General features: G+C 44.3%; 2 protein-coding genes and 1 long non-coding RNA gene across 6 annotated transcripts; 1 reads left to right on the forward strand and 2 right to left on the reverse strand.

The window, feature by feature from the left end:
- The first annotated feature begins 29,190 nt into the window (after nucleotides 1–29,190).
- LOC135365857 (uncharacterized) lies at nucleotides 29,191–56,868 on the forward strand. The gene is made up of 4 exons (XM_064598546.1): nucleotides 29,191–29,377; nucleotides 37,112–37,207; nucleotides 49,923–50,094; nucleotides 56,391–56,868. Exons 1-4 carry the CDS (start codon nucleotides 29,335–29,337, stop codon nucleotides 56,593–56,595), a joined length of 516 nt encoding a protein of 171 aa, XP_064454616.1. The 5' UTR covers nucleotides 29,191–29,334; the 3' UTR covers nucleotides 56,596–56,868.
- LOC135365854 (uncharacterized) lies at nucleotides 40,943–44,477 on the reverse strand. Of its 4 annotated transcripts, none has more exons than XR_010413962.1 (8): nucleotides 44,374–44,477; nucleotides 44,193–44,270; nucleotides 43,974–44,057; nucleotides 43,406–43,822; nucleotides 43,142–43,282; nucleotides 42,824–43,031; nucleotides 42,386–42,708; nucleotides 40,943–42,277 (listed from the first exon to the last, which is right to left on the reverse strand). XR_010413962.1 is itself a non-coding variant. In XM_064598545.1 (7 exons), the coding sequence occupies exons 5-7, from the start codon at nucleotides 42,876–42,878 to the stop codon at nucleotides 42,032–42,034; spliced, it is 624 nt and encodes a 207-aa protein (XP_064454615.1). In that variant the 5' UTR covers nucleotides 42,879–43,031; nucleotides 43,142–43,282; nucleotides 43,406–43,822; nucleotides 43,974–44,270; nucleotides 44,374–44,477; the 3' UTR covers nucleotides 40,943–42,031. The 4 variants fall into 4 exon arrangements, 1 of the variants encoding a protein (XP_064454615.1); XR_010413961.1 differs by having other exon boundaries at nucleotides 44,136–44,270; XR_010413960.1 differs by having other exon boundaries at nucleotides 44,111–44,270.
- LOC135365855 (uncharacterized) lies at nucleotides 46,706–49,739 on the reverse strand. The gene is made up of 4 exons (XR_010413963.1): nucleotides 49,631–49,739; nucleotides 49,487–49,516; nucleotides 49,237–49,341; nucleotides 46,706–47,006 (listed from the first exon to the last, which is right to left on the reverse strand). It is a non-coding gene; the product is annotated as an uncharacterized LOC135365855 (long non-coding RNA).
- Nucleotides 56,869–72,089: the final 15,221 nt, after the last annotated feature.

Here is a 72,089-nt window from a genome sequence, read left to right on the forward strand (position 1 = left end):
GTGCAACTCGCAACTTTTTAGCTCACTTTGTGAAACACAAACAACCTCGTAACCTCCGTTCATAACGCAGTAATGCCATATAATAATCATATCCCAGCGCACAGGCCACCGTTCCAACAGCGTAGTCCACTATGGACTTTTCAAGCCCCTATAGTCAGCGCTGTGGTCCCCAGACCTCCCGACAAGAAAGCTTGTCAAGCTGCGTCGCCCGTCTGTGCATTGTGGACCTGATGACACAGTACTGTGACGCCTTCAGCACGGCAACAGGGTCTACTTGTGCTTATGTGATCCCGGCTTTCCCCTCCTATGAGATATTGTTAGTATCTGTATACATTTTTGTGTCTCGTTCCTGTATGATATTGATGCCGACGATAACTTTTCACTTTTGTGCCTTTGTTGCCATTACTGTTCTTTTTTATCTTCTTTTTTTTCCACTGTCCTGACTTTATGTGACTATTGGTACGTTTTCTGAGTTGTCTACGTGGTATGGAGTCGCCGGATTCCACGTTGGTGGTGCCACTTTTCTCCTTTTTCTTTTTTTCCACCCACTCACTCGTAACCTCCGAGCAGATAAACCGAGCATCGTGACTTAGTGACAGGAAAACAAAAATATATCTGAAACACAACGAGATAACGTCATAGTCAGAGCACTCCAAACGTAAGGCCAACTTTGCCGCAGGCGAAGCTTTTCTATCACGAAGCAATTAGTTTAGTTACACACAGTTACACACGGTCTAGTTAGTTTATCGGAACAAATTACTTTACAGTATAGGTTCGTGAGTCACACAAGATGACAAAATAATAACATTATTCGGGAGTCAGTGTATATCGACGTGCTCATTAATGCTTTTTGCACACTTGCTTGGTGGCGGTACACGGGCGATTACCGTTAAAGCAATTTTTTGTTTACAGCGTTTCACATGTTTAGGGACTGGTTATTATTTTGTGAATTATCGTTGTTTTGTGAATTATTCATTACGTAGGTAATTTGACAATGGTAGGCTCTTCCTGAGGAACTCATACCTCAGGAAAAGTACAGTACGGTTTTCAAACGCTTTGTAGAAGAATCGATGGCGATGAAAACTTCCTACTTACCATCGTTCAAGTGAAGTTGTTATTTTTGTAAGAGAAGTCGTCGGGTGGCTGAGAGAATGGAAGCAGGGACTAGACAACAACAGTAACTCCTGTGAGACCTACGCATTGCTGCAGTGTTCCAGCAGCACTCAGAACGGTATCTGTTCCTCTTGTGGGCGTTGGCCTGGTGAAAGCATGGACAAAGAGTAATCCTAGCAATGTACACTGAACTCAACCTTAAATGGGAAATAAAAAGTGCATGAATGGCAACGGTGCTTGTTAGTGAAGTATATTGCAATTATTCTTGCATAAATAATCCTTTCCATAACGTGCATTGCGCGATTTCCTGTCTCGTCGTAATGTAAACACAAAAACAAAAAAACAAAAACACTCCTCGCTGCAATTTGTTTGCGAACCGAGCACAAATCACATATTTGCGTCAAACAAATTTCGCGAATACTGAATGCTGATTTGGAGCTGCATTAGCAGAAACTGTGATAAGCCGAGCATTTGTACTTGCAGCATATAATAAAAATATCACTGGGGTACATAATGGTCGCTTTTATGCTTTTTCTTAATATACAATAGCTGTTACTTCCTGCAGCAGTTACGAATCAGCCCCATCACTCGAAAGCACAGTGGCCTTTTCAGCTGGATTGTTTGTTTGCGAGGAAAAAACAGAAGAGCTCTTCTCATGTTCTGCTAATCCTAACAAATTCTCACCCACCCATCCCCAAAACTTCTCATGTGCTCTATGCGCTAGTTCGCTATTCACTATTCACACGTTCGCTATTCACAACTCCACTATTCACACGTTCACTAGAAGGTGGATTGCCTGTCGTTCTTTCCGCGCTCCTAAAGTGCATAGTTCTTGTTTCAGCTCATTAGCATAGCGAAATTCGGCACTGAATATTACGACACACGTGCGTGTTTGACTTTTTTTTTTACCATGGAATGGCTTTAAACAAGGAATATCTTCCGTTCTGCTGTATTGATTTTGCGCGATATCCCCCTAATTAAAGAGTTAATTAATGACTTTTAGGAAATTTCTGATATTGCGTGACATACTTCCTTCTAGGCAATGTTCCCCTTCAAAAACGGCATCTATTTTCCTGCGCTGATTTTTTAAATAAAAAATTCTGTAACAAATAAAAAATAGCCTGTATAGTCAGGTGTTGCGACAGTCGTGACCTTGTCCGCTTATGCGTTCCCGACTAGCTCAACAGTAACACATCATCAAGAAGTTATCCTTGCAGGTGATTTAAGCCTGCCGAACATAAATTAGGAAACTTTAACCGGAGTTGGGGACTTCAAGAATGGAAATGTTCGAGTGGATACTGGCTTTGGCCTTCGACAAGAAGGCTCTTGCGGTCGTTCTTGGGCACGATAAACAAATTCGTTCGTTCGTTCATTCATCCATTCATTGATTCATAAGTATTGTAGTGTATTCCGTCTATCAGTGCCCCAGAACAAGTCAGCGTATGCATGTGAAAATAAAAGGCAAAATGAAGCCTTTACGAGCTCGAAGACCGTCCTCACAGAGAGAGCCTGATTTTCCACGGCGTAAGCGATGCAAATGAGGAGTAGCAAGCAACGGAACAAAACATACTAGACCTGTCTGACTAGACAGTCACCAAATGCTGCCCCAGAACTTAGTTCTTTGGATATTTAGAGGGCACAGCGCTTGGGTGGTCCGTTTAACGCGAACAAATGCAGTCCAATAATTGTTAAATTCTCAAGTTTCAAAGCCAAAAATCGTGTTATTTCTTATCGAGCGCAGCTGAAGGGATGCAGCGTGCCTATCTGTGGAGATTTCTCTAGCAACAACAACAACATAGATGAATGGATGATGATGCTGATGCTGCTGCTGATGATGATGTGGGATGTTTCCCTACGTTGAGTGCAGGACTCTACCCCATTCCAAAAAAGTTCACATTTCTCTAAAGCAACGCGCTCAGTCCGGAAAAAGCTAATTGATTTTGACAAAGCGTCTCCTCAGCCGCCAGCCTTTCGGTTGCGCTACAATAAGCTTTTTTGTGCACGGAAAATGTTTCATGTATAATAGTGACACTTACACCGTGTATGAGACGCCTTCTCAACCATATATTCACGTGGCACAGATGACAATGCTTTTCATTTTGCCAGTAGCTCAAGTAAACGCGGATGCGCTACAGTGCAAATTCCTCTTTCTGTTGATAGAACCGCCGCCCCCGTAAACTCTCCGCCACGTTCACGTTTAGTAGGGAACCTCGGAGTCAGTTTTCCGTCCCAATCTATATGAGAGGAGGCGTTAGAAACTGCGTACCTAAACCTGTTTCTGTACTGTTTACAAAGGTTCGGAGCGAAATGAACAAACGTTATCGCCTTGACTCTGTTGTAGACACTTGTCAAGCTGATGTCGGGCCTTATCTGAAAGATGGGTAAACAAGTGTGCCCTAGACAGTGAGATACTGGGATTGCCTCCGTCTTGCAATGTTCATCGCTGTGACCGCGACGGCAGCTGGGTATGAGGAAGCACTCATGTCAGCGTGAGTGTTGTGGAGCAGTGTGATAATGGATAACGGAACGTACCCCAAGCAGCACGATATGCCGAAAGTCGAGTGCAGTAGGGGTGGTCGGTATGTGTCTTATCAGTGTACTTCAGTTTCATAAGTCTGTTCAAGGCCTTCCACCTACCCGTCCACCTCTATTGCACTCGACTTTCAGAACTTCATGCTGCTTGGGATTTTTTGAACTTATCGTCCGCCGGATTCTGAAGTATTATTTATTGAGAACTTGTATGACGCCCTCACTAGCATCAAAGCATGATTCCCAACATCCCAATTACATTACTTGGCGATTTGAATTACCCGTCCATTGTTCGGACTACTGAACAACCACACTTTATGCCTTTCTCCTCACAATTTTGATGCTAGTAATCGTGAACTGTGCTCACTACTGGATGTATTCACCGAGAAATTCAAGAAACGTGCTCATATTGTCCAAGCTAACTGCGATATTTTCACTCACGCAATGACAGACCTTACGGGAAAATACATACCTATCAGTGTCGTACCAGCTGACCCTGAATCCTCATGGCATATACCACAGCTCTGAAGCGTTTATCGAATAAAAAGAAACGCTTAAGTATTATTCAGCAAAGTTTTATGGTACCACGGTCAGATGGCAAGCTTATCACGCTGCGGCAGAAGCTTATTCTGAAGCTGTCAGAAACGCAAAAAAAGCTACTTCCCAAGTAACACACTTCCCAGTATAATTTCTAGTAATCTATAAAAATTCTGGAACATCGCATCTAACAAAAATGCAGAGCACGCGACGTTGGTGACTGTCGATGGCGCTTCTATCCCGCCACAGGGATTTAAAGTAAGCGAGTCAATGTACGACATCAGGTACACTGCTTTGATTGGAGACGGGGACAGCAGTGTTTTTGTGGCAGTTCAGTCAGATGTTCTGTACTCGTTTATTTATTTGTTTATTAGTGCTACACACAAAACGAGGAACACACTTGTGATAAGGGGAAGATAGAAGTGTCACATCGATTCCCTTTTTTATAAATGGGTGACACTTTAGCTATCTTCAGTTCTTCGATGAAAACACCATGTAGAAAAAAACTCGTTACACAATTCTGCTAGCGTCATAATGCAGTTAGTTGCCTGGCTCTCGGGTGGACATGCCTTGCTGAACCATCATTTAGTTTTTTCCTGTACAGTAAGACTTTGGGAATGAAATACTTAATTCCTACAATCTCCTTTCATGTATGGTGTTTTTCTGGAATAGTTCCCTATGCAATGATTATAGTAGAATAAAGGAAAAGAATCTTGGGATAGTGATTCAATAAATAACAGGTTCCCTGTCTAGAGCGTACGCGTCCTTGAGCCACGCAGGTGCATGGTGACATCATACCGCGACACTATTGTTTCAGGGGGACCTTGTCCAAAGGAGCATTAGTGAAAAAAAACAGTGTAGCCCTGAGACAATAGGATGACGTCACGACCAATGAGAACGGCCTGCAGGGGGTGCAAGGATTCACTTCTCTGTTGGACACTGGCGGGTGTAGACACGTTAATTCTGCTCCTAGCAATTGCGTTGGTCGTCAGTGGAAGAGCGTAGCTTCGGTAGGGTTCTGTCTGCTTCTGATGGGGTGCGGATGTGTGGTTCGTCACTGGTGAATGGTGTTTGACGATCCAGGTGGATTTTGTGACGGGCGGATTTACAATGAGGGAATGTGGCGTACGTGTCCGATGATGGTGAGTGTCTTTTTCACTCTGTTCAAGTGTTTTTCTGTGTTTGCTTTCCTCTGTTGCCCGGTAGTCGTGTGATTTGTCCTGATGTGTCCTGACATGCACCGACATGCATGGTTTCTTCTGCTGACGCTTTGTATTTTTCTTTTTTGACAAAAACATTCTTGTCTTGGCGATGTCGATAGCGCTGCCCTGAATGGGAATAATGCCAGAACGATTCTTAATAATTTTGCGATTAAATTAGTTCAGAAATCAACCGCAAGAGGGACAGATGCATGACTTTATACAGGAGAAAAAGCATTACGATTCAGTTCAGTGCCTGGCTGTCGGATGAAGTAGACACATCGTTCTGCGCTCCTTGTTACCCATACTCTGTGTTGATTTGTTGAGTGCCTAGTCCTCTTATTAGCCATTGATGGAGCTACGTGTCAGGATATTTTGTTCTTTTGCAAGTCTCATTTAGTAAGACTTTGGAATTCCTACGATCAGTTTTCATGCATGGTGCTCTTCTGGAATAGTTCCCTATGCAATCATTATAGAAGAATAAAGGAAATAATCTTGGGATAGTGATTCAATAAATAATAGGTCCCCTGTCTAGAGCGTACGCGTCCTTGGGCCGGACAGGTGCATGATGACGTCATGCCATGGCTTCATTGCAGATTGACCTTGCCCAGTTGTGTCGACCGTGTGAAAAAAAAAGCGCTGTAGCCTTCGGACAATGGGACGACGTCACGACCAATGAGCAACGCAAGAAGAGGGCGCAGGAATGCTCTTCTCTTTTAGCCTCTCGCAGGTGGTTGCCGCAGAGGGCGCTAAGAGCGCGAGCATGCGTAGCGGTGATTGTATGTGATTGTCCCTTCTATCTTGTTCCAGCCTCAGAACATCAGTTGTCTCATGTTAAACATTTGCCGCTTGCGTCGATCCCTGTCGTATGAATGAGTGTATGAGTGTGCAAAAATGTAAGAGTGAAAGGAGGATGAGTGAGAGAGAGTGACTGGTTTGTCCCTTCAGATGATGCACCCTGGAAGTCGCTGAGAAGGCGTGTTAGCTTAGCTCAATTGGTAGAGCCCTGGACCGGTAATCCAGAAGATGTGGGTTCGAGTCCTACAGCTGGCTAACCATTTCAGTGACTTTCATCGTTAATTTCTTAGGCAACTTGAGGCCTTGTATGTGATTGTCCCTTCTATGTTGTTCCAGCCTCAGAACATCAGTTCTCTCATGCGTAGCGGCCGCGGCGCAGCGTTCCAGTCAGTTGCTCGCTGGCTGTCGCGGAGAGCTGACATGCACTCGGTTGCTCCACAGTCCCCGCGCTCGCTCAGTTTCTGCCTGCCTGTCGGATGGAGCAGTCGCATCGGTCTGTGCTCATGTTCTGGTGGGTTGATTTGTTGTGTAACTAATTCTTTCGCCAACTTTGTCCCCGCTTTGTTTGTGATTTTCATGCCCGTGCACGTCGGGTGCTGGTTGCTGTTGTCCGGGCATCCCCGCCATTTTCTATCTTCTTCTGCCTTGGGAACGGGAGTAGCGCTGGCGTGATTCTTAATAATGTTCTCATGAAATTAGTTGAGCAAGTACCCGCTAGGGGTGCAGATGCGCGACTTTATGCAGGAGAAAAAATCATTACGATGCAGTTCTCTGCCTGGCTGTGGGATGGTGCAGTCGCATCGTTCTGCGCTCCTGTTGTGGTGGGCTCATTTGTCGTGTAACTAATTATTTTTGTTGTTAGCTATTGATGGTTAGCTTATTTACTCTTGCTTTTCCAGGCTCTGTATTATGAGTGTTTTTCTCCTCGCATGTCCAGAGCTGTGCTAACCTGCCCAGACATGTCATGATGACGTCACAGCTGACGTCACGGGATGTCCGGAACTTGTGGTCTTAACTGCGATGCTTTGCAACCTACCTCTGTGCTCTGTCGCCCGGCGATGGTCAGCGGCCGTTCCGTACTGCTTTCTTCAAGATGACGTTGTTGATCTTCAACTAAACTCCTTCTCTCCACTCTATCTCTATCTATTTTTTCTTTTTTATGACCACGATTATCCAGAAACCCACAGGGTGGTCTCAACACGAGTTAGATGCTCCCCAATTAGTGTGATGACTCATTGGATGATGCTCATTAATGTGGGGGTCCCAATTAGCTCTAATTAATTAATTAATTAAACGCGTCCAGAAGCCTTGTAGCGTTTCCGAATAGTCGTGGTCATTCATTACTACTTATGATTACAATCAAAATTATAAAAAGTCTCATATTATTATACGTGAGCACCATCCCAAGCAGCACACAATATTGGGCCCATATTGGCTGGTCATTGGCGATACGGGTCTAATATGGGACCCGTTTCGCCTAGATTTTCCCTATATTGGTTGAGAATGGGCAGTATGGGCCACATATTGCCCAGTTTGAGCCAATATTGGGTAAATCCTGTCGATAAGGGCCCCATATTGCCCGCGTACACCCCATATTGATTGAAAATACAGTAAATGGTACGTAACGGTGTTGCACAAATGCCCAAGCAGCACGGCAAGATTGAACGTTGAAGCATGTGAAATACCCAATTCAGGACATCGTTACATCCAACAACTTCCCGCAGATGATACACATTGTTCGAAACAGTCAACGTACTTGGCAATCCCAATGTAACGTTAGCTAGAATTCGACAACTCAACATTCCACGTTCTGGAAATAGCCGCCATCTTCCTTCGCGATGGCAATGCCAATAGGTCGAGCCGACTGAGAGCGAGCGGGTTGTTTGAGCGAAATCATGCGTCCTACAGCTAATGCGCGTGCGCGACAGCTCGAACGGACGTTTCATAGGGCTAAAATGTCGCGGGTTGCTGTAATGATAACGGAATTGCGGCAGGTCAATTAAAAGACACAGTGTCTGATAGGAAGAGATGGCTCTTCTGTAAAATTAGCTGCTTTCAAGTTGCTGCAGGCAGTGTTAATTGCTCCTGCGTATGTCCGTCACCGTCACGAAAGTGTTTCGCTCCTTTGTAGTCTCGGAGCGGGTTGGAAATTTTTAGTTCACAGAATATTGCGATCCCAATGAAGGTCACTGTGAAAGGGCAGGGCATATAGGGCAGGAGCCTATATCTCCATAGGTAGCTCTCCTGTTTGATGACAATACAGTCGTGAAAGGGCAGGAGATTGACATGGTTTCCATGGAATCCAACTTAATCACAGTGACGGGAGTGTCCGTACTGGATCCGTTCCCAGATCAGGTGGTGGAGGCGGCGCTTACTGCCCTTGGGCCTGTGACTAAGGTTACAAGGGAAACCTTCACGCAGAAAGAGAGGGCATCGAAACGGGTAACCGTCGAGTTTTGATGGAAACGAAGAGCCCCGTACCCAATTTCATCTACCTCCGCGCAAGGCGGGTTGCGTGCAGCTACGATGGCCTCAAGCGCGTGTGCCTACGATGCAATTGCGAAGGGCACGTTAGAAAAGATTGTGTCGCACCAGTATGCTGGTCGTTGTTCCGAGGTTGGGCATGAGTCGTGTGATGCTCTGTGCAAGCGGTGCGGCGGTGACCACGCCATAGCTTCTTGCACAGTCCAGACGTGGGCTTCACGTGTAGTCGGTGATAGTGTGTCGCCGGGCGCTCCCGTGTTGCCTGTTCCGGTGGTTGTGGGGGAGCCTGTGCGCTCTGTAGAGTTGGCGTGCACCTTTAACGCACCCGCAGTAGCTACTAGAACAGACGCATTAACTGTCAGTGTGGCAGTTCAAGAGGGTACCAGCGGTTGTTCTGCGGTAGTTGCTCGTTCATTTGTTCGGGGAGCGGGGCGGGGCAACTGTGATACCGCCCCCGTGGGTGATTCCTTCGCTCCTGCTCCTGCTGTCGAGCAGGTAGACATTGTAGATGAGGACAGCGTAAGTGTCGCGTCTTCGGACTCCGATAGTTTATAGCAATCGACCTGGAGGCAGGTTCTGTGATGCCTGGCACGCCTGGCTGTAAACGGAAGCATAACTCCTCGGACGAGTCTCCTGATGTAGTGGAAGACGCCGCCGTCGTTGCTGACGAAATAACGGCTCCTGATTCCAAGCGCAAGCCCGATGATCCGGACGTCCCTTGCTAGATTCTCTGTCAATTCTATGTTTGTGTTCTTAGTATCCCTTTTTTCATGTCCCAGCTTCTCGTCGCCACCTTAAATGTGCATGGGTTTTGCAAACAGGGCAAAGAGTTGGAAGTTGTCAGCTTGGCGAAATTGGCCCACGTTGATATTCTACTGCTGCAAGAAACTGGGTCATTATACGGAAGGTCCATTCAAATTCTAGAAACTTCACATGGGGTCAAGGCATTCTTCAGCTGTGGCTCGCCTCAGTGGGCTGGCACCGGCATTTTAATATTTCCGTCTTTTCAGGGCTCCATCCGGTGGTTTGACATTGATACGGATGGGAGGGCGGTATCTTTGGAGCTTCAGCTTGACGGCAAATCATTTCGTATTGTAAATGTTTATGCGCCTGTACGTCAAAGTGAGCGATCGGACTTCTTCCGTCGATTAGACACTTTTCTTTTCGGCAGCCAAAACTTGATATTTGCTGGTGATTTTAATTGCACGATCGACCGCCAACACGGTAGACAGGCGTGCAGAGAGCTCGAACGCCTTGTAAGCGCTATTGGCTTAACGGACGCCTGGTCTCACATTCATGGCGACAGATACGAATTCACTTGGGTGAACTCCCGTGGCCATCACAGTCGGCTGGATCGCTTCTATGTGTCTCCGGGAATGCTTAATTCTGTCTCTGGGTGCAACACGAAACCGGCCCGGGACCTCACTGATCATCATGGAGTCATTTTATCTTTGTCGGGGCTGAATAATTTTCGCACGGGTCGCAGCCTTTGGCGATTGAACGTATCTCTGCTAGACGACCACGCAATTAAAGAAGATATCCAACGTTGGATGTCTGAACAATGTTCCGCCACCGATTTTGGGCCCGATCACTGGGAGGCTTTGAAGCTGAGAGCCGCTGATCGCTTTCGATGTTGGGGAAGACGGCGCGCGCGTGAACACCGGGAGTGTAGAGACGCACTCAGGCAGGTGTTAGCTATTCAACGCCACCCTGGCTCTCGCAGCCATGACACTGCATCTGATATAGCGGATGTGCAGAGGCGCCTGATGGCCATGAGAATGCGCTCCTGACGCAATTTAGCAGCGCAGCGAAACGTCGAACGCTGGTGTCGGGAAGCATACTGCTCCCGCTTACTCCTCCGGCGCTATGTGGCAGGAAACCCGGCCTCGGATATCGCCGTTGTCCGGTCAGCTGACGGCTCACTTCTCACACAACCTGATGACATTCTAGCTGCAATGCGTGAGCATTGCGCGTCCCTTTATCAAGAGTCATCATCCAACGAGCCGGTGGTTAGCACAGGTCGAGTGCCCACTCCCAGTGAAACAAATGGAGTTCGCAGACTCAGGGCCGCTCACGCAAAATGAACTTTTTGCCGCTGTTTCATCAATACCGAACGGAAAGTGAGTAGTATATAGGAATGTCGGGAGAGAGCGGTGTCCAGTTAGCTCTATGGGTGTCTGGTTCGAACCCCACAGCGTCTGGGACACCGTCGCGTATTTTCGCTGCGCGGCGCGTGTGCGGAGGGTTGTCCACGTGATTATCGGCGGGGGAGGGCTGCGTGCGCGCTTACCCTCTCACATTTTTCAGCCTGAGACGACTTCTTTCGTCATTTTTCCAACTGGGTCGACGTGGTTCGCGTATTTTTTTACGCATCCAGTGGGCGGCGCTATGGTGGAGGCGCTTACCGGTGGGTGGGGCGTGGCTGGAGGGCTGCGTGCGCACTTACCCTTCAACCTGGGCAGACTTCTTTCGTCATACGTGGGCCGACTTCACATATTTTTTCTGATACAACCGGTGTGTAGTAGGCAGTTTACATGCAAAGGATAGCCATACACAAAAGTACAAGTGAAAATATATTTATTAAAGTCATTAGTGTCAGAAATTATGTTATGACTCTGTGTGAATGGGAAAAACTTAGCCAAAAAATCTGATGCAATAGCGTTGAAGGGGTATCACATTTTTTAATCAATTTTAATCAAAGAAGATATTTTTAATCAATACGATTACAATCAAAATTAAAAGTTTTATTATAAAAAGTCTAACATTATTATACGTGACCACCATAGTGGAGCTTTAATTACAAGTGCCGAAAGTTAATTGCGGACAGCAGAGAACCTGGAAGACCATGGGACACGAACACAAGAGGAAATAAAATCTATAACACTACAAAGAAGATATTCTTAATCAAAACAACAGAATAATCTATCACTATCATAAAATCATCCTCGTGACTTAATCTAGTCGAATTCCATACAATTTTCATTCTAAGAGACACTACAAACCTTACTTTGTTTTATGAATTCAACACAGAAAATATATTAAAAAATGAACTTCACCGTATAGCACACTCCTAGCCAACAACCAGCTCTAATAATATCTGCCCTGATTTGTTGAAGACGGGAGGCGTACGCCTGACACTTATGAACATTTTCGAGCGTAATAGGGAAGATAAGTTCCAACATTACACAATTAAGCAATTTCTTATTAAGTAAACAGCATATGCATACGGAAATAATGAGAAACATGATCAACAGCTAATAGAGAACCAAAACCCATCACATGCAGGAAAATAAATGAAAAAAGAATCTATCAAAACGATAAACATGCACGGACGAATGGCAGAGAAACACTTTGAACGGCACATGATGAATAATTTAATACAGCACAGAGCTAACGCTGAATAGCAGAGAAACACTCTAAACGGCGCATCTGCCAACGTGTAAACAACAGACAGGAAAATATTATTGAAACAAGATCAACAGCTAATAGAGAGCCAAAATCCAACACGTAAACAAGAGGTACACAAAGGATAAATAGTTGAAGAACAACCTAACACAACGAGAAACATGCACGAATGAATAGCAGAGAAACACTCTAAACGGCGCATCTAGCCAACGTGTAAACAACATGCAGGAAAATAATTGAAAAAAGAATCTATCAAAACGAGTTTTAAGTAAATTTTGTTCGAAAAATATTCGTAACTTTTACTATCCACGTCGTGGAGAACACATTACGTTATTGAGTATATAGAAAACATCAACACACTCGATTAAATTCTCTGTCATCGTGAAAGAGTTCTTAAAACCTTAGCGTATCAAAGTGAACCAGCTAAAGCTGTGAAATTACGCTTTCTACATCTCAGTTCGTAAATTGCAGCAGCAGTTCAAATTTTAATTAAGCACACTCTGATAGTCGCCACTGCTCCGGAATGTGATCTGATAAATTTTATCAATTAATGTACATACAAATATCTTGTATACAATGTGTGACTAGATAGACAGCTTTTTAATGTATATATTAAAAAATTGTAAGAAGAAGTATACAGTTTTAAGTATACAGTTTTAACCTTGAAAATTTAAACAAGAACCTTTGGTGTTGGAGTTTGCGTTTTGTTTAACTATGAGCTAAAATCTTCTAAAATTAAAGTATGTCCTTCTCATTTGTAGTGTCCCATATGCCGTGACATAATGAATAGACTCATAGTTTTTTCAGTATGGCTATTGAAAAACCCCGGGTACATTCTGTGAATTGGAGCTACGTTTATGTGTGCTGCTTCGGTTAAGTTTGCAAAAGGAATATTTACTTATTATAATTATATATCTTATGCATTGTGCTCATCTTCATTGTATAGTGGTTAAACATTTCTGATGACAGTTGTGTGATTCGATTCTCCCAAAATCTTATTGGAACTGTGTGCCGCATGTTATAATGATTAGAATTGTAGACTCCGCCTGCACGTCATTTGATAATAGATTCCTTTCAATATAGCATTGTCAACTGTCCAATCGTCTGAGAAAATATATACACTGTGCAATTTAATTCATAAAATAAGCTTTCCCAAAATATTAGTAATCTTCTTTGTAAACAAAGATTGATGTAACATGCCTCTAAATTCCAATTGTCGATTCTTCTACAATTCTTTCCTTCGGGTGTCGGTGTTGTATAGAGTGTGGTCGTGTAAAATCTCTTTGATTGCCAGCACTAATTCCATGCGAATACCCTTGTACATAGTGTGCAATAAACGTCTCCTTAGGAATCTTCAATCTAATCATAAGCTGTTTTCGTTGCGATGTGTAGAATACATTACAATGATGTCAAAGAATACATTTATTATTTCAGTTATACACTTGTTTATTTCAATAAATTACAATTCTATTCCAAACTCTGAAGTTTCCGTTTGTTGTCTTGATTGATGAATTCCGAAGACATCAAGTAGTTTATTCTGATTATTGGGCGCTTGAATCCAGCGTTGATTAACGCAGGTGATATGTTGTCGTCGTGTTTGTATTGCTTCAACAACTTGCACTTTGTCGCGATGAATTTGCACAGTCTCTTATTGATGCTTCCTTTCTTTGTATGAAGCTTCTTGAATGGCGTACAAGAGAGTATTAGATGAAAATCGTCCGGTGGTCCGCCGCAATTGATATGTTTGTTGAGTTTCAACAGGTGATAATACATCAGACCTTGCACGACAATATTGAACTTCTGTTGATTCGACATCGTTGCAGAGACTGCTAGAAGAAAATAATTGCATTGCCGTGGTAGTGGAATATATCACGTGATAAGTTTTTATGTACTTTCCATCTCAGATATATGTAATTTCAACAAATCCGTAATGAATCGTGCGATATAGACCGCTTGTATATGATAATTTGATCCGACTGCTTTCTTGATGTACGCAATGCCCATTGCAATGATTACAATTACATCTGGTCTAGTGTATTTCAATTCTTCGTTGGCAAAGCTCAAAAACTCCGCCATCAATCCTAATGGCCCTTCCGACGTTGATGTGCAGATATTTTTATAAGTATTGTAGATTCGGCATATCTCCGAATACGACCATGTTTAGTACGTATTGAAATGCAGCGATAATGAAATCGTTTCGCGGCTCCTCCTTTTCGAAGCAGTTTTTTATCACATCTTCCCATGACTTATGGTATCGAGTACAAAATCTGTCCATCTTTTCAATGTAGAGCAATTGTCTCTTCTGTTTTCAAGTGCACATCTAAACTTAATTAAAAGCATATCTATGTTTATTTTATTGATTAAAATTTTATTATCTGGTTTAGAATGCTATAATCTCCACCTGTCGTGAGAATTATTGTTTTGATTTTGTTTCAAGTATTCACTCGATTGATATTCTATGAGTTGTGAACTTACCGCACGAAATAATTATTGTCTTGTATTTGTTCCAATTGTTCACTCGCATGACATAAGTAAGTACCTCTAAGATGGGAATGCCTCATAACTCTGAGTTGCATTTCACATTTGATATTTCTCTGTGGTTCATTAGAAATTTCTGTTGCAAGATATTACAAAAATTGATGTAATTAGATCTGTTTCTCGTTTTTTTGATTGTGTATCGTTGCTACCAATTAATAATTTGGACTTTCTCTACATCTTCAATAACAATATCGCATCTCTACAAACTTAGCCGACTTGTCAACCACTTTGACGAAAGATTTCCGTTTCAGGGAAAGGATGCGAAAAGATAGTGACCCCAGCGAGTGATATCGACATCTATTTGCGCTGCACAATAAAATATATCGCCTTTGAACTCTCTTATCTGACCTCTAGAGCGCCCCGTTTGCTGAACGAAGTAATATAGCCCCTAACCCTTTGAGTGTTAAAGCATGCGCGGTACTATGGTCACATAGATAGAGACATAAAGTCTCCTGGCTTTGAGGAAAAGAGTGAAAACAGTGCATATTTTCTACGTCTTGGATACCTTCATCAAGGTTCGTAGTGTTTGTTAGAATGAAAATTGTATATTGGTCGATTTTATGATGGTTCAGTGATAGATTATTTTCCTCTATTGTTGTTTACGTGCCGCCGCGTGTTCCTCTGTTCTTCAGCGTTAAGTCTGTGCTATTACGCCTTTGATAGATTGATTAGCTATTATTTCTCTATGTTTGGATGTTGCGCAGGTTTGGCTCTCTATGAATTGTAGCTGTTGATTGTGTTGTTTCTCGTTATTTCCTTACGTCTATGCTGTTCACTTAATAAGAAATTAAAAGTTGAGTAATGTTGGAATATGAAACTGAGATTCCCTATTGTGCTCGAAATGTTATGACAAATATTCACGCTATTGCAAAGATGGTTCTCACGTCTCAGACTTTTATAATACAATTTGTAATTTGATTGTAATCGTATTGATTAAGAATATCTTCTTTGTAGTGGTATAGATTTTATTTCATCTTGTGTTCGTGTCGTTCTTTGTTCTATTTGTTGGCTAGGAGTGTGCTATGTGGTGAAGTGGAATATCTTCTTTGTATTGGTATAGATTTTACTTCCTCTTGTGTTCGTGTCGTTCTTTGTTCTATTTGTTAGCTAGGAGTGTGCTATGTGGTGAATTAGAATATCTTCTTTGTATTGGTATAGATTTTATTTCCTCTTCTGTTCGTGTCGTTCTTTGTTCTGATTGTTAGCTAGGAGCGTGCTATGTGATGAAGTTCATTTTTAACATGTCTATTTCCTGATGAGTTTGATTTTTTTTTCATTTTCTGAATGATAGATTACTTTGTTGTTTGATTAACCAATGTATTGGTATAGATTTTATTTCCTCTTGTGTTCGTGTACCATAATGCTCCAGAGTCTCTGCTGTTCACATTTAATTGCATACAACTATCAGAACTTCCCGCTATTGCACTGATGGTTCTCACGTATAGGAATATTAGACGTTTTATAATACAATTTATAATTTTGATTGTAATCGTATTGATTAAGAATATCTTCTCTGATTAAATGCGCTATCAATTCTGATTCATTGAAAACTTCCACTAATAAAAATATTGTGTTTGATTTGTGATACCTATTCAATGCTAATGTATCATACCTGTAATAAGTATTGTTATGTGTATTGTGTTCCTTCTATTTCAGATTTTTGGCTAAGTTTTTCCCATTCACGTGGAGTCATAACATAATTCCTAATGACTTTAATAAATATATTTTCACTTGTACTTTTGTGTATGGCTATCCTTTGCATGTAAACTGCACACCTGTTGTAGCTGGAAAAATTACGATTCAAGTCGACTCAGGCTGAAAAATGACGAAAGTCGGCGGCCCAGGCTGAAAAGTGAGGAAAGTCGGCGGCCCAGGCTGAAAAATGAGGAACGTCGGCGGCCCAGGCTGAAAAATGACGAAAGTCGGCGGCCCAGGTTGAAAAATGACGAAATTCGGCGGCCCAGGCTGAATGGTAAACGCGCACGCAGCCCACCGGCCACGCGACGCCCAAGTAGGAAAATTGTGAAAGAAGTCAGCCCAGTGTGAAGGGTAAGCACGCCTTCCGGTCACGCTCCGCCCACCACAGCAGCCCTCCACCCGAGCACCGCCCTGTTACAGGTGGTGAAGGTTTTTCGGTTGGGTTTTTCTCCTTCACCTGATTGGCATCACAATTCCCAGCACTATTGGCTTTAATAAATATATCTCAACTTGAATAGCATTAATAAATATATTTTCACTTGTACTTTTTGTGTATGACCCTTCTTTGCATGTCTCTGCATGTAAACCGCTCACCTGCTGTATCGGAAAAATATGTGAATTCGGCCAAAGAAGTCTGCCCAGGCTGAAAAATATGCTACAATAAGCGCGCACGCAGCCCTCCCCCGCCGATAATCACGTGGACAACCCTCCGCACACGCGCCGCGCAGGGAAAAATACGCGCAGGGCTCAGGGTAGGGGGGTCGTAGTTTCGCATCCCCGACAGCTCTATACGTCTCTCTACTACTAACAAAGTAATGTTTGTAGTGTCTCTTAGAAAGATTGTATGGGGTTCGACTAGATTAAGTCACGAGGATGATTTTATGATAGTTAAAATAATAGATTATTCTCCCCTTCTGTTGTTTCGATTAAGAATATCTTCTTTGTAGTGTTATAGATTTTATTTCGTCTTGTGTTCCTGTCCCATTGTCTTCCAGGTTCTCTGCTGTACACATACATCTATCGGCACTTGTAATTAAAGCTCCACTATGGTGGTCACATATAATAATATTAGACTTTTTATAATAAAACTTTTAATTTTGATTGTAATCGTATTGATTAAAAATATCTTCTTTGATTAAAATGTGCTACTCCTAATGCTTAATTGAAAACTTGCGTGATTATCACTAATAAAAAATGTGATATCCCTTCAATGCTATTGCATCAGATTTTTTGGCTAAGTTATTCCCATTCACACAGAGTCATAACATAATTTCTGACACTAATGACTTTAATAAATATATTTTCACTTGTACTTTTGTGTATGGCTATCCTTTGCATGTAAACTGCCTACTATACACCTGTTGTAGCTGAAAAAATATGTGAAGTCGGCCCACGTATGACGAAAGAAATCTGCCCAGGTTGAAGGGTAAGCGCGCACGCAGCCCTCCGGCACGCTCCGCCCACCGGTAAGAGCCTCCACCCGAGCGCCGCCCGCCGGGTGCGGGAAAAAATACGCGAGCCAAATCGGCCAAGGCTCAAAAATGTCGAAAGAAGTCGTCTCAGGCTGAAAAATGTGAGAGGGTAAGCGCGCACGCAGCCCTCCCCCCGCCGATAACCACGTGGACAACCCTCCGCACACATGCCGCGCAGGGAAAAATAAGCACAGGGCTCAGGGCAGGGCCCAGGGGTCCATGTTGTAGTTTCTCATCCCCGTAGCCTCACAACCCCTACATACTACTCCCTATTTGCAATACGTGTTCATCTAGTTCTCCTTTCTCTCGAGAAAGAAAGTACCTGGCCGCTAAAAGCGTCAATGCAGACAACAGCAGTAAGACAGTAGCCACACATTTCCTGATAAAAACAGTTTTATGGAGAATATAAAATGAAAGCGTGGAACCGGTTCGCGACCCGGTTCGGGGCTGCGAACCGGTTTGCGAACCGGTTGGATTTTTGGCGTGGTTGAACCGGAACTGAACGAGAACGAAATCAAAGCAACGCGGACTTGAACCAAGCTCGTATTTCTTGCGGCTCGACGCCCTGGTGTGTGTACGTGTGCCTCTTCGCCTTGATAGCTATAGTTATGTTATGCCGTAGTGCTTGCTATCAGGGCCAGCTCTCGCTTGGCGATGCCCGACGGCATGTCGTGAGTGGACGACGGAAATAGACGCGCATTTTCGGAGTTGGGAGGGGAGAGACGTCGAGCCAAAAAAAAAAAAATGCCACGACGAGCACGACGAGCTACTTTCTCACAACGTCAGCGAGAGCTGCCGAAACGATATACTGACAACCAATCAGGTGACAGAGAAAGGCCACGCCTCCTGCCTTATCGCTTAATTTGGGCTCGACGGAATGCCACTGCGGTGGGAACCCGAAAATCTTGCGCTCTGATGGGGCGGCAGAAACGTGCCGCTACTTCCCCCGCCGGACGCGACGTCGAGGCAATTAAAATAACAATAATGACATTAGCCGGGTGAGTCAGTGCATGTCAACATGAATGGTTTTTGCACACTTTCTTATTTGGCCATACAGAGGCGATTAACTAAAAAGGTAGCTAATTGTGGTTTAAATCGTTCACAGCGCTTGGTATGTTTAGAGGAAAGTTACACGGTTTTTCTCTCCAAATGTTCTATTGCGGAGGTGATCTCTGATCCTGGGGCGTATTAAATGTCATTTTTCGTATCATCAAACGCTCTGTAGGAGACTTTCTCTGCAGAAACGCTGTCGTGCGGCTCGAAGAATGGAAGCAGGGGGTAGGTAATAACGGTAACTCCTGATTCCTGTGAGACCCAGGCTTTCGTGCGGTATGCATGCCAAAAACACTCAGGAGGGCGTCTATTCTTCTTGGCGAGAGTATTATGTCATTCGTTCGATCTTCGAAGTGACAATCAGCAATAAATTCAAATATTTATTTGTTTTATTTAGATACTTCAAATAGTGTACATGGAGCAACAGTGGCAATTACACTATGAGACGATAATGTGATATAGCACAATTTGATGCAAGGTTTGATACATGCATGTGCGAAATCACAAAGGTCACTTCTGAGTCGCTCGTTCTCATTTAACTGTCCGCTTCCGGAACTGTTTTCAAGATAACAGTTCCGAAAGCATGATATGCTAATCAAGCCCCTTTCTTGGAAGCGAGTGACATTACCTACCCAAGCAGCACAATGTACTGAAAGTCGAGGGCAATAGGGGTGGACGGTATGTGTCTTATCGATGTTCCTTAGTTTCACGAGTCTGTTCAAGGCCTTCCACCTACCCGCCCACCCCTATTGCACCCGACTTTCAGTACATTTTGCTGCTTGGGTAGCTATATCGCTCTTATCGGGTTCTCGTACCTGGTAACAATTCTACGAAAACGATATGACGAACGAAGTTGCGATAGCATGTCACCCTCTTGGAAGAAATACGGCACCTGACCCGTCATATGCTCGGGATCCTTATCGGGAACACCCTCCGAAGGACAAAGACACTCTAATAGATTTCTCGGAAGTGCTGGCCACTCTTGCTACGGAGTTCCGGATAAACACGGAGAGATATTTCCACGAATTTTGCTGGAACAGTGCACTGACATTCGATTACCGTTATACGCAACAACACGTACGCAGCTCAGCTTGAGTTTTAGGGGTTCTGCTGCGGTACTGGACGGTTGGTCTTCCGCTCGATGTAGCTACTATGCCTGAAATACTCATTTTATTTTATGTGGATTAGCAGAATGCCAGGCTCGTACAAAATAAGACTGAATTATGAGAACGGAATAACGAATGACGCATAAGTAAATATTGATTACACGTTACCTCGGAAACGGAGGAAAGATGATACGAAATGCCTGCTGTCACGTAGCGCAAAACAGAAGGTCATCCATACACAAATACGGCTGCATAAATCACTTGTTATAAGACGAATCATATAGAAAGCACTAAAAACGACCAGTCCTGTTGTGTGCGTTCGGGACATAACAAATAGATGTTCGTGACTGGGATGTTACCATTATCCTTAGAATATCAGCATCGTTCCATCTCACTTTCGTTCTCCTTTTCACACATTATTCGGCACTTGGCGTGGTAGGAGCAGCTGGATCTGTTTCGTATTTCGAATTTAAGTCAGCGGTATTAAGAGCACGCGAAGCTCCTGCGGAAGTGTGAGAAGGAACGCCAACAGTGGGGCACCCAAGCGTAGCTTCCTCAACAGGTTGAGCTGAAAAGCTTAGAAAAAAAAAGCTTCGGGCTCCCTGGGTTTCGGCACCAGATATGGAGAAAGGGAAACCAGTCGAACAAACGAAGACCCCTTTACGAAAAACTCTAGGTCTAACTGCCAACGTGTCTACGGTGGTGGTGGTGGTGATAGGGCTTGCCGTTGTCGGCCTCACGTATGTGGGCAAGGTCACGACTGACGCCCTGGGGAAATGTGCGTCCTGGGTCGACTCTTAAGGGAACTGTGCCGACATATGTCTGAAAGCGTCTGAGGAAACCCCAGGAAATACCCCAGTCAGCACAGCCGGTACCGCGATTCGTCTACACGTGTCTACACGTCACAGGAAACATTCCTTCGAACCAACCAGTATTCAGTAGAAGAAGAAACCCAGTTCATCACACGTTTCACTTCGTTGTCTTCGCCGTCCTTTCTATTACCTAAAAGCTAGAGAAGAAAGAAAGAAAGAGAGTTTGTAACAGCTTCATCAACAGGTTGAGCTGAAAAGCTTGAAAGTTGAAAGGAACATCACAAAATTCGCCCACAAGTCTGCATTTAAAAGCATCGCGATCAGAAAAACAAGACAGTGTTTTTCAATGAAGAGCAGTGTCAGCAAGATGTGCTATACGCGCTCTTCGATTTTCACTGCTCTCCTCCCATAGCGGTAGGTAGTTGATATGTGCCTTACATTTACTCCCAACCTCTTGAAAGGCGAAATAAATAAACTAATATCGTCCTCTGTGCTTGTTTACAACCGCTTGTTTATCACGATATTCCGTCCCAGCGCACCATTGGCCGATTGTTCCACAAGCTGCGTGCATCAAAGAAAGAGTCTCGCGACAGCCCACTACTGCTTTTTCTTTTATTTTTTTCATCTGCGAACTCGTCTATTCGAACGGTGTTCGAGAAGTCGGACAGAGCAGTCAGCTCAGGCGTTTCTTGCAAAAGAATACATTTGCATTAACTCACCAGGCGGAGGGTTCGAACCACCGCTTCGGTGCATCATGTGCAATTTGGAACCAAAATGGAACCTCGAAGACCCGAATATTCGCCAACGAAACCTGCACGAAATATTTCCACATGACACAGACAACGTTCCACTAGCGAATATGAATGCAAATCGGTATCAACAGCACGTGCTGCACGCGCTCTTCGATTACTAGTACATGGCTTCTGGTACATGTGAGGGAGGTAAACGTTGTTTCCAGCACCACGATATCAAAAGGACCCTAGGTGGTTCAAATTATCCGCAGTCCTACCCGGAGACACGTGAAACACGTGGCCACACCGCGCAGACAGACCTTACGTGTAACATCTCGGTACCATTATTATTATTCTATGGCAGCATTATCAGGTGAAGCCTGCTTTAGGTTTTGTCCCGAATTGGTAGGCATGGACATGCGTTAGACTGCATTTGGTTATCGTTCATGTAAACAAACTGTGAGCGACTAGTTTCGAAGGAGTGTATCCAAGCTAGAATTTTATCGTCGACACCAATATTGCGCAATTTATGAAGCAAAAGAGAGTGTGATAGATTATCGACTTACTTGTCTTACTTACCTTACTTATAAAAGGGGGAGTTCCGGTGTAACGATCATGAAAGTTTTGGAGCTCCTGGCATCTGTCTCGACAGAATTCCTCAGTCGTTCTGAAGTCAAGATGTCGTGCATTTTCGTTTAGTGCGTTCCTTGCCGCTAGGCTTAAATATTTTCAGTTTCCGTTATTAGCTGCAGTGCGGTATCGGGAAGCTTCCTGAGACATTTGACATGACATCCAGTCAGCTTCAGTGAGTAATGATGATCGCCAAGCCTTCGGGTTCTTTTAGGAATATAACAGCGGTACCTGTTACCGGAATTCATTTTGCCGCTCATTATTTTCGTTTACGTTTCTGTCCGGTGTTACACATGCCACAACCGTGTTCGATACTGTTTTGTAGTGTCGGAGTGCCGATCCCGTTATTTTTTAGCATTCCCAGAATTGCGGGACACGGCTTCTTAAAGTTGGCTTGACTGGCGTACTCCCTGCCCTCCATTGAAGCAATGCATTCTATCTGGTTTTGTTAGAATATCTGTTGACCCTGAGCTTTAGAAAGAAATGCCCAACCATGGGTGTTGCTGTGAGAGGCCCTTCGATGGTGTACAAGTGGAATCGAAGCGCAAGAGCGTCGCAGTTTTGTTCCTGGAGGACTTATTTTCGCCGTATTGGCTTCATGGCAGAATGTACAGGTGTGCTATTTTTCTTGTACTTGGCCGAAACAAAGGGCTCTCCAGAAAATGCCTGCGTGAGACATGAAAGGTGAAGTTGTCTTTTACGCTTTGCAACTTTGCGCGCAAAGTCTTGAACTGCAGGACGCTCCAGTTTTGTTCCCACGACAAAAGAAGTGTGAGCGAGCGCAGTGTGTCTTGCGAAGCGTCGTATCTTCATTCCTGAACACGAGAACAACGGGCGGTGTTAGGGCCACGACCTACTAAATTATAACGACCATGTCGTGGGTACCCCTTCCCAGCGCCGCATTTTTAGAAGCTATAGCGGTGGCGCTTCTCATCGTCCCAGTTATTGCTTCCTCAACTTCTACAGTACTTTGTACTTCAGCTTACTTTAGTATTTCTGTACAAGCGGTGGACGTTCCACAGATGATTTATTCTGAGGTTGATTATCATCATCATTCTACGCGTTTTCATAGGAGCTATCGCTGTCGTCTGCTACGGTAGTCGTACATACGCTTCTGCGCGTTCAGAATTCAAATTTCCATCGTCCAATCGTGGCGTGCCGATGAGTAGCGCCCCTGGCGGATCGTGCGGACGGGCTCTTCATAGGGGTTGCTGATTGTGACATGGTCGTTATAATCTAGTAGGTCGTGGATGGGGCAGTACGTACAAGAATGACATGAGTGAATGAATAACAGTGGTGGAGATGCTGGTCACAGATTCGGGGGTACCGTGGTTCGGTGCGCAGGCGGGTTAGATTTTTCCTTTTTCTTTTTCACTTTTTTTTGTAGAGGGAATCATGAGAGTAACGGCAGGACGAGAACGTCAGAATTTTGCCTTAATAATGCCGTACTGGTGCTATGTCATACTGCATGGCCCTTCGGTTTGATTTAGTTGCGGCACGGTCGTTGCGGTAATGGTCTGCGATCGCCCGTGCACTTAACACGTGAATAGCGATGACTTTTCTTTGCATTCCGACTGACTTCGCGTTACAGGAATCCCTGTTTCGCACAGTGCCACGCATGTTTGTTGTAATGTAGGACTTGTGGCTTAAACATCCTTTCTTCCCTGTGAAGGCGCAACTCATCAAATTTTCCTTCGAGATCGACGTGACGATGGAACCAATTATGCGGGTCAACGTTGACGCGCTCTGATAGTAAAGGGAATTAAGATGAACTAATTACCACGCGTGTTTCTTCTAGTGTAGATACATGTAAATCATTTACCATAAATTCCGGACGTGTGGCTTAAACTTCCTTTATTCCCTAACTCGTCAAATTTTCCGTTCTCAGCATTGTGCAAGGCCTTAATGGCCGTACATGGGGAAATAGTGATGCCTTTTCTCAGTCATGTTATCATAAAACACGCAGTCTTTTATTTTCTTTCCGTCATTATCTCGTTTGATCTGCTCAACACCTCCCAAGACAGTTCGCGATTTGATCTCATAAATGTCACACAATGAAACTACCGATGCATTACTGTAAAAACGTCGCAGATAACAAAAATAATAACACCGGTTCTGCTGCTCGATAAGTGTGTACGTTCTACCAGATATTAACAAAAGAAAAATAACGATATCAACCTGAACGCTAGGGAGCGGGGGTGCCCCATGCTTGAGGAACAGCGTGATGTCAGTGTTGTGAAAGGGTGACAGGAAGTGATCGATAGGAAAAAGTTGTCGCAGAACACTCGCAGCGCTCGAAGATAGAGCATTTTAGAATGGTTTTTAAGGGCACAGAAAAGTGCTACTGTTTTGATTCTTGCTGACTAGACGTCTCAGGGCTGTGTTCAACAAATCTGAGATTGCGCCGTCAACCTGTTTTCACGAATTATGACGATTCATTATAAAAGTAATCAACGGCTGCACTAATTAGTGATACACGAACACCTTTGAGTAGGCCCCGTCGGGAAAAGATATACTCAACGACTTTATTCGGAAAGAAAAACAAACCGCGAATGTAATAAAATACTGGTCAGTCTGACTTGAAGCACCCTGCATATATATATGCTGGCATGTCACCCACTGTGGTTTCAGACATAGGGTTTGAAGATCCCCTGTTCCCTGTGGATGCGGAACTCATCAAATTGTCCGTTTTGAAGCTTCGCGCAAGGGCATAATCGCGATACAGGTTGTCCTTTTCCATTGGAAGCGCTGCGGATTACACTCGTCATATTAACAGATTTTTACGTGCTGTAATTTTAATAGTGAATCACATATTTCAATTATTCCTAGAATTGCACGACACACCCTCCTTCTCAACTTTTCTCATGTTCTGCAAATCCTAAGAAATTCTCACCCCCACCCCCCCATCCCCAAAACTTCTCATGTGCTCTATCCGCTGGTTCGCTATTCACTATTCACACGTTCGCTATTCAGAACTCCACTATTCACACGTTCACTAGAAGGTAGATTGCCTGTCGTTCTTTCCGCGCTCCTAAAGTGCATAGTTCTTGTTTCAGCTCATTAGCATAGCGAAATTCGGCGCTGAATATTTCGACACACGTGCGTCTTTGTTTTTACCATGGAATGGCTTTAAACAAGGAATATATTCCGTTCTGCTGTATTGATTTTGCGCCACATCCCCCTAATTAGATATTTAATTAATGACTTTTAGGAAATTTCTGATCTTGCGTTACATACTTCCTTCTAGGCAATGTTCCCCTTCAAAAACGGCATCTATTTTCCTGCGCTGATTTTTTTAAATAAAAAATTCTGTAGCAAATAAAAAGTAGCCTGTATAGTCAGGTCTTGCGACAGTCGTGACCTTGTCCGCCTAAGCGTGGCCGATAACGGCAAGCCGTTCCATGCCTTCTTTCTTGAATATATTATGCGTTACATGATTTCCAACAGTAACACATCACCAAGAAGTTACCCTTGCAGGTGATATAAGCCTGCCGATCATAAATTATGGAACTTTAACCGGAGTTGGGGACTTCAAGAATGGAAATGTTCTAGTGGACACTGCCTTTGGCCTTCAACAACAAGGCTCTTGCGGTCGTTCTTGGGCACGATAGACAAATTCGCGCGTTCGTTCATTCATCCACTCATTGATTCATAAGTATTGTAGTGTATTCAATATATCAGTGCCCCAGAACAAGTCAGCATATGCATGTGAAAATAAAAGGCAAAATGAAGTCCTAACGTCCCGTCTTTACGAGCTCGAAGACCGTTCTCACAGAGATAGCGTGATTTTCCACTGCGTGAGCGATGCAAATGAGGATTAGCAAGCAACGGAACAAAACATACTAGGCATAATGTCATCAGATGCTGCGCCAGAACTTTGGATATTGAGAGAGCGCAGCGCTTGGGTGGTCCGTTTAATGCGAACAAATGCAGTCCAATAATTGTTAAATTCTCAAGTTTCAAAGCCAAAAATCGTGTCATTTCTTATCGAGCGCAGCTGAAGGGATGCAGCGTGCCTGTCTGTGGAGATTTCTCTAGCAACAGCAACAACAACATAGATGAATGGATTATGATGATGATGATGATGATGTGGGATGTTTCCCTACGTTGAGTGCAGGACTCTACCCCATTCCAAAAAGGTTCACATTTCTCTAAAGCAACGCACTCAGTCCGGAAAAAGCTAACTGACTTTGACAAAGCCTCTCCTCAGCCGCCAGCCTTTCGGTTGCGCTACAATAAGCTTTTTTGTGCACGGCAAATGTTTCGTGTATAATAGTGACACTTACACCGTATATGAGACGCCTTCTCAACCACGTGGCACAGCTGACAATGCTATTGATTTTGCCAGTAGCTCAAGTAAACGCGGATGCGCTGCAGTGCAAATTCCTCTTTCTGTTGATAGAGCCGGCGCCCCCGTAAACTCTCCGCCACGTTCACGTTTAGTAGGAAACCTCGGAGTCGGTTTTCCGTCGCAATCTATATGAGGGGAGGCGTTAGAAACTGCGCACCTAAACGTGTTTCTGTACTCTTTAAAAAGGTTCGGAGCGAAATGAACAAACGATATCGCCTTGACTCTGTTGTAGACACTTGTGAAGCTGATGTCAGGCCCCATCTGAGACATGGGTAAACAAGTGTGCTCTAGATAGTGAGATATTGGAATTGCCTCCGTCTTTCAATGTTCATCGCTGTGACCGTGACGGCAGCTGGGGATGAGGATGCGTCTGTGTTCGGAGAATTGAGCGTGTGTGCCGCAGTGTGGTAATGGATAACGGAACGTTTGGAACTTGTTATCGTCCCCTGGATTCTGAAGTATTATTTATTGAGAACTTGTATGACGCCCTCACTAGCATCAAAGCTTGATTCCCAACATTACCAATTACATTACTTGACGATTTGAATTACCCGTCCATTGTTTGGACTACTGAACAACTACACTTTATGCCTTTCTCCTCACAATTTTGATGCTATTAATCGTGAACTGTGCTCACTACTGGATGTATTCATTGAGAAATTCGAGAAACGTGCTCATATTGTCCAAGCTAACCGAGGTATTTTCACTCACGCAATGACAGACCTTACGCGAAAATACATACCTATCAGTGTGGTACCAGGTGACCTTGAATCGTCATGGTATATACCACAGCTCTGAAGCGTTTATGGAATAAAAAGAAACGCTTAAGTATTACTCAGCAAAGTTTTATGGCACCTCGGTCAGATGGCAAGCTTATCACGCTGCTGCAGAAGCTTATTCTGAAGCTGTCAGAAACGCAAAAAAAGCTTCTTCCCAAGTAACACACTTCCCAATATCATTTCTAGTAATCTATGAAAATTCTGGAACATCGCATCTAACAAAAATGCAGAGCACGCGACGTTGGTGACTGTCGGTGGCGCTTCTATCCCGTCACAGGGATTTAAAGTAAGCGAGTCAATGCACGACATCAGGTACACTGCTTTGATTGGAGACGGGGACAGCAGTGTTTTTGTGACAGTTCAGTCAGATGTTCTGTACTCGTTTATTTATTTGTTTATTAGTGCTACACACAAAACGAGGAACACACTTGTGATAAGGGGAAGATAGAAGTGTCACATCGATTCCCTTTTTTATAAATGGGTGACACTTTAGCTATCTTCAGTTCTTCGATGAAAACACCATGTAGAAAAAAATTCGTTACACAATTCTGCTAGCGGTTGAGAAAGGTAGTTAAGAAATGTGGAAGATATGCCATCGTGTCCAGACGACGTTAGTGGCTTTAGACCGTCAATAATAGACATCACTTCATAACAACTTGTAGGTGTAAAAATAGGATGTGGGGTTACAGATAGGAAGAGGGACGTCTGCAGGGGTATGAGTCTGTGGACTAAGACGACTAGCGACGTTGCAACAGTAATGATCAAATATGTTTGCTATATCTTTTGGACTGCTGGTTTTAACTCCATCCTGCGCGAGTACAGCCTTCAGCCTTCAGCCTACAGTCTAGAGTACAGCCTACAGCCTTCGGATCTCCAGAGGAGCATTCCAGCTGGGACGAAACATATTTACACTTTGCAAGCCGAAGGGTTTCTCTTAGGATGTTATTATATCTCGTGTACCTGACGCGGAGACCGCGATTCGTGGGGTTCAGCGTGTTTTCTTGTACAGATTATTCTTGTGCTTAATGCTTTTCATGATTGCATTTGTAATCCAAGGTTGCCTCAAACGTTGCGCGCCTACTGCGGAAGACTGGACGAGAACACCTTTGAAGGATATTAGAAAGTGTAGCAAGAAAATGAGTAAATTTATCCTGGGCGGTACTAAAGCTGTCAAAGCACCAAGTTACTTGTGACAGGGAAGCTTCAACAGCATTGTAATCCATAAACGTACTGGGTGGAAGTAGTTCTGTGAGACGTGCAAGTGGACGACCGCCAAAATAAATTACTTCGTGATCGGATATGTCGCAGGTTGCAGAACCATAGGGAAACTTCGACTCATTTAAATTAGTGATCACATGGTCAAGTAAAGAACCCCTACTGTCATCAGGACAATGAAAGGGGGTTACAGTTGAAATTAATTGATTGCACCCACACGAACTAAGTAATTCAACATAAGAGGTAGGCACATATTCTTCAGCGAATCAACATTGAAATCACCAACGATTACACAACTGAACTTAGAAAATGACAACATATACTCTTCAAATGCACTAAGAAGGTGGTGGTGGTGGTGATGGTGAAAGGGCTGAAATGCACTAAGAAACAAATTGAAATCACCACTTGTTGACCTATAAACGACGCCGAACATCAGTGGGCGGTGGGGGTGACAGCAAAGAACGGAAAAGACATTCGAAAAGTTTATGTACAGAAGTCATATGATCAAAAACTAATCCTAAAAGCTACTTCAGAAAGCTAAAGACAGCAAGTCCCCTTAGTTAGTTCCCTTGATGGCGAGGCAGCAAGAAGGAAAGAAGGGAGTCCGGAAATATCAAAATGTTGAAGAATCTAACGCGGTCTATACAATGAAGCGCAACGCCGGAACGCCCTAACGCTATCAGCTCTCACCGTCATCAACGCTCACACACCCTGTCAACGTTCCTGAACATTGTGTGCTATTGGCGACGTCATCAATCTTCCCTGCCATGGTGCAATACGCAGTGACTACAGCCTCCTATTTGCTTGCGTCGTTCCACACTCAAGTTAAATAAGCGGACCGAAAGGGAGCATCTCGGCACATCTGTAGCTTGATATTCGTCGAAATGAAGCTCACCTTCGTTGCTTTCGTGTCATGCCTTTTGTTAGGTAAGTCCAATGGAACACTTTTAAGAGACACAATACATCGTTCTTCTGTGCCTGTATGTTTTCGGTAGTCATGTAGTGTGAACGTTGGCGACTGGGAACTATGTGGACAAACCTCCGGCTCAGTCATTTTTTAGCGGTTTTGAAGTACGCCACCCTCTGCCCCGATGTTCCTTTGTTGCGGTTATCAATTAGAACTATACCGTTACTATGAAACAAACGCTAAGGAACTCTAAGGAATTTTTGCATCGGCACCCGCTTAGTTTTTGTTTTGAGGTGTGCAGGCCCACAAGAATTCTAAAATCTTCCAGAGACATACGGTGATTTTTGGCCCTTCCGCCCGATCGCTTCTCAGAGTAATCTCGGAAGGACGCTAACACTTTACATCAATTTGAAATGTGTGGCGGCTCCGGGCATTTGTCTGCGTGTATGCAAATGCAGGGCGACGCACAGAAAGCAAGAGCTCAAAAGCCCTGCCGCAAGGACTGTTTTTGGCTCCCTGTATGAGCACTTGAAACACCACTAGGCTGTGATAAGCTTAAAAAGGGACTGTTGTAGTCTATGCCGCATCAGTCACTCGTCCTTTAATTACAATAGTAAAATATCTCTCTCATATACGAAGTCATAAACTGTCCTCGCAGCAGGGCTGGTGAGCTCTTGTTTTCTTCTTCTTCAGCGCTTCCCAAACCTGTTGTAGACCACGTTTGAGAAGAGCCATTACGTCTTCCTCGCTGGTATCTGGCGCCAAACGCGTTACGAATAAGCCACGCATGCTTGCACGTATCCCAGCAAACGACATATTGCAATAATTTCATGTGCCCGTTTGTTGACCAAACTGGGGGTTGCAACCCACAGGGGAGTCGATCCAGCGGGTGGTCGCGAAACGTCACGGGAACTCGGAGCAGTGATGGGAAAAGCACGTCTTAGTACAAATTGGCAATATTAGCGCTTCAGGTACCGTACCGAGCGAAGAGTGGAACCGAACTAAAACCGAATAACGTTTTTAACCGTTGTTTTCGGCCGAACCGAAACATTTGACGCCATCTTGGACCTGAAATGGAACTGAACAGTTAAAAAATACCGGTAACTGCTTCAAATAAGGGTTCATAGTTCGTAGGGATACAAGGACGGAAACAAGAAAACAACGAGAACTGGCCGAGGCAGGCCACAATTAGGAACGGCACAGACAAGTAAGCCTCAAACGCCCGCAAATGTTTGAAATCATGCATATTCTGCATCAACATAAAACTACCTTTTCTTCTTTTATTAGCTTCGTAGCATTTGAAATGAAAGAGGTGAAATAGATACTCATGCGAGAGCACCACAGGACACGTGTTTCGCCGTGTTTGTGGTCGTCAGCTCTGGGGGGGGAATATGTTTAATGCAAAGTAAGAAGGAAAGGGAGCTCTGGGTAGCTCTGCATCGTTCGGAATTGGCAAACCAGGGGTCACTCAGCGAGTGATATACACCTGGGAGGGTGACTGAGCACTCCTCAATGCCACAGTGCAAGCCAGTGAATTATAAAGAGGAAAAAAAAAGTCATTAAAGAAATAAGTAAATGACGCTAGACGTGTTTGACATTCAAACTTACAGATTAAGATGGCTTCTATGGCTGCACGTGAGAAACAGATACTCATGGAACGATGCGACAGCACCAGAGGACACGTGTTTCGCCGTGTTTGCAGCTCGTCAGCCCTGGGTAGCTGCACATCGTTCGGGATTGGCAAACCAGGGGTCACTCAGCGAGCGATCTACACCTGGGAGGGTGACTGAGCACTCCTCAATGCCACAGTGCAAGCCATTGAATTATAAAGGAAAAAAAAACTATTAAAAATAAGTAAATGACTCTAGACGTGTTTGAAATTCAAACTTACAGATTAAGATGGCTTCTATGGCTGCACGTAGATAAACAGATACTCATGGAACGATGCGACTGCACCAGAGGACACGTGTTTCGCCGTGTTTGCGGCTCGTCAGCTCTGGGTAGCTGCGCATCGTTCGGGATTGGCAAACCAGGGGTCACTCAGCGAGCGATCTACACCTGGGAGGGTGACTGAGCACTCCTCAATGCCAAGTGCAAGCCAGTGAATTATAAAGAGGGGAAAAAGCCATTAAAAAATAAGTAAAGGATGCTAGACGTGTTTGAAATTCAAACTTACAGATTAAGATGGCTTCTATGGGTGCACGTAGAGAAACAGATACTCATGGAACGATGCGACAGCACCAGAGGACACGTGTTTCGTCGTGTTTGCGGCTCGTCAGCCCCCTCAGTCCTCTTTATAATTCACTGGCTTGCACTGTGGCATTGAGGAGTGCTCAGTCACCCTCCCAGGTGTAGATCGCTCGCTGAGTGACCCCTGGTTTGCCAATCCCGAACGATGCGCAGCTACCCAGGGCTGACGAGCCGCAAACACGGCGAAACACGTGTCCTCCGGTGCTGTCGCATCGTTCAATGAGTATCTGTTTCTCTACGTGCAGCCATAGAAGCCATCTTAATCTGTAAGTTTGAATTTCAAACACGTCTAGCGTCATTTACTTATTTTTGTAATGGCTTTTTTCCCCTCTTTATAATTCACTGGCTTGCACTGTGGCATTGAGGAGTGCTCAGTCACCCTCCCAGGTGTAGATCGCTCGCTGCGAGTGACCCCTGGTTTGCCAATCCTGAACGATGCGCAGCTATCCAGGGCTGACGAGCCGCAAACACGGCGAAACACGTGTCCTCTGGTGCTGTCGCATCGTTCCATGAGTATCTGTTTCTCTACGTGCAGCCATAGAAGCCATCTTAATCTGTAAGTTTGAATTTCAAACACGTCTAGCGTCATTTACTTATTTTTGTAATGGCTTTTTTCCCCTCTTTATAATTCACTGGCTTGCTCTGTGGCATTGAGGAGTGCTCAGTCACCCTCCCAGGTGTAGATCGCTCGCTGCGAGTGACCCCTGGTTTGCCAATCCCGAACGATGCGCAGCTATCCAGGGCTGACGAGCCGCAAACACGGCGAAACACGTGTCCTCTGGTGCTGTCGCATCGTTTCATGAGTATCTGTTTCTCTACGTGCAGCCATAGAAGCCATCTTAATCTGTAAGTTTGAATTTCAAATACGTCTAGCGTCATTTACTTATTTTTGTAATGGCTTTTTTCCCCTCTTTATAATTCACTGGCTTGCTCTGTGGCATTGAGGAGTGCTCAGTCACCCTCCCAGGTGTAGATCGCTCGCTGCGAGTGACCCCTGGTTTGCCAATCCCGAACGATGCGCAGCTATCCAGGGCTGACGAGCCGCAAACACGGCGAAACACGTGTCCTCTGGTGCTGTCGCATCGTTCCATGAGTATCTGTTTCTCTACGTGGAGCCATAGAAGCCATCTTAATCTGTAAGTTTGAATTTCAAACACGTCTAGCGTCATTTACTTATTTTTTAATGGCTTTTCCCTCTTTATATATATATATATATATATATATATATATATATATATATATATAGGTATTCAATAAGGAGGAGAAGTGGAAACAGTGCTTCTACAGAACAAGGAATAAAAGGCGAACTTTATTAAAAACTAAGAGGAGTATTCGGCGTTTCGACAGTCTTCAACAGGAATGGGATATTAGGGGATGGGATATATATATATATATATATGTATATCACGTGTTACCGTGTATATTACGTGACCTTCTGACGCCATCCACTCAAACGTTGCCTGCCTGCGTACTGTTGATGAGGCCCAACAAGACCGAAACAGCTGTCTACTACTGGCATGGCGACGTTTGAGTTACAAACATATGCTATACGTGCAGCCAAAGAGCTCCGGCTATTTTTTTTTCTTGTTGTTGAATATATAAGTTGAAATAAACGAATGCGGTTGACCATGAAAAATAAAGGTATTCAATCAAGATCAGAAGTGGAGACGGTGGTTCTACAGGACAAGGAATAAAAGGGGGACTTTATTAAAAACTAAGAGGGGGTATTCGACGTCTGGACAGCAGCGCTGTCTTCAACAGGAATGGGATATTATGGTGACGCAAGACAGTTGCAAAGAATGTGAGGGGAATATGTACAAGGAGAGAGGGCAGCGCACGTGCTTTGTCAAACAAAGGTAAAGGGATACAATGAATCATAGGCAGTCATGTTCTTCACCGGAGGGCAATGATTTCCTGGGGTGACCAACCGGGGAGTCTGAAAGAGATACAAAAGAGTGTATGTATTCTGAGAGAATTAGGAATTTAGGTTGCGAACTGTTGAGAGGACGCCGGGGTCCTCGTTAATCTGGCTTTTAAATTTGTAGATCAGGAACGATTCTCTTTGTTCTCTAAGGCGTTGGGATGGAAAACGCGATTGCAGAACGTAAATGGCTATGTCGCTAATTGAGCGGCCGGGTTTACTAAAATGTCGAGACACTGGCACATTAGGTTTCTTTGATACGTCGGACCTGTGGTTGTTGAATCGGATTCGGAAGGATGTAGCTGTTTGACCGATATATTGGGCCTTGCACTCATTACATTGAAGGAGATAAAGGACGTTAGAAGAGTTACAGTTAAATAGACCATTAATTTTTGTGCGATAGTTAGAATTTGTGCTTGGCTCGGCTCGGTTAGAATCGGCTCGATGCTGTGTTCGGAATAGGTTCTCTCGATCAACCGATCGAGAGAACCTATTCCAAACATAGCCCCGAGCCGATAAGAATTCTTCGGTAAACCTCACTATTAGCTTCAACGGTTATGCCCCGGACGTAAACCGCATCCTTAAACGGCACTATGCAATCCTCACCCAATCTGATCGTATGAGTCAGGTGTTTCCGGTACCACCCCGCGTTACTTATCGTCGAGCAAGGAACATCCAAGACCGACTTGTGAACGCCAAGTTAAACAAGTCCTCCGAACACAGCGGTTGTCAACCATGCAACGGACGCAGATGCCAGATCTGTAAATTAATGCAAACTGCTACCAGAGTAGAAAGCACAAATTCTAACTTTGCAATTGTCTTGCGTCACCGTAATATCCCATTCCGTGTTGAAGAAAGCGCTGCTGTCGAAACGTCGAATACCCCCTCTTAGTTTTTGATAAAGTCCCCCTTTTATTCCTTGTCCTGTAGAAGCACCGTCTTCACTTCTGATCTTTATTGAATAGCTTTATTTTTCGTGGTCAACCGCATTCGTTTATTTCAACTTATATATATATATATATATATATATACATATATATATATATATACATATATATACAAGGAAAAAAAATAGCCGGAGCTCTTTGGCTGCACGTATAGCATATGGTTGTAACTCAAACGTCATCCACTTGCCACTCGCCATCCACTCAAACGTTGCCTGCCTGCGTACCGTTGATGAGGCCCAACAAGGCCGAAACAGCTGTCCAGTACTGGCATGGCGACGTTTGAGTTAAAAACATATGCTATACGTGCAGCCAAAGAGCTCCGGCTATTTTTTTTTCTTGTATACTTCACTGGCTTTGCACCGGGCTTTCAGTGAGTGAGTTATCTCACCCTGACGGGAGGAATCGCGTGTTACGTGACCTTCTGACGCCATCCACTCAAACGTTGCCTGCCTGCGTACTGTTGATGAGGCCCAACAAGGCCGAAACAGCTGTCCAGTACTGGCATGGCGACGTTTGAGTTACAAACATATGCTATACGTGCAGCCAAAGAGCTCCGGCTATTTTTTTTCTTGTACACGTCTAGCGTCATTTACTTATTTTTTAATGGCTTTTTTCCCCTTTTATAATTCACTGGCTTGCACTGTGGCATTGAGGAGAGCTCAGTCACCCCCCCCCCCCCCCCAGGTGTAGATCGCTCGCTGGGCGACCCCTGGTTTGGCAATTCCGAACGATGCGCAGCTACCCAGAGTTGACGAGCCGCAAACACGGCGAAACACGTGTCCTCTGGTGTGCTGTCGCATCGTTCCATGAGTATATATATACTAACACCTCAGTTAAGAATCGCGACGAAAATGGTTCGATCTTCTCCGTTTGCACTTACTCTTGCAGCAGCTCTGTCATTGTTCCCCAGACCTTACACTCTACGGCGACATGGTAGCACGGTGGCGGTCAGTGATAACACGATAACGGGCCTTTTGCATAAATACCTGGGGCTCAGAATCGCATCGTTCCAATTAGACTTAATCAAAAAATGTCAACCCCAAGCCGGGGAGCTAAAATGAGCCAATCCAACTATAGCATGAAACGTCGAAAGAATGGAACGTCGTGTCATGATGTAACGACTACCGAAAGGAGCCGGCTGTCACGAGACGTCATGAAGCGTCGTTCGCTGCTTAACCTGTATTCGCGTCTACTGACTGGTAATCAATAATTTCAATGACCCGAAATACAGGCATTGGTAGCAGGCTCGGTTAATTGACTGTTATATTCCTGCCGAGATTCTGCAAACAACCTGGTGGGTTAGTTAACCAGCGCGGCAAGATCTAAATGCTGTAGCAGTCAACCCAAACTGGTAACTCATGGTTATGCTCCTATCGTAATCACTACTAATCATGCGTTTCATATCACGAAAAATATTTGAAATACTTGAACGACCGTTGACGTCTTCCTGTCAACTTCAAGCACTACATACCACACAAACGAAAGTGTCATTTAACCTGCCTGTTGTGCTTTATTTTCACGCGTGTCCCCTGAACCGGTTCGGGAACCGAACCGTTAAAAAAAAAGAACGGAGCGAACCATTATATTTGCCATCCGAAGCTGTAAACCCTCATCGTCGAACCTGAACCCGAACTGAACAGATAAATGTTTCGACTCGATTCCCTGGTACAAAGTACTGGGCAAAATACTTAAAATCTCATCAAGTACACCGCAAATTTCATTTGTAGCATCTTGCATTTCTCTGTTTAGTTGCTGCGTCTTGCTTTTTTAGCAAAACTTTAGCCAGCACTCTTTGCAAATGCTATGCAGCCATAGAGTCTTACTGGTGAAGTACTAGCCCGTGAATACGAAGTGAATAAGATAACGCAATTTGCAGCTCCATGTTTATTTTATTTATTTATTTATTGTTTCCACAAAGTGGTGGAGCCGGAGCAAAAAGCTACCAGTGTAGCTTGGCAGAGGGGCCCCGGACGCCTACAGTGCAGCGACAATCACTTGAATGGCACGCAGCAAAGCAATATTAAATAGCACCATTAACAACAAAGCAGTGACAAAACAAAAGGAAACGCACACCAATACGCATACCCCCAACGCTGTTACCAAAACAATGATTTTAACTGTTTGTTTGATGACACCTTGTCGTTAGTGAAGAATCCGTTTAATACTCGTGTGAGCTGACAGGACAAACTCTGTTTGCCATAAGGCTGTTCGGGCTCTTGGGTATTCTCATGTGGAATATCTCCTAGTGTAAGAGCAACTCTGTTTCAGCTTGAGATCGGCAAGGGATAGAAAATGATCGTTGTTATTACAGATGTCCTGTATGTGCGCAAGTATTTGTATTTAAAGATGTCACATGCCCGTACTACCTGATATTGTTAAAACCATCCCTTGGTCTTCTCGTGGCTTTGTATATTGGTTATGGCACGTAAAAATATCTTCCGAATTTTTTTGATGGTCTGAATAATATGTTGAGTTGTAGAGCCCTACAATAGGGTGAGAATAATTTAAAGGGACCGAAAAGTGAAAAATAGCCCCCATATTGTTGCCCATTGTCGTGCACAACATCGTTGTTTGATAAGATACAGAAAGCATTACTTCTCAATTCGGCATATTTTTTACGTATAAATATTTTGAAGGTTGCCGGAACACGGACGGTGCTACCTGCCAACAGGGAAAAGGAGGAACTCGGGCTCCAGGTTCAGTGCACACAGTGATTGTCCAACCCTTACCACGTGAGTGTTAATTTTGTAGAGAACAAAGCTGACGCACATTATCTTACAGCTAAACGCCATTTTAAAAATGACGCTCACTTCCATAGCTTCTACGTTAATAAAGCATTCAACTACTTCGCCGCTACGAGCGACGATCCGCCGCGCCATCTGCAAAGCCGTCTGAGTTATCGCGTTTATTGTTTATGTCGTGGGCGGTCGTGTTGGTCGCGCGAAGAGAAGTGAATGACATGTTCGTGGTTGTTGTGTCAATTATTCGAGAGACCTACATATGCCTGGTGTAGCTTTGGTGTTCGGGGATGCAAAAATCATGTTCGTTCACCATCGGCGGCGGGCGTTTTCTACCACAAGATTCAACAGGAGAGTGCGCGAAAACGAATGTAGTTCGAAACACTCGGTTATTAGAGGTAGCAGTGGTGTCGTGTGTGCTGAGCTCATTTTGCTGCCAATGACTGCGAAGTAGCCGTTGAAGGCGAATTGCGAAGACGTCCGAAGCACACTGATGCTCAGTACCCAGTGATTTTGCTTCACCGAGGTGACGAGAACACAACGTCTTAGGTATGTACAGGCGTCACACATGTATAAATTATAATATAGCGACGACATATTCCATTTAACTTATGTTATCCTACTTGCCCCGTACTCAACATTGTCAACATCAACAAATTTAATTTTAGGGGCCTTCCAGTGTTGAAGTGGTGCAAGACTGCTTCGTGTGTGTGTGATCCAGGCACTCAAGTTGACATGACAGAAATAGCTGAAAGCAGGTATGCAAAGTCCACAGATGGAAGCACTAGATTTGTTACGTGTTGCAGACTTTGTCACATTTTTTTGAGTCTTTGGACAAATGCAGAACATTAGTATGACGTCAACAAGAGGAGAAGAAACCGATGAGAACTACTAGCTTGTTTGAAGGGTACAAGAATACTTCCTGTTGAGATGTAGTTATGACTTTATGACTTAGGAACGCTAATTAATTTTCTAGAGATGCATCCTCTACGCTTGAATGTCCAGTGAAACAGCAAACGTTCATTGTCTTTGAAGCCCCACTACTGGAATTGTTCAATGTATGTCAGAGCTGCAGTGAGCCATGCAAGGTTACCACATCGTATTGGTCTTGAATTTGCAGAGTTCCCCTATGTCGGACGCAACTGTCATTTCTCTTTATTGCTCTTCCGATCCTACCTTCTCAGAGATTAATGTGGTTCACCGTACACTGCATGGGCGCTGCCTTTCTCTATACTCATGCTTTCGGTTTTTTGTTCTCTTGAATAAATATTCACTTAAGTTTGCAGCCATCACGCTGTCTACTGTGTTTGCCCCTCATCTATATTGATGTGCTGTAACGGTACAGCACATCAACATGCCAACAACCTACCAACTACCAAACAACCTTGCCTAGTCCTACTTTTGGATGCAAACTACACGATGTGGTAACATCCACATGTACAAAGTTTTAGTCGACGGAGATTTGCTGTTTTTGTACAACCTTCATTGTACATTTATTTTGTCTCACTTAGCATGCCTGAAGAAATGTTGTCATCTTCATCAAGATGACAGGTCATTGTTTGATCTGCAGCATTATTGTTCCTGTAATCTTTTCACCAACAGAGAATACAAAAGTGAACCAATGGTAAAATATAACTAGCTTGTTAAATTCAAAAGGGAAAGACGAAACTGTTTATACTTCTATTGTTTATTTTGTTGCAGGTTTTACAACTCTATCAAGTACGTCAAAACATCAGAGGGCAGGAAGTCCTACTCTGTTTCCTAAATCCCTGGACAATAAAAAAAGAAAGATATAGTTTGAGTTGTGACAAAATGTTGCTTCTGCTCTTATATTATATTTCAATTTCAATGTTACGATACATTTGTAGTGTACACTGAAGCCAGTTTCAATTTGCAGGGCTGTCAAGAGTACTTTACAAAAGCACATCTCAATTACAGTAACAGAGAACTTATGCAATAAATTATTTAGCCATTTTGGAGTACTATGCACACCAATGGTGCATTGTTAACTTTGAACCAAGATCAAGGGTTAAGAATACTTGAAGTCAGGCCTCAAGTCCTTCTTTACAAATGTTAGTTGGTGACGTGATAATGAATCAGTTACAAGTACTCCGTTTAGCAAAACAGAGTTAATTAAGTGTTAAATCCCAATCTTGGTTCAATCATTAGTTGACATTTGGAAACGTGGTCACTAAGAAGTATACTGAAAGGTTATGAACACAGTTCAGCTGAATGACACTGATGAAAATTATCTTACTTACTCCTCACATATACAATTGAGACACGAGTATAACCTACAAATACATCTATGCCCACAGGTTACTTAACCCTCCAGGTACAAACTAGTAATTACAATATGCTGTGACAGCAAAGAAAAAGCAATGAGAAAAACTTGCAGCAAACAAGAAATGAAAATATGCTGACAACATTTCTACAGGTCAGCGCACTGATGGGAAAGCATCCCTAATAGCATGCATGACGCATATCGAGATCCAGCGGAGTACTTTCTATTGTATTTTCTCGGAGCACCCCATATCCTTCTTGTGAATGGCCGACAGGTGGTATACCGGAATTTCCTGCAGAAATAAGGGTTTTCCGTCCAGTTTGCCGTTCAAGCAGCGCGTAAAGACCACACGGCGCTGCCGTGTATGTTGCCATGCTCTTCGGTTTCTCGGATGTATGTAAAAGGCACTTGCAGTACTTCGGTGTCAAGGCACAGCATTTCGAAATATTCGTTAGTTCTGATGCAATCATTTGTCTGCTTTTCACACGCATTCTCTACCTCTCGGCAGCAAAAACCGTAGTATCCATCCGTAGTATCCGTTGGTTTGCATTTCACACATGAACACCTGTACGACAAAAAAAAAAAAAACAGCGCTTGTTTCGGCTTACACAAGTGCTCCTTCCTGATACATGGAAATTTCACAAAGCAGTCCATGTTCACGGCGCGGTGAGCTACTGCTGAGGACGAATGTGACTCCGATTATTCTCTGGACGAGGAATCTTCTGCTGCGAAGAACACACTTTCCAGCACCCTAACGCACGAACAACAGTTCTGTGTGAGCGACAGTTCTTTAATGCGGAATTCCAGCGCACTCATGTTCAAGAGGCTCGATATTCTCGACGTAGAAAGTGGTCACAAATGCCCACTGCCATTTTCGTTTTCGCCGGATTAGCGCCCGGAAGTGCGCGTATTACATGCGTTCTCGAGAGATGGCGCGTAGAGCACCAGAGAAACAAGTTTCAGAGTACCGCCAACCGCTTGACTCGTCTTGGCTTGGCTGGGCGCTGCCTCGGTCGCCGCCATTTCCCTTCCACCGGTCTTATGCGTCCATATGGGCCGCTTCAACGCCCGACTACAAGAACTACGTTTTCTTAAAGAAATCGCCTGAGATGAGATTACCGCTCTCTGCAAACGCAAACCGTGCGCTAACAGAGAGAGATTAAAAGTGGTTCTCGAGTATTTTCTGGTTCGAGTATGTTGTAGCGTAGCTAACCGCGGCTGTGTGATGCCGCAACCCTGAATACATGGCCCCATACGACGGTCTTTGAAACGATAAAATTTGTGTGGTTACCTTGAACAACAATTAAACCACTCAAAGACCAATCACGGGAGTACACTTCAGATGACATTTATTGACCTAAAGATACAATCTTCAAAATCGTAATTTCAAAGTAAGAGAAGGAGCATTTACTGAACGTGCAACGTAACCTTGCATGTCAAGATGGTGAAGATAAATGATTTTTATTGAACTTGCAAATCATAAATCATAATTAAATTGAGAAAGAAAGGTTGCTTTCATTGGGGTATGACACGAAGTTGGAATTGGGGGTACTACATAACAGAATTCACAGCAGCACGCATGACAATACTCTTTGACCCACATCTTTTGGGAGTTGGCATTCTGCTCAGCATGGATGATGCAGCCTTTTTCAGTGCAAAACGTAACCGACACAAGAGGAAGTTCTCCAAGATTTTGTCAGCAACGTTGTGACACTCTGGCAGGGTGGTGTAGTAGGTCGTCTTGCACACAATGTCCTTTATGTCTCTCACTGAACACGCTGATGTTACCATCTTGTCCTCGTTTCGGCGGAACACGCCGCTGTCTGTGTCAGCTGTCTGTGTCAGCGCAAGTGCACTTGATGATGGAAACCACAGTGCCGTCTTGTCTTTCCGTGCACTATAGAGCTTCAGCGCAGTAAAATCAGCATGTGCTGCATTTCTGTCGCCCCGGAGTGTATCCTTGCAGTGTTGACACAACGTGTACTTTCTGACCACGTTGCTGATTACATAACCAGTTAAGTAATGCAAACTCTGCTGTTCCTCCTCTGAAAGGTCAATTTCTACACGGTCCACGACCAGATTGCTGTCTGGGGGTGAAGAATCCACCTTCTTTGTAGGGAGAATGTCCAACAGCTCTTCACACTCATCAGTTTCGTATGAGCACTTTTTGGTTTCCTGAAAAAACTGGCTCAGCACGATCATTCTGAGGGTCATCTTAAACTCTCTTGCACGGGGAATTGGGTTCTTGCTTCGCACCATACTGAAGAGATTTTCCAGAGCATCCTGTGTGAAGCGGCTCAACAGGATAAACTTGAACTTGAGTTCGTTCAGATAGTATTCTCTCAGGCACAAGGCAGACGTCGTTGACAGGATTATTCCTGTCTGCACCGGTTTCCACGGACCATCGTTTCGTGTTCCAGAGGTTACAATCATCCCTGTCACAATCGTGATAAAGTCCTGAACGAAACAACGAGCCTCTGCAGCGGCATTTTCTTTTAGATTGCTCAGTGCACAACCCACTGACCGGGATGTCATTAGACTAAACCACCTAAACACTTGGTCGAGAAACCATGCCGTGGTGAGGGCTCCTCTTTCTTTCCCTGTTGCACCAGCATCCTAAGAGCAGCACTGACAGCATGATTAAATAAGGCATACGCAGGCCCAACCTTCATCTTGTCGTAGTGATTGGGATTTAGGTCGTTCAGTTGGAGGTGTGGCACAAGTTTGAGATCATTTTCTGCGTCCAGCTTGCAGAGCTGTTCCACATGATCGATGGATACCTGAAAGCAGAGAATAAAAGCTGCACTCATGATGCTGATATCACAGTAGGTCGAGTACTGTATGTCCCATGCGATATGTCCTCCTTCCAACAGTGGTCGATTATATACCTTATTACTTGGGAGATTGTACTTCTTCACGGTGGCCTCGTTGATGATGAATGATTGCCTCCGAACCATGTGCCCACGCAAGTTCTTGAGGAGATGAGGGGGGTCAGAAATGAAGTACAGGCGCCTTCCTTTATCACATGGGTGGAGGCAAGAAGTGTTGGGGTTCCCGTATTTGGATGCCACAATACTGCGCAGCCTCCAAAATGCTCGGTTTTCACCGCCCATGTCACTGATGACTGCGTCAACTCTAATGCCGATGGACTCGCTTAACCGGATGATCTCAAACATGGTGTCTCTCACAGTAGCAGGATCGAAAGAGTCACCTGCACTCAAGCATTTCAGGAAGTAATGTTCAAGTCCCAATCACAGGAAACAAAAGGAACAATAGGAAGAGAAAGTAATAGGAAAATAACAGGAAATATGCGTTTCACTACTTACCGGTGAAATTGTAGGCCACGGTCTGCTTCCATTTTGAAGTTACTCCACGTAGCATGAATACGAGGGCGTGTGTAGCGAGGCTGCTGCTGACTATAGGGCATGCGGAAGACAGTGTGGGGTAGCCTGAAAACCAAATATGAGCATTACCACTTGTTCATGAGTATTGCATCCACTTCAAGCATATGGAACTAGACTTGCCAACTTATTTCTGTTCGCATGCAATGTGAGAGAGATATATATATTATGAGAGATTATTACCAAAGAACTGATCAGCTAGTAAATACTAATGCTCAATTTTGTGTAAGATTTCAGCCATACCTATTACAGACGAGGTGCTGCTGTCATAGTCTAGGCCTGGCGTTATTTGAACTTCATCAATCATCAACACTGCGTGACGCTCATCAGGATGGAGTGAGGAGACTCGAGCAGCCATGGCTGACATAATCCCTATCAGGATACCTTTAAAAAAACGGCTTATCAGGTCTGGCAAATACACAGTACACAGGTCTGTACTTTTAAGACACTGCATCATATTTTACAAGTCACGTACATTCACGTCATGCATACACTGAAAATGGGTACCTGGGGAAAACTTGAGGTTTTCAATGCCTCTCTGTAGCGTCCTTTCTGCAGGAAGGGGAATTTTGCAGTTGTTGCGAACGTACTTGTAGCCTCTACTACCACATGCTACCCAGAGTCTCAGTGCCTTGAGAAATGTGGCTCGTGACCATGCTGAGCCCTTGGTTGTACCTCTTTCAAGGGCCCGAATTTGGTCTGCCGATAATATGCTTCGGAAGGACGCTTTCAGTCTCTGGCTTTCTCTGGCAGCTCTTTGTAGCCTTTACCTCTGCAGGTTGACATGTCTTTCCAGGACAGCAACGCGTGCAGTTAGTAGATCTATTGTCTCAGCTTCTGATGGCACTGACTGGCAAGGAATCTGGTCTGCTGAAATACTGTGGTCGTGGTGCACCTCTGCTGCATCTGGAGTCGTACTCACAGCTAGAGAGAGGGGGGAAGGAATAAAATACAGTAATGAAGCACATGCAGAGTAAAAGCAGCCTGCTAGCTCCCATGACATGTCAGTTAACTAATAAAGGCAGCTGCAGCACCACACAACAAACAGACCAAAACAAGTTTCCGCTTTACTTACACAGGTCAGTTGAGCTTCCGTCCTCATGCGAGCAACTTATCTGGGTTGACGCAGGCTCATTTTGGTGGGTTTCAGAAGGTGTATCTGAAAGAAGCACAAATTAACAAAAGAAGCCCATGCCAACATGTGATTCATACAAGTCTGAATTGATAGACGGCATACACTTCAAAAGAGAGGGCGACATGAGTTCATGCAACGTGACAACCGTGTAGTAAATACTTTCAACATTTGTGGATGCTGTCCCGTCATGGCGTGCTTGCATGTTGTCAATTGTAGAAGCAAGGACTTCTTCGTGATCTGCGTTGAAAGCAACTACACTGTTAAGTTCTCTGTGTGAAAGGCTAAGCTATGTCATACTAACTGATAAAGTGAGACAGTGAGATCCTTCACTATCATATACCTTTTGGAACCTTAGAACACACAGGTCTTCGTGTGAAAGGCGGTTTTCGTTGCCTGGGTGGTTCACGATGTGGAAAAATAGACGGCACAGCATTCCACCGCAACTTCTTCTTCCCTCCTGGCATTCGATTCTCGAATTGGTCGCCCATAAAGTGATCCTACAACACATGAAGCGATACCAGATGTCGGCTCCATATGCAATTAGCGACTTGTGGGCGTCAAACCGAGAATACAAGCTACGCGAAATATGAATCACAGCAATGGCTCAAATAAACACAACGAAAGTGTTACAAATGCTCTTATGCACTATAAAAAAGAAGATTGCACATATACGGCGGCGCCGACCTGTGTATCGCAATCCGAGGAAATCTCTCAAACAGCAATTGGAAACACCAAACAACAGCTGACACAATTACTTTAAGACCCTAAAGCGTCCTTTTTAACAGTGCTTACCTCGCAAAGGCGGGTGTTTTTCGATGGGACGAAATCCTTTCGTCCGATTCTATGAAGCCACGCTCGCCGGCGTTCACCGTCATTCTTGCCCTCTGGGATGCAAAATAAAGCTTTGCCGTCCTCTGACCTGTTGCTGCACTTGTACGCGCAGCAGCCAGGCATTTTTCGCGTGTCTGCGCGTCTATTCTGAATCAAATCGCGATCGCGTAGAGAAAACACCAGCGTAGACCAGACTCCGATTTTGGAAGGGATATGGGCGCCGGGAGTCACGTGAACAAAGCCGGCCAATGGCCATCGCGGCGGCGAAGGGAAAAGGCTGGCGGTACTCTGAAACTTGTTTCTCTAGTGCTCTAATGGCGCGGGGTCATGCAATTGTTGACAGACAGCTCGGTTTCGTACTAGGTCCCTGGACATGCAATTATGGAAAATTCGATTACAGAAAAACTACAGCGATTTCAGCGGAGTTCTTTGATATTTGAACGTTTGAAGGTTCAAGCTTTTCGCTGAACATAAAGTTTCGATAGGTTTATATTCACTTTTCGGTCCCATTAAGAGCCCTGGAATAACGCATTGTATACAGCTATTTTGACACTACAGCAGAGCAACAGGCTTTTGAAACTACACTCTTAGAAATAGGTCTCCTATCGTGCCTTCTACAGGGTGACCCAGAAAACGTGTCTTTGAATTATAATAAAAAAACTACACCACCTAGAGTCATGCGGTCAACGGCATTTGTTCTTGCTGGGTTTTTGCCAGCTCCTGATGTGAATGTCGTGTAACCTAAATTTAGTTATGTAAATTTTTACGAGCTTAAATCGGAAATTTGCCTAGTAAAGGTGACTTTTTTACCCCACCAATGTGAAGAGCATGCCGAATTCACTCAAATTAATGCTAATTGACAGGGATATTCAGGAGCTATCCCATCGGAAAAAATAGCCGAACATCATGCTCTACGGAAGTCGTACAGAATAGCGCTCGATGGATTTTTCAGCGCAATCTTGTCAGTCCGACGAAAGGATGTTGGAAACCCAGCCCACCTCGGCATCGCAGAAAGATATAACACAGGCACGGCCTATCACGTCCGACTTTTGCAGGGATAACGCGTTCCCTCTCCCGATTTTAGGAACTCTTACTTTTTTACTATCACTCTGTGGGCTGGCTTCGGAACCTCCTTTCGTCGGACTGAGAGCGATCGCGCTCAAAAAGTCGTCGCGCGTTTGGTCCGGTGCTCCGAAGAGCATGATGTTCGGCTATTTTTTCCGATGGGATAGCTCGTGAATATCACTGTCAAATATCATGAATTTGAGTGAATTCGGCACGCTCTTCACATTGGTAGGGTAAAAAAGTGACATTTACTTGGTAAATTTCCGAGTTCAGTTCGCAAATATTTACATAATTAAACTTGGGGTACATGACATTAACTTTAGAAGGTGGCAAAAACCTAATAAGAACAAATACTGTTGACCGCATGATTCTAGGTGGCGTAGTTTTTTTATTATAATTCAATAACACGTTTTCTGGGACACCCTGTATACAGACAGCCGAAATACGGTAATTTTGGGGTTTCTACGTAGAGACTACATCAAAGCGCGGGGAATGACGTCGCATCACGTGGTTTCCCTCGTAGAAGCCACAAAAGTGGCGTCTGTTTTATGCTTCACAGTTGCCTCCTTTCCCGGTCGTTTCCCCCTCCCCGCGTGCTCCTGCTTCCCCTCTCCCCCGGCGCAGTCGAAGGCAGGCTTGGAGTCAACAGAATTTGTTTCAAACCGGATTGAAGACTTTATTTAGGCAAAGTTGTGAAATGGCAGTGATACAGTGAATATTGACTAGACTTGTAAACTAAGCAAAATACCTTGTTCACGGAGAAATGACTCGGAAAATAAAAATGAATAAGAACTACTACATATAGTCAAAATATCACAGATTGCACGAAAAGGCGCGGCTCGACGCCGCTGCTGCGAAACTATTTGCAAGCTTAAAATTCGCTTCGAATCGAGTTCCGCTGGGATGCAGACCTGTTTGTCGCTCAGGGAATATGATCACAACATTACAGCTGTCTCCATCACAGCAGTCTCCATCTCTTTGTGGGGGCTGTTGATATGGCAGTTGTCACCCGTTGTGCAGTGTTTCCTCCATGCTTCCCATCCTGGCCTCGAATCGGAATTCTGCTTCAAGGCACAACTGGGACAAAGCAAACGACGACAAAGAAGCATTACAAAGTGGACAGGCATTAAGTGTAATAAAGGTCACTATCGACAAGAGTGAAAAGGTACAGACTATAGCTTAAACTCAAACGATGATAGGTGAGGCAGCGAGGAGAGAAAAATGGTACATTGGTACCACAGCAGTACCAAGTATGTAGGAGGAGAGATCAGAGAGGTATCTTATCGAATGCTGCGGAGATCAAAATGCCAGCCAGGCCAAGCTATCACATGACAAACCAATAACTACAATCAACTCATCTCGCATGCAATGCGAACAACGCGCATGTCGACACATGGTCGACAGGTAAGTGCCAGCACTGGACGCATGTTCCGGGTAGCACTTGTGCCGTGTACTGGCTAATATCTGTCAGTCTTCGGGATGAATCGCACGCACATTTCCTGCAGGCGGCACGTTGAACACCAGTGAAGACTTCGTTGGTGACGTCCATACCCACTCCGGCCAGCTGAGACAGAGAATGGTTACTCAAACTACGGTCGAAACAAGCCCTCGAAAGATAAAAGCATCCTGCGCCATACATAAGCGTTAGCGCTCTTGAAGTCCACGTTTAGAGGCAATTCTAACAGAGTTACGGACCGGATACAGCTGATAACACATTAGCGTCTCTCGAATAACTTATCTCCTTAGCATCACCACATAACTTTGGTTGACGTTCTGTCACGACCGCCATTACACTTCCATTCGCACTTGCACCTTCGAAATGAATGCTCGTTAGAGGCGTGGGGAAGTAACACCTAGTCACTACAATAGTACTGCTGCTAGCATAATTATCGCAATAAAATTTATTAAACGGAGGTGGCCTACCTGGCAAAGAATTGCAGAAACGCCTAGCAAAGCGAGGAAACGCTGGCGACAAGGCATCGAAGACGAGGTGTGAGCAGTACCGCGCCAACAGCATGTCTGGCTCCGTCGCATAGATCACGTGACTCCTCGGTGATTACTCCGTGCACGTAGAGACCACGGCCACGATACAATACAAATTTAGACAACACGAAATAGACGTCACGACGTCCGATCCCTGGTCACGTGATAAAGGTGTCTTCTACGCGACGTACGCGCGAAAAAAAAAAAAGCAGGACAATTTTTATTGTATTTTCTTTTCTCCCGGGTCACGTGGGCATCGGTCCTCTAAAACTTCGGCCTTGAGCGTGAATCTAGAAGAGACGGCAGCTCTTGACGGCACGATAGAAGACCCATTTCTAAGGTGTATGGAGCCGACCTGTTACGCTAGACAACTTAGAACAGAGATGTTTTTTTTTCAAGATAACGTTTCCTGAAAGTGCACGCTCAGGAACTTTACGTTATCAACGATTTCAATAACAGAAGCTTCCAACTTCAGAGTCGAGGCTAGCTTAATCGTCTTGCTTTTTGCCCTAAAGTTAACAGCTTTTGTTTTGGATGGGTTTAATTTCAGTGAATTTTGCGTGGCCCACAAATTTACTTTCGTGAAGATTGCATTATCTTGATTTAAAATCGCCTCCGTGTCATGTCATCTAATAAGTATTGTCGGCATACAAGATGAATTTTGCATCTTCAGATATATTTCTGTAATGTCATTAACATAAAGGGTAAAGAAAAGCGGGCCTAAAAATGCTACCCTGTATGGCACCCGATACGATGCCAAGTGGATTAGATATGGCTTCTCCTAGTTTCACTCGTATAGTCCTACTGTGTAGGTATGAGGCAATCAGTTGGAGCGGAAGCCCACGGACTCCATAGTGTTTTAACTTTGATAGCAGTATTTCGTGTTGTATGAGGTCGAATGCTTTCGACTAATCACGGAATACGGCCAGTGTAAGTAATTTATTTTCTATTTTGGTAATTTTGTGTTCTTTGGCATACAGGAGTGAGATTTCTGTTGATCGACCTGTCCTAAAATCAAACTGCTGATCTACAATACATTTGTGTTCGCAAGAAATGATGGTAGCACCATGTACAGAGGCAATGAGTCAGCTATGCTGTGAAGTAACGTAATCCATGTGACCAATTAAAGAAACGTAAAATGTAAAAGTAAAAAGTTAAAGCCGTGTGTATCTATCAGACTGTTACTTTCTTCGCCATGTGACCCGATCACACATTGTGATATAGAATGATTATGAATTACCAATGACAGAACAAATACGAAAAATGTAAGCACTAGAATCATGCATTAGAATATCTGAAATGCCATATAACCAAGTAATAGTACCATCTCAGTACTTGGGTACTTCAAGTACTTCCCATCACTGGAACGGAGAAACTCTCGCACGTTCGATCTTGAATTGTTCCAGATTAGCCACCAGGGTCTTTCTTCCTGGAGTATAAAAGGGCCGTCGCTACAGAGCAGTCACGCAGACCGTTTACCGTTGTGCGTTGGGAAACGTTGCTTACACTTGTCTCGAAAACTTCGCTAAAGTCTATTTACGTGGTACCGGATCTTTCAATGAAAGGTTACTTACCTCTCCCTTACCCCCGCGACGGTAGGAGCACTGGTTATGACGAGTAACCGCCAAGACGGCCAAGGAGAAAGATCGCTCGAATTAAAATATAGCATTCGCATCGTGTATACAGCAACTACTACGCGGTTGCTCATCACAACTTACCTCACATACTGCCCGCGGTTGTACAAAGTTATCGCGTGTCCTCTGTGCAACAGAATCGAGGCGTCGTCGAATTGTGCACCATAATACACCGTGCATGGCTTAAGACACGCTCAAATACTGCCAGTCACCTTCACAAAAAACGAGCGCGCCAAAGTCAACACTGCCGCTGAAAGCCACCGCGCGGAACGGCACGCCCTGAGTAATTTTTCGCCGCAGTTTCCTGACCAAACAGAGTATTGAGAGAGACCATGGTAAAACATATCCCGATTTCAACTCTTTTTTTCCTTTTCAGGCTTCGTTGCACCAAAATGTGAGCAGAGGGCATTCGACGTGGCCGTATGGGGCTGCCGCGATATAGTTAGCGAAGCGGTAGATACACGTGCAGAAACTACAGGACCTGCAGCAACTGCTCCACCTGAGACAGCAAGAGCATGGACCGATGAACAACAGAAAGAACGCTGCAGGTGGGATCCCGTTTGCTTGCAAAGGGGCGTTCTTCCGAGAATGTGAATCAAGCGGGAGGACCCCAATATTCCCGGCTGCGAAATGCCCGATCTTGAAATTCAAGTTCTCGAAACCGGCATAGTAACTTATTCACTAGCCCCAACGAACGAACGCGTAGAAAAGGTGTCGCTCTTGAGCATGAGGGTACGACGACACCGTACACTCTAAACTCTGGACCTTCTAAAATTCCGGCTTATTACATTTTTGCAAAAATGTACCCTATTTTTTATACGGTACGTGCTCCATTGTCCCATAAGCCGTTTAGCTTAGACAATAGGAGGGGGATTTTATAAGGTACATCATCTAAAAGGTTCACAATTCAGAAGGTACTATATATATATAAGGTATCCCTCTTATCAGGTACGTAGTTTAAAGGTACAGCGAATATCAGGTACATGTCTTAGAAGGTATGTGAAATATCAGGTTATCGCTGTTGGATTACAGCGCCTTTAGCTTCTTCAGCAACTCACATAAGCAATGTTTCATATATGATTTTAGAAAAGGCTGGTCCCTAATCACGTAGATCTGCAACAGTCCCAGTATATAGTTGACCAAATGGCTTGTACTTCGGACTGTGGATCTGGAAGACAAATGGGGAAGGTCAGACACTATGTTAACTATCATTGCACATGTCACAGGTTGCATTTGTTTCGTACTTTCTGAAAACTATTAATCGGTGATTGCGTAACGTGTACAGCTTGGGACAAAAGTGTACGGAACAGGGCACCTGCGTGTTTCTTCATCGGAGCGCTTCCCTGCTAGATATCACAAACGATCGAATAGGAAACGAGTGGCGGGCTATTCTATCCATCTCTCAATATATATGTCCAATCCTTTTTGCTGCTAGGTTGCCGCTCCATTGGAGAAATGCGACACCCCGGTGTTCCGTAAACTTTTGTCCCAAGCTTTTGGCCAACATGTATCTCGCTGTATAGCTCCTGATAACTTAAAGCATGTAAACGTTATGCAAGACAACAAGGAGCATAAAGTATAATCTCTGACTGACGCATAACTGATACTTGAGCTTCAATAGTAGAACTTTGAAACTGTGTGACCTGTATTGCGTTCGAGATTCGTTGTACGCAGTAGACCAACTAGCGGGAGAGATAAGAGTTATCGTAACAGTGATGTGAAGTTGCCGTCGTTGTACTATATGGCCAGCAGGAGTCGATTATCACACGCGAATAGCAAATGTGTTAGTACAATTTCTACCCCTCATTTTCTAAAATTGCCCCTACCTTGTGCGGGCATTACTGCTGCGTACGATGGATATCCAAGTTGTTTAGGCGGTGAGTAAGGCTGACTGGCGCCTAGGATTAGACAGGGACCACTTTAGTGCAATCTCGAATTGATTAAGAAAGGTGGCGTTATTATAGAAACTTTTTATGAATGAATGTTTCTTGTTATGTTGGGATAGCTGCCCTAAACAGAGTGAGAAAGTAGAAAAAGTGAATGGATGGACCGAACCAATGGTACCCCGACACAACCACAGGAAGAAATCAGGAATTTTTATGTACCAGAGCAATGGCCTCCGCAATCACTCGAAAATGACTGCCACATCCTTGACGTGGGGCTGTGTTGTTGTTCATTGTAGTGCCCATGAACCGGGGGTGTAACAAGCCCTGCATAAGAGTTTGGAACGTGGATAATTAGTTTCCTACAGTTAAATCATGAAACTGTATCAGCATTATATTTGCATTTACCGTGGTAGTTTGTCAGTTGGCCATGCACAGTGACACGAACTGGTATGATGCATTGGCCCCCAAGCACTACAAAACGTGAAATCTTCTATAGAAGGCTTTAACTAACCCGTGAAAACGTGAAACCATCTGTGAGGTATTGGTTACCGCCATCACGATGAAGATGAGCAAACGGGCCTGTGGAAAGCAACAATCAAGTATCACAGCCCTATAGTTCACAATGAAATGTAATCAGTGCTGGTAAGAGTCAAACAGGAAATACTTACCGTAATCAGGTGGACCCTGGTCCATATTGCAAGGCCTAAGGTTAATCAAGCGCGTTCCGTGATAGCCTGCGTTCGTCTCGGCACGACCACGACATGTGCACAAAAATCTGGAGAAGACTGGCGCTAAAACCGTCCTCCAATTTCACTGTGACCCACATGGGCCACCGGAGTTCTGGGAACTACACTGAATATAAGTCGCTATCCTCCCGTGGACGGGGGCGAACCGGTTTCCTGGCCCAGAGTCATTGTCAGAAAATCTGGATAGTATGCTACGAATAATCGCATGAAGGCCGTCGTTTTAGAAGCAAAAAGCATAAGCATAATCATCATCATCTCTCATCACGTACAAGTGGCACTGGGGCAGCGCCCAGCCTGCTGGCCGGCATCAGCCCCATCTCATCATCGTATCTCTATTTGTGTGTGTGTGTGTAGAAGCAAAAATAGAAAAAGGAGATGGCATGCACAGTGTTCTCGATGTCCGGCTGGTACTTTAACACGTGCAAGAAAGTAAGTTTCCGAATGCATTTGAAACACTGTCACCATCCGTGTGTTCAACCGAGAGCAATTATTGCTCGCTACGTCGAAATGGCACAGAAAAACTTTTGTCTCCGGGCAAAGTTACTGCTAAAATGATTCACGCGACGCACGCGTGTTTTAAAATCACGGATCGGTCTTGAAATCCACAACACGCTCGGGTTTGTTATTTTGTCAAATTCTCGGAATTAGTCAAGTTTATTAAATTGTGATTCAAGAACTGTAGTCGGAACATTCATTATTCCGTAACGCGAGATAACTCCCTCAGCGGTTACGGCTGATTATCGGGGCGCGGAATGTTGGTGTTCCAGAGAAACAGTCCCGGCGAAATTGGTCCTGGAAAAAAATGGTGCGCGAGGTTATGGTCCCGGAAAAAAACTCTCCCAACAAGCGAGGGTGAAAAAAAAAGACCCTCCGACTATCTTCGCAGCGTGGATTTTCTCATGATTTATATTTAAGGGTTTATTTTTCAAGATTGATCAGATTCATTTTTGAAAGTTTTATTTTTGCATGATTTATTTCGGCCTCATCCCTTCGCCGATTCTGGCTTGCGTGGAGAATAGCCGTCGAAGAGGCTCTCATGCCGAATAGCCGCATGTGTAAAAGATAATATTTGTTGGCATATGAATGTCATGTCACATTTAGAATATTCTGTGTTTTATTTTGGGGCTATTATGCGTCTTTCTCTTCAGCTGTTCATTCACAAACCGGCAAAAATGGTGTCATCCACGTGATGGACCCCTCATGGAATTTATTTGCGCAATAGAAATAGGCAAGAGAAGTGCTAATATCACTAGATAACATCAAGCCCTATTCGCGGTGGCACAGCGTGCTGTACTTTTCACCACCTTCGAAACATGTCCCGTCTACAGGGACTCTTTCTTTAAGCTCCTCGGAAAGAGCGCGAAAGAAAAACGAGCGCTACTTTTTTGGTACTTGAGTTAGATAGTTGCTAAAGTATCACCTGCTAGTAACTCAAGTAGCAAATATAGCTTTTTTTCTGTTTTTTCTGAAAAAATTCTTGTATCGCCCTGTTTGTGAAGAGCTCTTTGGCGCCTAAAAAAGACACCCTGTATAACTCCATTTGCAGAAATGACTGATGACGTAATACATACGACAGAAGAATACTTCAGAATTCACGAAATACGTTGCGAGACTTTTGCACAATGAGAGCTGTATCATGGCAGAAGCAGCGCTGCGAGTTTATCCTTGTGACATACAATGGTTGTTTATTGGTGTGGGGATGCACAACCAATACAAATTAATAGAAAATTTTTACGCTGCAAAAGCGAGCATTGCGTTTCATAGCGAATTCCCCATCAGTGTCGCAATATCATTTCAAGGAACTCAAAATTCTGCCCATTGAAGAACTTTACTCACTGCGACTGGGCATATTCGCATATAACACTTTTCACTCAGGCCGTATGTCGTTGACGTTCGCGAATACCGAGTATAATCTTCGTAATCCAAATTTCGTAGTTCCTCCGCTTAGTCGTACCAGCTACGGAATGCAATCCACCGACCACTTAATACAACATTTCCTCAACACATGGAGCTACTTGTTGCATGCTTGCCCAACACTGCCTAGGTTTAAGCAAACATTAACGGAACTATTATTACATAACCTTGCATAATAAAGTGACGCCTTATAAATGATTTCCGTACAAATAGTTTCCTTTTCTGTCTTGTTCGGATATTTGTGAGAATTATGTAATCAAGTGCACTGCCACCATGCCGCCTTGTAGGGCCAGCCGCCTAGTCAGGGACCTTTCCCTTTTGTGACTGGTCCACATTTCTACTCGAGATGAAAATAAAAATGAAATGAAAAATGATGCAAATATGCCGTAAATGTTACGTTGTTGGAAATGTTATTGGGATGCTATAAAAATAGCGGTCGCTCTGCTTATGCAACGAGGAATAATGCGATGGCTATCGTTTAACTTTTAAGAAAATGCGGATTTAATTTTAAATTTCGAGTAATGGTTCGCGGGTGTGGGTTAAGTGTAGGAGCACAACTGAAATGAGCTGTGATGTAATGTTGTAAAGAGGATAGCACGCTATAAGGTTTGGTGTGAAGAAAACTTTTTCGACTGCACCATGAGTAGTACTTTAAAGGGGTTGCGATACGATCTTTTCCTGTTCCTTTTGAAAGAAAACAAGTTTCTGAGCCCATCGCCGAAACTTGGCCTTCGGCGTGCAAGCGGTTTTCCTGGAGGAGCACGAACCACGCAGAACTTGACGTGCGATGCCCAGGCACGAGACACGACATTCGAGGCGTGTCGGCCATGGGTAGCTGAAATCTCAATGAGCCAGCTTCCGTTCCAAGTCGCGTCGTCTGGTTGGAACAAACTCTCCAAATGCGTTTCACTGTTGTGACTGATACTTCGGTTCTGCGTCATCTTTTTATAGCAGTATGGGTCAAAGTATTCTTTCTCCATGTCTCGCCAGAATGACCTGGACTATAACATCGGCTGCCGCTCGTTGGCGCGCGACTGTTTCTCCGAACATGACCCTACCTGTTGTCCGCTAGGTGCTGTCGGCCAGTAACACAGATCATCAAGAAGCTTCCTGAACAGCTGCGTTTTTTTCTTCGCGACCCTTCGTCAGGCAGCTTAGTAAATTGTTTGTTTGGTGCAGCGGTTCTTTGGATTGTATCGCGTCCTACCGTACCCGTGGTTGTGTGCCTTTCGCCGATATGCCGAGGCGATGTTTGGTGATTCGTTGCCCCAGTTCATCGGAATATTCACGGGGCATTCGAAATGATGTGCTTCCGAGGGTTTTCCGTGGTACAAAGGAATCGGACTGCCGAAAAGAGAAAGGCGGTATGGTTCCATCGACCGCTCGTCTTTGGAACGAACATTGCCAGGCTAGCGATTACGAAGACACGCTGAATCTCTTCAATGCAAACACGTAAATTATACTTAGGTTTTCGCGTATAGAACGTGGATGGTTGCTGTGTTGTGCGGCCTTCAAGGTAATTGAGGGACCAACTGTCTACTCGCCGTTCATTCACTTTCACTTCAGGCGACGATGTTGCGAGATGGGTATGTGTGCTACAATGAAACGTAAGCTGGCTGCACAATTTTGGGTGAGATGGTAGAAGGAGTACATCCTGGAATTGCGGTCAGCTCATCATAACGGGTCTCAAAAGCAACTCAACATGCTGCTTAAGGTACTCATGGTGCGGTCAAAAGAGTTTTTCTTCACCTCAAAACCTATGATCTCAGTTGTCTCGCGACGTAAACACCCAAACACCCAATTATTATTCACGTCAAACCACACGGCGCATTATCCCCCTCTAGCTTTACATTAGAACTCATTGCAGTCGTAGTCCTACATTTGTCCCATATCTGCAATTCATTACGAGCAAAATTAACCCCGACTTTTCTCTTTGCAGTTCAGCGGTTGCTATCGCTTTACTCCTGAAACTAGCAAAGAGACCGCCATTTTCTTCTCTTGGGGAATATTTCGCGCTCAATGCAGTGGTGACAATGTACTCCCGTATCTCCAGCTGTGCCATGTTGTTGTTCAGAACATTTTATTAACACGATTATCTAATTACAAACGTAAATCCCCAGATTACATTTTGCTTTTTGCCATGTTGTTACGTACTGCTACACTGTTACATGTGTAATATACCGGTCCATCTCCCTGTACGGCAGCACACAGTAGTCTTACTACGCGACCTGATCAGGCGGCTCACTTTATTAGACGTTACAACAAGCCAAGCAGATATTTATATGACGACTTTTCCAGGGACATCAAATTCTTCAAAACTTGCTTGAAGACGGCACTCCAAGGAAAAGGATGCGAAGCTAACATTTCTGCATATCTTAAAGTCGTAAAATACAAGTATGGAGGAAAGGGGTGCAACACTGCAGCACGTACGACGCATCCCACATGGCTACTGGCAGCACTGCTCTTCGTGGTGTCCACGATAAAGGTCGCAGCATTTCAGTAGGAAAGCCGGCCAACGGCTTGTGGGTTCTGCAGCTGCCCATCGTCCATTTGCGCAGAGTGTGATTCCGGGTTATTAAAGTTACTCCCTAAAAGTATATGAGCTACAGCTACAGATACGCCGTGGGAGAAGATACACTGGTACGGTTACAGATACTCTCAATAATGTACTGAGTGCTTTAACAGTTACTTTTTCCATTAAGTTGATTAGATTGATTTTGAAAACTGTTATTTGTGACATTACGGTTAATAAAGTAAATTAGCTTGGGTCACATGATGTGATTGGTCATGTTGTTCATTCTTTCTTTTCATTCGTATGGATTCTGCGCGCACGAGAGATATAAACTATTAAATATATTTATTCTAAGAAGATGGACTGGACACGGACCAGAAGCACACATTAACAGCCAGCAACTTATCTCAGCTGTGGGCTTAATCGTTTCACACCTACAAGTTAGCGGCACGAGACAGCTAAGGAAACGGGCAACTTTATCGATGTTTTGCTTTGTTCACAATCTGTGCTCCTCGTGAAGCTTCTTCTGTGTGGTTATTATGCACGTTGCGAACGCTCACGTGTTGTGGTGTCACCGCCCTGAGCGAAGAGAAGGCTGGCAGCGTGGCTGCACTTTCTCCGACCATAGGACTGTTTCATTTGTTCCGATAGCTCGCATTCTCTACTCTCATACATGCTCGTCCCGTTCCAAGGTTCGTTCCTATGCTCGTTCATCATCATCATCATCATCTTTTTCTTTCCGTTTCAATATATGGCTCGCTTGTCGTGTGAAAATAATGAACAAATAAGTACGTCAGTGTAAGGATAATCGTCGAGCAATACGCCAAAAATTGTAAACTATATTCCTCCCCTGATGATGGTGTCGGGTGAGAATGGCACGTGTGCTGAGTTCTAGGGCACATGGGTGTACGAGGCCAGAAAGGGAAGACGTAGTGATCCCCGACAACACACCGTCATCCCACGGATATCCTAAGAGTATCATGCATGGACGGGGGTGGCATCCCCAGGAGGGTGAGTCTGATCCTCAAATCATCCTCAACATGTCATTTTGGATCTAATATAGCGTCCCCACGGTATCCTCTGAGCTATGTGAGGACAACTTTAGAACAGCGCCAGAGCACTTCTAGGATTAACCACATTTTCTATTTTTCTTTTATTTTTTATATGCTGATGCATTCAACCGATATCAACTTTTTTATTGTACATGCACAGAAAACAGTTGCATACCGACTCATTTTGATATTGGTTAACTATCGCATTGCACAGCCGAAAATAAGCGCAGCGGTTTAAGAAGGAAGCAGAGAGAAATATAAAAGACAGAAAAACCCATGTATCGCCAACTGTAGGATGGGACAAGCGTTAGCTTGCCCACATCACACTCCGAAAGGTATTCTTTAGAAAAAATCTTCCCGGAAACAACACCGCAAGCGATGTTGCCCCGACGACCGTTTTACGGGCCGCGCATTCCAAGACACGGCCCACCCGGGGGCGGATCGCGTTATCAAGGGGCCCTTCTCGAAATATGAAAGGTATTCCGAAGTGAAAACAGATATACTATTTGTTGCTTGTTACGCGACTGTCTGTTAAATTCGACAGCCTCGCTCGCCTGTAACACAAAACGGATGGTGAACTGCTAACGTTTCTTTCGATTATGCAAAGAACAAATACGCTAAGCGAGGAATTGATTCAAGTATCAGCTCTGAATCATTGTAAAGTCTATGTTTCTTACTCCTTTTGTTTTGAGACATACAGGTAGGCTTTTGAAAGTCAAAAGCAGTGCGACTAGGAGTCAGGAGCAAAGAAGAGGAAGAGCTCCGACGACGAAGCGGTCAGGTGACCAAGCCAAGAAAAGGGCCCGCGAGCCGAAAAGACGACAGACTGGGTGCGTGGCACCAAGGAGCAGGGAGCTCGAGATCGGAATGCTGGAGCCAATAAACTGTTGACCACCACTAAACCGGACTGGCATTCTTGACTGGCGCAGTCGACAATCCCCAGTCAATTTCGCAGTCCCGAGATTTGGGGATTTTTTTGCTGTCAATCCCGGGATCCCGGGACGGAATTTCGGGATTGTGACGAATTCAGATGATGCTTCCAGGTATAGTCATGCGCGGGTCAGAATTATCTGACCCGCATCCGCCCGCATATTTTCTCCAAAAGCTAACACGCATCCAACCCGGTACCCGCAACGCGATGAACGCTGACGAGTAAACTGAGGATTAAAAGAAGGACGTTCACAATACGATTACATGTATAAGCTGTCATGACCAATGAGGTGGTGTCACGAAGATTGGAAGTATTTTGAAAAGCTCATACTTTGAAAACCATTCAAGAATGCTTCTTAGATAGACGCCATGAACCGCAAGAACTTTCGCGATCGTCACACTGGTCCCCCCCCCCCCCATATATTATGTTCTCGGATTTGCACGATTTGTGTGGGTCGGTCCGTGGCAGGTAGGGGGGCTCGAGCCCCCCCCCGTGGCTACGCCACTGCTCCCTGGTCCATGCCTCATGCTTAAACGTGTTTGCGTGCATGATTTCTTGTACGACATCAGCGGAGGGGGCAAAAAGGTGCAAATGCGTGTTAGTTTGTGACTTGAGGCGTGATGATACGAAACGCGACATGGACAAAGAGGGACACACAGGTGTTGTTGCACCCTAAGGGTTTTTGTGCCACCCTTATCCTTAACGACTTCTTAGTCATATTTCGAGCCACTGTAGTACAGACGCGTAAGAAACTGAGCAACTCGGTGCGTTTTTAAATAGTGGTAAAATGCGTCGACCGCACCCGACCCGCTACCCGCACGACACCGAACAGCTAGACCCGCCTCCCGCAACAACGTGCGAGTCACCCGCGGGTGACTCGCGGTGTAAGCACATTGGTAAGGTAGTGACGGCGAAATCGTTACATTTTATTATTTTTGCTACGATAATGCCTCTTTTAGTCATCTGCATTTCACTGTTGCAATTGAAAAGAAGCCGAGTCCCGCTACGCTTGAAGTAACATGATATATTACTTTATAATTGCCTCAGACGGTATAACATTCCACTGCAATGAAGAACAGCAGCAGCAACAAGAACAACCAAAAAAGAAGAAAGAAAAAAGAATAGAAAGAAACGAAACACTAAATGGTTTATACACTGTCGCTGTGTGCTTATCACATTGTACACTGTTAGAAGAAAAGGTATGTAAAAGGTATAAAAAAGGTATAAATCAGGTCTGAAGCTCGACATTTATACCTCATTACTACTGTCTATACCCTGGTTAATCCATGTGTAAGGTATAGATCACTCAGTTTATACCTTCCGCAGCAGCTGAGGGTATAATAACGTACTTCCCTATTACGTTCATACCTTCAGTGTTTTGTATACCTTTTCTTCCGCAACATGTGGGATCACATTAATTTGTTACGGCGACTATATCGTCTCAGTCAAACAATAAGTTAACCTAGTAATACAGTAGCATTCTAATTAGGTTGGGAACTGACATCTAGAAGCCTATTATTTGTTCCGAAAATAAATAAATCTACACGCCTTCACTTCTTAAGCTGCTTCCCGGGCGAAGGATGGTCTCCACCATGCGTAGCCGCGGTGTGTTGTATATGTATCTGTTCTCCAGCAAATGCCAAGTGCTCCTGGAAATAGTTTCCCCAGTATTTGTTGGTGTTGCTTCTTGGTTTCCAATTTGATGCTAATTGTTCGTTCATTTCTTTCCTCTTCGATTCACATTCATGCTTTGTGAGTTTGTGCGCGAGCGTCTCCAAGTATTTTCTTGTTTCGTTATCGTTCCTTCGGTCCTTTTTTTTTTTCAAAATTTGTGGAAAGCAGGGTTGGGAAGCCGTCATACAGATATGATGCTGAAATAAATCGAATATTACGGTTTTCGTCAATTATACCACAACGTCTTCAAAATATACCGTCTAGGAGATATATGTTTATACCCTGAGGTGCAAATAATATACCTTCAGGGAGGTATAAAGAGTAGTATACAGGAAGGTCCAGTGTATGACTTGTCGTTGTCACTTCTTCGCCTTCTTTCTCGTCTTGATTGGCATCTTCTCGAGAATAACTCACAGCCCTGGTGTGAATACCATGAAAGGGACAGAATGTCCTTTTGTACACAGTCGTAGAGCAATCCATGTCCGTTGCTGTAGAAATTCTGTTTGTACAGATCTCCAAACGAAGATGTTTAACATTCTAACGAGTGCGTCGAGCCACTCGTAAGGCAAACGATCTTCTTCGATCGTTACTGGACTGAGAGATTACCGCGTGATACACGACGTGCTGAAGTCCATGAGTGTCTCGGGCTTCGTTAGATCATGAGCCATGTAGGCGATGAAGCCTGTGAACACGTGAACACACTCGTTAGACGACACCGCTAGAGCAAAAGATTACTCCTTTGTCCTGTTAACGAAAAATGCGCGTCAAAAAAGAAAAAATATGGAGATGTCTGCCGAACTCTATATTGGGCCGGCTACTCCAGTACGCTTATGGCAGCGAGGTCTGTCTACCAAGGAGTCTAAAAGGAGGTTCGTTCCACAAAAACTCTTAAAGGGACAGTCCGGGAAAACCGGAAGTTGATTTTTTCCAACTGTCACGGAAGCTTACATGCTGGGTGGAAAGTTTCAGCTCACAAAAGGGCGTGGTTTTCGAGATATCGAATAAAAAAGACTCCTCTGAAGACATCCGGTTTCGTTTTTCTCCCTCGCATACTCCCTGCCCCAAGGATCCTCTATGTACGTCAGCCGTCACGTGAGTATGACGTCCCCAATGGACAAAGTGGAGCGGAGGACTGCGCCGTTGCTGGGAATGCAGAGAGGTGTTTTTGTCTATGAGTGTACTCAACAGAAGGCTACGTCGTGATACCTGTGTTTACATTGGCGCTACTCTGCATTTTAGTCTACATAACGCGTGATTGCTACACAAAAACATCATAATGGACAAATGCCAGCACGCAACAATCAACTATCGCGCAAACAGGCATGCGCAAGTCACGTGCGGCATTGCTCTTATGCACGTCACGCGAGAGCTTGCTGCGGCCTTTACTCGGGACCAACTGCGGCATCGAAAAATGTCGATTATAAATCGTGCGATACGATTTCTTCTGAAATATTTTGCACAGTTGTTGTGAGGAGTATTAGAAATCATAAGGCGGTGTTTCCCAGACCTATGTTTTCGACCGGACTGTCACTTTAAGGACGTGGTTTCCTTCTTACCATTTTTTCGCTCCCATGTCTATACTGTTTGAACGAAGACGCACAGCCATATCGAAATTCTTCTCCATCGAATTCAAAGATTTATAATGAGAGACACCCCAAGCTAACTAATGGTTCCAACGCGGCACTGCTTGACAATCCACATTACAGGCTTTAGTATTGGGAATGATTGCAAAGCACTCAGGTAAGGTTGCTTTAGACTACTGGAGAAGCAAGTTTCGGTGTACCGACTTGGTTCGACTTGGCTTCGCCTCGCGTAAGCGCCAATGTCACCAGTTCCCTTCAACCAGGCGTATGGGCCAATTTGGCGCACTTTCTTACCGGTCAGCGACAAATGCCATTTTATCTAAAATCGCGTGAGGTTACTTGTGCAGGTATTAGTCGAGGTCTTGTGTATTAGGTTCATACAGTCACCATTTTGTATACCTTTTAATGCGCATCATGTTGCACACAACATTCATTTTTGATTGAGCGTATAATCTCATTTAAAAAACTCGAAACCCAATACAGCAGTACTTTAATACACGGGGAGTGTGATTTATGGTAGCGTATTATCTCTACAATATATAACTAAAATGGGCGTTCTCACTCATAAAGGCGCTTCTCAGGTGAAGGCAGGCTTCACAATTTGCGAACCGAACTACAAGAATTTCATTTTGAGATTATGAATGGGTAGTTTCATTGCCGGGGGCGGTACTCTACCTCATTGCTGGTGCTGACTTCGTTGGCTGATGTGGGGAATGAAATAATGAGCCCCTTCAGATAACAGGATAGGAGTCCTATGGTGTCAAAAAAGGTCAAAAGAGCTTTGAGGGTGGGGCCTTGGTGTTTGGCCAGGGATCATGCAATTCTGATAGAGAGGGGGTGGGCGAGAGTCCAGCTGATTAAGAGATCACAAGAGTGCGATTCGGGGAGGCTGGTGGTGTGCGCAATGAAGAAGAATGTGCTATAGATCTCCTAGAGCCAGTGTTGTGCGTAGCGGCACTACTGTAATCGTCGCTTTTTTCAGTAGCGGAGGTGTAACTCCACTACATTTGTTATTTGTAGCGGGAAAGTAATTTCCGCTACAATTTTGAGTAGCGGAACCGCCTCCGCTACCGCTACTTTTGAGGCTAAAAATAAAATAAATAAGACGCTAGAGTACGTCCAGTGAACTCGCTGTCAGATCATGTAAGCCCGACTCGAGAAGTCGAGCCGCGGGCGTCGCTCAGCCCTGAATCTGGCTGGCGTATATATGACACATATTCATAGGCCATCGGCGAGAAAGTAGCGGAAGGGTAATTGGTAATTGCGCTACATTTTTCTGGTAGCGGTAGAGGTATCGCGCTACATTCGTAAATTTGTAGCGCCGCTAGTATCGCGCTACTTTTAAATATTCTATTCTATTCTAATAATATTCTATTCTACTATTAAAAAGCGGTATTTCGCTTCCTAAATTGAGTAGCGGCCACAACACTGCCTAGAGCACTGCAGTGACAGCATCTGGGAGAGTCAACTTGTCTCAAGTGGTAACGCCACTGAGCTGTAAAAGCCACATCGAGAAACATTTGATAAATATAAGCAGCACTCTTGACGAGAGGTTCTTCGTGGCATACGGAAAGCGAGCACTGGATCAACTCTTCTCAGCATAGATGGGGGGAGGGGGAGAAGGTCAGTTGTCCACTGGCGGGAAGCCACGCGTGTCACGAAACGTCGAAGCATGGAAGGTATCAGTATCTGTTTTCATCCAAATGCAAGTATCTAACGCGTGGCGAGCAAAGTGCACGCTTTTCTAGCGGGATCGCATATGTGTCAGGGTGACGAGCCGGCTAAAGTTTAAACTGAATTTCAATAAGGTAATAGTAATGTATTCAAAACTGATGGGCATTGTATGTCTAACCACATCTTTAATTCACAATACTAATCTTCCAACTTATTTTAAACTTACGTCCAAGCTCCGTCATCCTTAATTCTGTATTACTCTGTGACCACCTGAGAAAACGTTTTTATGTCACATATGTGACTTTTGCGAATATGTATATTAGTGAGCGCAGGTCTATGCTAACTTGAGAGATTATCTAGACGAAACCGAAGCACCAATCGATTCACGAACTTCTCCGAGCCTGGAGCCATATAGCGGCTAGTAGTAAGTACTGACCACCTTTATCCAGAAACTGTCTTAAACGCGATTAAAATAGCAATTAGAGCTAACTGGGACCCCCCACAGTAATCAGCACACCCCAGGGAGTCACCACACTAATTGGGGAGCATCCAACTCGTGTCCAGAGCAATTTTGTGTTTCCAGCTAATCGTGGCCATAAAAAAGAAACAAAATTAGATAGAAATAGACAGGGATCGAAACTGGAGCTGATCCCGAACCGAAAACCAGAAAAAATCCATCAATTTTCCATCGAACCTAAACTGAACCGAACCCAAACAAATTTTTGCTTGTCCCAAACTGAACCAGAACTAAACTAAAAAAAAAATAATAGGGTTACTGGTTCGGGAATCGGTTCAGAGGTGAAATACCTAATTGTACTATTGAGCGGCCCTTTTTTTCGGTTATTTACTTTTTTTACGATACCGGATGAGAGTAGAAGTTTGTGACTGTATCGCCACTTTTTTGCCGGAACAAATGGGGGCCCTGACTGGGTTCTGCAAGGGGCTTCCAGCACTTCGCTTTTCGTTTTTAGCGGACGACCATGGGAGTGCAATACAATAAATATCAGAGCCCAGCTTCTTGTGCAACGTAGAGGTAGAGAATGATACCGCAACTATGCAAAACTTGGTGCGTTTATTTATTTATTTATTTTGGTACCCTCAGGGCATAAGCTTTACAGAGGGGAGTGAGACAAGAAACTAAAGAAGAAACGACAGGCACATACAAGGCAATTTCAATCGTAACATAAAAATGCAAAAAAAAGAAAAAGAAAACACGCAGACAAGGTGGCCTAGCTAAACTAATCACTGGCAGAGTAATGAATTGCTACTGATTTCTTGAAGAGTGTAATGTCAGTTATTGATGTTAATGATGATGGCAGTTGGTTCCACTGAAGCAATGTTCTAGGTATGAAGGACTCAGAAAACGTTGTAGTTGCACAGCGATGAATACCCACTTTCTGGCTATTATCGACGCGACGCGATATGTAATGAGGTGGGAGAATGAGCGATTCCTTCAACGAAGGGTTGTGGTGATAGATTTTATGAAAGAGGTTCAGGCGACTCAATTTACGGCGCACAGACAGAGGTGGGATATGGAGGCTACTTTTCATTGATGATACACTAGCGGTGCGATTGTAATTGCCGAGAATGAACCGTGCTGATCGATTCTGAACAGCTTCAATAGCGTGAACGAGCGATTCCTGATAAGGGTCCCAGATAGCTGCCCCATATTCGAGTTTTGGTCTAATGAGTGTTTTGTACAGTGTTAACTTTAGATGAAGAGGTACTAGATAAAAATTACGTTTGATGTAACCCAGAGTACGATTGGCACTACTGATAATGTGTTCAATATGCGTGCGCCAAGATAAGTCCGATGTGATATGAACGCCTAGATATTTATATGATGAAACGTGTTCAAGTATGGTGTTGTTGATGCTGTACTCTGAATAGTTTGAGGTTTTGCGGCAAACTCTAAGGTGTTTGCATTTATTAATATTGAGCTCCATACACCATGTGTTACACCAATCAAGGACGTGGTCTAAATCAGATTGGAGAATGCTGGCGTCGTCACTCTTCGTAATTTCACGATATAGCACGCAGTCATCAGCGAACAGTTTTATGTTTGAACGAAGGCTGTTGGGTAAATCGTTAATGTATATGAGAAAAAGAAGTGGGCCCAACACCGAACCCTGGGGAACACCGGAAAGGACTGGGATTAGATTGGAATCGTAATTGTTAGCCGTTACATATTGGAACCGATCGCTCAAGAAAGACCGAATCCACTCCAGAACCTGGGGATTAATATTGAGGAAGTTGAGCTTATGAAGCAGTAACTGGTGCGAAACCTTGTCGAAGGCGCGTTTAAAATCAAGGAAAATACAATCTATAACTGAGGACCGATCTAACGCTATGTGGAGATCGTGAGCAAAACAAGCAAGTTGCGTCTCACAGGAAAATGATTTGCGAAACCCGTGCTGGTAATCGCTGAAAAAAGCATTCTCTTCTAGGTGACGCACTAAATGAGAGTAGATGATATGCTCAAGTACTTTACACGGCACGGATGTTAATGAAATAGGTCTGTAATTATTGGGGGATTGTTTGTCGCCTGATTTGTGTATTGGGATGATCTTACCCAACTTCCAGTCAATGGGAACTTGTCCTTCAAGCAATGATTGTTGAAATATTTTAGAGAGAAAAATTGATGAGTAGACAATAGTGCTTTTCAGAAGTTTTGGAGTAATCAAATCACTGCCCGCACTGGATGACAATGGTAATGAATCGATGATCTTGCCAATTCCCACGTCATCGACAATGATGGGGTCCATGGGCGGTATGTTTCGCATACTGAGTGGAGGGCATTGTATGTTACAAACTGAGCTGAAGGAGTTAGAAAAAGCCATGTTCAAAATGCCTGCGCACCTCTGGTCAGACTGTAGGTTGCCAGCTGAATCAAGCAAGGAAACCTGCAACTTATTCTTAGGGTTTACCGTGTTCCAAAACTTCCTGGGAGATTCGGCTAGCATGGAGGGTAACTGATTTGAAAAAAAATTGGACTTCGCATTTTTAAGAGCAGCACTATAAGCGTTCAGAGAAGCGGTATATTGCTCCCACTTCTGGGGAGATGACGTTCTTCTGGCTTGACGATAAAGCCGCTTCTTCTTGTTTTTTAGTCGTTTTAAAGTGCGGTTGTACCATGGTGATTCATTTCGTATGCGGATGACGCTTACAGGAATGTGCTTATCCATAAGTTGCGTTAATTTCGTCTTGAACATCAACCAGTTCGACTCTACCGAGCGATCATCAAAGCCATCTATGAAGCAATCAAGGAAGTTACACAGTTCATCATTGATAGCTGCGAGATTGGCTTTCTTATAGTTGCGAATGAGTTTCGTGCGTGTACTATGGGTATGTAAGTGAGTTTGTACAAAGAAATGCAGTAATGAGTGATCACTTAAACCATCGGAATGTACTACAGGTGATGCGAGGTCAGGATTTGTGGTAAGGACTAAATCAAGAATGTTTGAAGTAGTAGCAGTAACGCGAGTCGGGTTCAGAACAATTTGGTTAAAATGGAAATCATCACACAGGCGAACAAAAGCGCAAGCATCATTGGATGATCGGACGCCAGGTGGCTCAACATTCCATAAGATACCTGGATAATTGAAGTCACCAAGAAGAAACACTGGTACAGACGGAAATCGCGTCGTGACAATATTTAGTGCGTCATGTAGATTGTCAACAAAGTTATTATCAGACGATGGTGGACGATAACACACGCCGACAATGATTTTGTTATGATGTGAACCAACTGAGACCCAAAGCATCTCCAGCGTGGTAGGGACATTAACAACAGCAGATAATAAAGACTCTGATACAGCGATCAGTACTCCGCCACCAACCCTTAATCCTCTGTCGGCTCTATACACCGCAAACACTTTCTCACAATTAAACAGCTCACAATTTGATATTTTGGTTGAGAGCCATGTCTTTTTTGTGCGTTTCCCTTAGAACATTTCGTCTTGTGAAGCAAGTGGTCGTGGCGAGGCAGCGGTAGCCGCTTCGTGAAACGACCTCACACCTTTCTCTTACAACCTTGTGCAGTGATAGTAAGCTCTCTATCATCTAGCAAAATTACTGCCGATAGACCGGTTAAACCAGGACCGCAAAAAGTAACAGATCTAATTCCTGTAAGTGTCGCAACTGCGAACCGCTTTTTTTTCGTCTCTCCCGGAGCTGAACCTATATAACTGAACCGGTTCAAGCTGATAATTTTGGTTCAGAGGAGGTAAACCCGAACCAAACCAATATGCCTGAACCCGAACCGGGCCAAAAAAAAAAACAGTTCTGATCCCTGGAAATAAAGTGGAAAGAAACAATTTATTCGAAAATCAGCGATGCTGCGGCGAAGAAACCACTTCAGAACGCCCGAGTGACCAGTTCCCGCTATGTTGCTTGTTGACAACCGGTAGTTGCAGGTGGCCACCTCCTGGCAAGGCATCTCGGCCGATGGCGCCACCATCATGGCTGTATGCGAGAAAGACAGAGAACAACAAAGTACTAGCAGCAAGTCAATTGGAACACTGCTCAACAAGTCTAAGCATACCAGAGCCCAGGGAAAAGGCCTAACCGCTACTGGTAAACATGCGAATGTACGGAGAAAACATTAGACATTGGGGGAAAGGCTTAAGGCAATCGACTAGGCCCAACCACAGAGTCACTTCACAAAGCTATAAATATTCAACAGGTAACACAAGACGACACCCACAAAATGCTAGGCGCAGAACCATAAACATGCGTCAACACAGAGAAAAGGCTTGGTACGCTACAGGTCGCTGTTAAACAAATGTAATGATGCGCGCACAAAACACAGGGAATAAGCCCTAACCACTACGGCAAACATGCGAGAAAAGGCTTGACACGAGTGCAGTAAAAAGACGTGCAAACATCAGGCGCGGCGGATCATTCACCTTTTCCCCCACGGCGACGGAGCATCCGATCCCCACCACAGCCAAGCCTCAACTGACGCAGCGCGGCGACGGCAGACGACCGACTGCATGTCCTCACACCAGGACGGCCTGCAGTCTAAATGAAGGGAGCACCAGTGTTGCCACACCAGTCGGAGGAAAAGTATGGGGATTACTTATTTAAAAGTATGGAGATTTCCATAAAAATTTGTAGATTGCAGTGAAACATACAATTTGCTTAATTAACACCGTTTTTAGGCCACGATTTAGTGCATTTCGTCTTGTGACATTTTGTATTTCGCTCTTTGAATCGAAACAACGGAAATATATGTGATGGCAAAAGTTTTTTGGGGAGCTGCGCAGGATGGATCGACTCTGCCGGGTTCAAATCCTGGTGCCGACTGTACTGTCTGGAAATAACCGAGCAATAAGCCGTCAGGAAAATCACGCTGAATTAGCACACCACCACCACCACCACCTGATTGTCGGTGCCATGGCCGCCGCCAATGCGTCGGCGACAGCGTGAGATCTCAGTGGAGGCATCAAGAATAAGAAAAGATCAAGTATCATCATCAGACAAATCAATACATAAGCGATCTAACCATGATGATTAGTAACTACACGTGTAATTGAGTGCAAACAGCCTCAGTGCCACGAGTGATACAAAATATCAAAGATTATATAGTGACGGTCATATACCGACACACCACGAAGCAAACATGAAATTAAAAATTCGTTGTTTTTTTATTTTTTCACCCCAGAGTGGAACATGGTGAATCGGGCTTCTCGTCACAACTTTTTTAACGATTGTCCGAAGATATGACAACACAGCGTAAATGCAGGCTGGTTGGTGCATGAAACCTACGAAACGAGTCTGAGCATGGTAACGATCTTCGTGTATGTTCGTGTATTTCATTCTCAGATTTGTTTTCACCAGGGAGTCGAAAATCTGTAAAATTCGAATCTGTAAAAGTCGAAAATCTGATTTGAAAAATAATCTGTGGATCTGTAGATTTTGCCGGAAATCTGTAGATTTCCATACAAATCTGTAGATGTGGCAACACTGGGGAGCACCTCTGCGCGTCCGTTACGCATGCGCACGCGTGTTACAAGCGCCCTCTGCGGCCGCCCGCCCGCCATCGAGCGGTCATCTTCTCGCGAGCGCTTCTCGTTTCGGTTACGGGCTCACCTACTACACGCGCATGCTCGTGGCAGCAACGGATTGCTTCTCCATTTCGGTCTCGCTCTCACGCGCGTTTATTTGAAAACTATTTATTTGAAAAATGTTTCTTTCGAAGAAGTGGAGAATGAATGTTTAAACAAGGAGAGTACCCGTAACAACCTCGTCATCACTAGTTTCCTACTATGTGATTGACATGGTAGGTCTTGGCAATATAGGCGAGATCTCTCCAGGGCCGCTTCGGGAGATGATGTGTCGGATCTACGCCCATTACAAGAACGTCTATAGAACGTATAGCGTTTCTGGACGGACCCCTACGACTGATGAGGGACTTTGTGAGCTCGTCCAACACCGAATTCAACTACGTCGCTGCAGACATCATAGACCTTCTCCCTCGTGCAACTGCTCATGTGAAGTACGCGCTGCGGAAGCAGGAACATTTGCAAACAGTCTACATCGTAAACTTTGTCACTGATTTATTGCACTTGGACGAGTCATTGCTAGTGGATCCTATTTTTGTATATGCCACCCTTCTGAATCTCTAACTCAATGTCCCGCAGTGCTCTCCTCCATTTAGGTTAGGCTAGGTTGGGTTGAATCAGGTTAGGTTAGGGCTCGCTGACCCTTGCCGTGAAGGACTTCCGACGCCCCTTTATGAATAGTAAGGAAAATAGAATAGTGCGAGCGAGGTGTCTCCGTAATGGAAAACCTGAAACGGTGTACTACAAACAAACGTTAACTCTGTGGATAATAATTCGAAGCATGCAGATATGAAGGATCTCACATCTAAAATGAATATGAAGAATGATTGCCAGCAATTCTGCTCTTTCTGTTTCTCGAAATAATGAAAAATGTTTTTATTAAAAAAATTACATCTGAGTGAATTATGGAAATTAGAATGTCAAAATACCTTGCAGATAAGGTTTTCCTCCACTCGCATACGCGTAAATGCGAAACTAATGTGCAGGCAGTTCTGGTTGTTTTATTACAAAAAAATTGTATTGAAAAGGTCTACGACCACAAAGTATGCCTTTGTGGCACGTTCCTGTTTATCTTGTGTATGTGTGTTTCAGCTTGGACAAATTTTTATAGAAACCCATCAGAGCACGTCATTTTTGCAGTTGAGTTCTACGGTGAGGTACATATCTTTCCCAATACTATAATGACCAATCAGGAAGACTAATTACCTAAATTCATTAATTATCTCTTTAATTAAGATGTCTTGAACAAAAGTAGATACCGGTATGGGAAACTGCCCTAGTTAAAAGCCACACCACGTTTAAAAATTGTGAAACACGCACATGTATTAAAATATCTATCCCTGTATTTTGACATGTAAATAAGCCAAAACCAAAACTGTGGCAACCACGTTTAGGGTGGTGGTCTTCACAGTACGGGATCTGTATATACTTCTGTATGTCAACTGCGCTTGCAACTATATTGTTTTGGCTCAGAAACCGTATGTTCCTGGAACATAGAGAGAGAAAAAGGAATCATAATTTGGTGACTGTGTTGCAACGGAAGTGTTTAGTTGCTGAAGTTACCCTGTGTGACGGCGCCCATGCATCAGAAGGCTGCCGTGATACAATATATAAATTTTGGAAGAGTGTTCTCAGGTCCGATTCTGCAGCACATAAACGTCGAGATATGCTGGTGCCTAAAGTCATATTCCCACGCTGAAAGCTCAGCAGCTTTCACATCGTTCTACCTGTCTCAGCACGGTCAATGATATAGTCAAGGCTGAGTGCAGGTGATGGACAGTGCTTGCAGTACTAAGAACACGAATATAGTTCAAGTGCTCTTCTCCTTAGGGAAACGAGAGCTCTCGGTTCCTTTGCTACACGCTGTGAAATTGAACCGCTGTTTTTATACCAGCAATTTATTGACTCTACATTGCACTAGTGTCAGCACGCTGAGCGGTTGAGCCGTTGAGCTGGAATTGGAATTATATTTGAAAATGAAACAAAAAATAATAATACATAATACTAAAAAGAAAAGGAACAAAAAAAGTTGAGCAATTTGGGGTGATCGAGGTCGTTTCACTCTGGAAATTGTCGAACCGAAGACTAGCGTCCCCTTCGAAATCAACTAAACTTGTCTGTTGAACGTTGAACTGTCCTTCTCGGCTCGCATGACAGCGCTCATGAAATCAGCAATCAGCTGTTCTCGTTTTGTGGAGCGTTCACCAAAGTGTTTCCAGTTCAAGGCACATATAATGCGAGTGGGAGAGCTTCGGCAATCTTCCTGTGGATTCGTGGGTGCATCAACCAAGATGGGCATATGTATCGGGATGGCTGTGTGTGCGACAGCTGATGCTTTCCCCGTCTGTGCATATGTGTGTATGTGTGAGCGCTGTTGTCTAGGAAGCTTGAACTCTGCCCTGACACATATACGGTAATGTGAATGTTATACTACTGCGCGCAAGTGACGTCTGATGTAGGTGCAGGGTCTCGCCGTGATACAGTGAGGAATACTGCGACATTGCTG

The sequence above is a fragment of the Ornithodoros turicata genome, chromosome 8, assembly GCF_037126465.1.
Source record: "Ornithodoros turicata isolate Travis chromosome 8, ASM3712646v1, whole genome shotgun sequence".
Classification (NCBI taxonomy): Eukaryota; Metazoa; Arthropoda; class Arachnida; order Ixodida; family Argasidae; genus Ornithodoros; species Ornithodoros turicata.

Excerpts from the sequence above, each read along its gene's own strand:
- LOC135365857 (XM_064598546.1), top strand. The coding sequence starts at position 29,335 with ATGAAGCTCACCTTCGTTGCTTTCGTGTCATGCCTTTTGTTAG. Across the intron at positions 37,208-49,922 it reads GATTGTCCAACCCTTACCAC|GCTTCGTTGCACCAAAATGT; the intron begins GTGAGTGTTAAT and ends TTTCCTTTTCAG. Across the intron at positions 50,095-56,390 it reads CAACAGAAAGAACGCTGCAG|GGACATCAAATTCTTCAAAA; the intron begins GTGGGATCCCGT and ends CGACTTTTCCAG.
- LOC135365854 (XM_064598545.1), bottom strand. The coding sequence starts at position 42,878 with ATGCTACGTGGAGTAACTTCAAAATGGAAGCAGACCGTGGCCTACAAT. Across the intron at positions 42,709-42,823 it reads CGTGGCCTACAATTTCACCG|GTGACTCTTTCGATCCTGCT; the intron begins GTAAGTAGTGAA and ends GCTTGAGTGCAG. Across the intron at positions 42,278-42,385 it reads ACAATCTCCCAAGTAATAAG|GTATCCATCGATCATGTGGA; the intron begins GTATATAATCGA and ends CTCTGCTTTCAG.